The sequence below is a fragment of the Salvelinus namaycush genome, chromosome 34 (genome assembly GCF_016432855.1).
Source record: "Salvelinus namaycush isolate Seneca chromosome 34, SaNama_1.0, whole genome shotgun sequence".
NCBI lineage: Eukaryota > Metazoa > Chordata > Actinopteri > Salmoniformes > Salmonidae > Salvelinus > Salvelinus namaycush.
In genome coordinates this window covers 2,074,258-2,146,346 of record NC_052340.1, presented here as the reverse complement: position 1 = coordinate 2,146,346, position 72,089 = coordinate 2,074,258, and the positions used below count along the sequence as shown (strand labels likewise).

General features: G+C 41.5%; 3 protein-coding genes across 6 annotated transcripts in view; all 3 read right to left on the bottom strand.

Annotated features, from left to right (window-relative positions):
- Positions 1-6,782, bottom strand: part of LOC120028344 (RNA-binding protein FUS-like) — an 18,996-nt gene extending 12,214 nt beyond the window's left edge. The window contains exons 1-7 of the mRNA XM_038973562.1: positions 6,676-6,782; positions 5,890-5,920; positions 4,527-4,563; positions 4,358-4,424; positions 4,182-4,266; positions 3,919-4,028; positions 3,454-3,601 (exon numbers count right to left, since the gene is read on the bottom strand). Of these exons, the coding sequence (XP_038829490.1) occupies positions 3,454-3,601; positions 3,919-4,028; positions 4,182-4,266; positions 4,358-4,424; positions 4,527-4,563; positions 5,890-5,920; positions 6,676-6,685 (488 nt within the window). The 5' untranslated portion in view covers positions 6,686-6,782. The remainder of the gene's footprint in view (positions 1-3,453; positions 3,602-3,918; positions 4,029-4,181; positions 4,267-4,357; positions 4,425-4,526; positions 4,564-5,889; positions 5,921-6,675) is intronic.
- A 5,455-nt stretch (positions 6,783-12,237) lies between these two features.
- On the bottom strand, positions 12,238-46,310 carry LOC120028261 (NADPH--cytochrome P450 reductase). 2 transcript variants are annotated; one of them, XM_038973433.1, is made up of 17 exons: positions 46,187-46,285; positions 39,699-39,793; positions 36,904-37,093; positions 25,592-25,640; positions 23,558-23,686; positions 22,582-22,731; positions 20,247-20,371; positions 19,824-19,913; positions 19,610-19,708; positions 19,238-19,354; positions 18,958-19,076; positions 18,431-18,612; positions 17,847-17,996; positions 14,979-15,246; positions 14,639-14,784; positions 14,053-14,138; positions 12,238-13,895 (listed from the first exon to the last, which is right to left on the bottom strand). In XM_038973433.1, the coding sequence occupies exons 3-17, from the start codon at positions 37,077-37,079 to the stop codon at positions 13,751-13,753; spliced, it is 2,031 nt and encodes a 676-aa protein (XP_038829361.1). In that variant the 5' UTR covers positions 37,080-37,093; positions 39,699-39,793; positions 46,187-46,285; the 3' UTR covers positions 12,238-13,750. The 2 variants fall into 2 exon arrangements, with proteins under 2 accessions (XP_038829361.1, XP_038829362.1); XM_038973434.1 differs by lacking the exon at positions 39,699-39,793 and having other exon boundaries at positions 46,187-46,310.
- A 691-nt stretch (positions 46,311-47,001) lies between these two features.
- LOC120028262 (ion channel TACAN-like) lies at positions 47,002-61,707 on the bottom strand. 3 transcript variants are annotated; one of them, XM_038973436.1, is made up of 13 exons: positions 61,300-61,707; positions 56,749-56,876; positions 56,393-56,511; positions 56,147-56,266; positions 55,935-55,994; positions 55,640-55,735; positions 54,757-54,846; positions 54,098-54,163; positions 52,774-52,835; positions 52,519-52,611; positions 52,344-52,408; positions 47,807-47,875; positions 47,002-47,506 (listed from the first exon to the last, which is right to left on the bottom strand). In XM_038973436.1, exons 2-13 carry the CDS (start codon positions 56,815-56,817, stop codon positions 47,390-47,392), a joined length of 1,026 nt encoding a protein of 341 aa, XP_038829364.1. In that variant the 5' UTR covers positions 56,818-56,876; positions 61,300-61,707; the 3' UTR covers positions 47,002-47,389. The 3 variants fall into 3 exon arrangements, with proteins under 3 accessions (XP_038829364.1, XP_038829365.1, XP_038829363.1); XM_038973437.1 differs by lacking the exon at positions 61,300-61,707 and adding an exon at positions 60,209-61,282; XM_038973435.1 differs by lacking the exon at positions 61,300-61,707 and adding an exon at positions 58,367-60,175 and having other exon boundaries at positions 56,749-58,225.
- Between the last annotated feature and the right edge of the window lie 10,382 nt (positions 61,708-72,089).

The window sequence follows — 72,089 nt, the reverse complement described above, 5'->3', positions numbered from 1 at the left end:
GAGCTCAAAGCTCCCCTACATCCCCATCAGTATGCACTCCTGCCATGGTGTGCGACTATCGTGGAAATGTCTTCCCACTCACATGGGAAAGTGTTATTCTTGGACATTTTAAGATCAAATGGACAAAACTAAGCAGAACTCCCACTATGTACAAGTAGGTTCTGATGAGTGAAGAGCCTCTGATGGCTAATGTGTCAATTTAGATTGCTACAAGACCAGATTAGTTACAGCATTCAGTTGGCTAACATTTTTTGATAAAAGTTACTAATAGGTCGAAATGGTTTGAATAGTTGCGGCACTCGACAATTCGAGTGTTCTTCCATTGAGTGCTTATATGAGCTCCATTAGCTGAGGTCCAAGTTTTATTTCATTCACTGAAACCTGTAGTATAAAATGTAGATCCAAAGTTAACACAATACAAATGTCTCCATGTCAAATATACAACACTTAAATGAAACCTGTTGATGTACAGCAGCTTACAATGTTTCTTGGGTTTAACTTGTGAAAATCAGGTCACTTCAAGAAGAGATCACTCTGGGGCATTGTTTAAACCGTTCATGGGGAGGTTCTCAAAGCAACAAGGGGGGGGGGGGGGGGGGGCAAAAACAAACCTCACTCCTAGAGACCAGCTAGACTATAGTCTTAACTGTGCACAAAAACAGCCAATGAATGGTTTTCATTAGGAAATAGCAGTCATAATAACAGCCAGCAGGCATCGTAGCAGATAGATCTTAGATTGACGCCACATTTGATATACATGTGCTGAAGCAATCCAACCTGCCTCTGATGTCTATTACTTGTCAGGCACCATGTAAAATGAAATCTAGATTGTCAGCAATTTTTAGAATGTGACAGTAGAAATACTGTACGCGTTATTCAATGCCACTACTAAAGTGGTTGCTAAAAGCTACCAGTTACAAATAATGTCTCAATTTCAAATGATAGCCATAGATAAAAGTAATCTTGACAAAATACTGGGTTAGGCTAAAAGGTCCTCTACACTGAAAGCTACTTGGCCAAGATCTATACTTGCTTGTCAAATACAAAACGTTTTCAGAACTGACCCCTGTAGAGATTGCAAGGTGAACCGATTTCTGGCAAGCGAATGTCCTGACTATGTCTTGTTAATGAAGATGTAAAAAAGCTGGGGTCTACAGGATCCTTGGATGGTGAAGTGACTTAATCCTCAAAAACCCTATGTAATTCATAAAGGGGGTCAGGTGAACAGTGTCCACTTAACTCTTTGCACCACAGGTGTCAGTAGCAGACACCCCACCATGTCATCTGTCCCACAAGCCTTCTGAGCTTCTCATTTATTGCCATTTGCTAGCAAGGCCATAATCAGCTAGAATATTGCATGCATATTTATGATTGAGATGGAATACAAGTTATTGCCTCACAGGTCATTGAAACCATAGAAATAGAATTCAAATTGTATGAGTGAACCCTCAAGGTGAAACATAGCACATGTAGGGCTGGGCGATATCGACTTTAGTTTTAACGCGATGTTCCAAATGCCTGTATAGCAAGATTCAAGGTTTTCATTTTGTGTTCGTTTTTGAGCGTTCTGTGTCTTTTTTTGTCTCGTCTCCGGTCATATGGACACCGAAAAGCTTACATTAATTTTACTGTAATAGACAAGTTATCTTTTTATATGTCTCAACTCCCAAAATGTAGAACAGACCCTATTAAAACGAGAGTATGAATGAACATGTTGTGGAAAAGAAATGCTCAGTTGTCATGCACGGCACTGCGGTACCGCTAGCATAATTTTAGCCACAGACATGTGCTGCTGTCTGGTCTGTTTCATAAATGTGCAATGAGCATAAAAATAAATGTATAAAGGAATTGGCAACTTGTTCTAATTGAAAAATAAGCATCTTATTCAGGTAGGCCACTTGACTTCAATATCTAAACAAAGTTTACAGGCAGGCTGTTGTTCCAACAGTTGGAGATGGACAGACGGGTCGATTCATAACAGTGCAACTGTTGTGCCTTGTTAGCAAGAAAATAGATCAAAGTTGGCTAAACTGGAAATATAAAGATCACTTGGCTACTCACTAGCACTTGTGCTTGAGATTGAACCCTGTGCTTATTTTCTATAATGCCTGTTACAAGAAGTTAGTCATTATTAGTAGATGTGCATGGTTATTGTTAAATTTGTAACAGAAGTTACATTTTTCATAGACAGCCTTTAAAGCCAGATCTGTGTTTATTGCGCAAAAAGCAGGTTAAACTATTTTGATAAAATAATTAAATGATTAGTGGGTCTTATGGTTATAGTGGGTCCAGGTCATCTATAAGTCATTGCTAGGTAAAGCTCCTTCACTCATGCTGCCAAACATAACCTCGTAAAACTGACTATCCTACCGATCCTTGACCTGTATGCTCTCGTTGGCTGGTCCTCGCTACATATTCGTCGCCAAACCCACTGGCTCCAGGTCATCTGTAAGTCTTTGCTAGGTAAAGCCCCGCCTTATCTCAGCTCACTGGTCACAATAGCAACACCCACCCGTAGCACACGCTCCAGCAGGTATATTTCACTGGTCATCCCCTAAGCCAAGACCTCCTTTGGCCGCCTTTCCTTCAAGTTCTCTGCTGCCAATGACTAGAACGAATTGCCAAAAATCACTGATGCTAGATTCTTATATCTCCCTCACTAACTTTAAGCATCAGCTGTCAGAGCAGCTTACCGATCACTGTACCTGTACACAGCCCATCTGTAAATAGCACACCCAACTACCCCATCCCGATATTGTTATTTATTTTTTGCTCTTTTGCACCCCAGTATCTTTACTTGCACATCTATCACTCCAGCGTTAATCCTAAATTGTAATTATTTCGCCACTATGGCCTTACCTCCCTAACCTTAGTACATTTGCACACACTGTACATACATTTTTCTACTGTGTTATTGACTGTACGTTTGTTTATCCCATGTGTAACTGTTGTTTTTGTCGCACTGCTTTGCTTTATCTTGGCCAGGTCGCAGTTGTAAATGAGAACTTGTTCTCAACTGGCCTACCTGGTTAAATGAAGGTGAAAAATAAATAAAAATGGTTGTGGAAGGCTTATATTAAGCCTAGGTATAATTTTACAAGCCCTGGAATCATTAGATTATTCCTGACTGTTTGAAATGCAGTGTATTGCCCTTTAATTGCACAACAAAGCATATTTAGATAACTTCTCAAAAATCAAGAAGTAATATTGTGACTAGACCAGTTGGGAAAAAATGTAAATATGATTTTTAGGCCATATCGCCCAGCCCTAAGCACATCCCAGGTGAAAATAGCAGGGTGGGGTGGGGGGTGAGAAGGTATTAGTCCATGTGGATGAGGTATGGGGTGATGGATCAGAATGGTGAGGTGGTATCATGCATTGCGTTGGAAGGAACATCTACCTGGCATGGGTGTTGCAGAAGTACCTTGCGGGTGGTCACGCTCTGGAACTTACCCCATACCGGATGGAGGGCCGCCTCTTCCACCCCTGTCGTATCCCCCACGCTCGTACCCACCACGCCCTCGGCCTCTATACCCGTCAGAAGAGCCCCTGTCTGAGCCCCCATCATCTCCACCATACCTCCTGCCCTGACCGCCTTCACCTGGGGCAAAACACAGGCACACAAGCCCTTTGAGTTGTGGTGTTGTCTTTCTTTGAACACGTTTTAATTTCCGGTTTTATATGGCACTTTGTTTTATATGTACGAGATCCTTATGCAATGAAAAGTTATTTATTATTATTATTAGAGGCATTCAGCCATAGTTAAACAGTCCAGTCTTGGCCAAAGATGGCTATGAATCACTGATCCTCCATCTCAAATAAACAGGAAAAAAGGTATGCAGAGATTTGCAGGCCATCTGGACAATTGATCAATAAAAATCAGTGCCATGTAATATATAAATGGATACAATAACTAACCTTCACTTCGACCTCTGTAGCCGCCTTGAGCTTGTCCATAAGAGCCGCCGTCAGCGGCGCCACCGTAGGAACTCGGCTGACTGTATGATGACTTGTCAGCGCCACCATATCTTGAGAAGTTCTCAGAACAATTATTCTCTTGACACCAACAACGAGTTTAATAATTATCAAAAAGGTAACATTTGCAAGGATATTAGACCACTAGAAAGGCAAAGTATGTAACTGCAAGCAATACTAGTTTAATGTAGTGCCAGTGGCCTTACCCAGCAGCGGAATCCGAGCCTTGTTGCCCAAAGCCATCATAAGGCTGGCCATAACTTGCTGCCTGTGTTTGGCCATAACTCTCGGCTGGAAAAACAAAAAAGAAATGTTATGTATTAAAAACAGCAACTTCTAGAACTCAAATAATTTCCCACGACTCTATATAAGTTTTACATACCAGACTGTCCATAGCCAGCGTGACTCTGTCCACCATACGAGCCACTTCCATTTCCTTGACCGTAGGCCTGCAATAAGCATTGAACTGTCAAATGAACTAAATTGTGATGAAATAACATAGAAAATAGTTTCAAACAATACTCAGTGAGAAATTGAGGTGCCACACATACCTGCCCGCTCTGCTGAGCAGGAGGATACGTTCCATAGCTGTGGGAGGGTGAGGGAAAGTTAGATATCTTAAAGACATTCTCTGGTACTTTTGTATACTTTTTAGCCAGTAGTTCTGAAAGTAGCACTCACGAGTCAAAAGTGATGACCGAAAATGTACGTACTACATCACATATGTGCACCACGACATTGCTCCCCCCCTTCTGCTGTCTCCACTGAGCCGTTGGGCCCGCCCGGCAACCTCATTGGATAACGCTGGGCAGGCCTCTTGCTAGCTGCCACTCAAATGACAAGGGCTGATGCTGATTGGCTAGAACTAGAATTGCTAAGGGGCTGGCCCACTTGGGGGGGAAATGTAGGAAAATGGCGCAGCACAACTTCAAGAAAACAGTTTTTCAAACTAGGGAATTCGTGGCTAATTGAGGTAAGACAATTATTCTGCTCATAGATCATGCATGTATGAACTACACATTGACGCATCCATCCCAAAGTGGGAGGTAAAAAATTTTTTTTGCTTTTAGTCACCAAAGTACCGGAACATGTCTTTAATGTAACGTAAACACCCCCAACAACTGATTTGGAAGTTTATTTCTAAAGCACAACGTCAGAGATGTCAACTTATGGTTAAATTGATTAAACGTCATCGCAACAAACTCGGCCATAACTTAACTTTGGGACACATTGTGAGTCTATTTGTTGGACTCCCGGAGTTGTGCATCATTCTGGTGGCTGGCCATGGAAAATAACCCTACCACAATATAGCCGGCTTCACCCCCAAAAAATACCCAGTCAACCATGGCATATGTATAATCTCTAGGAACTCCATTTACCAGATGTAAAGTGAAATGTGTTCCTCGCTATCAAATAAAAGTCAAACCAACTACTGTCCGAACAGCACCATATTCCTGTAGATTTAGACAGCGGGCTGCCATTAGACCACACACTTCACCCAAGACTTCCTACCACTATCTAGACAGCAGGAATATGGTGGGGTTCATCTGGTAAGTAGAGTTCCTAGATATTATACATATGCCTTTGTTGACAGGAAACCGTTTTTTTGTGTAGCAAGCTATATCTTCTTCTGTCACAACCCACCAATACGATTCACAATTCCCGGAGTCCAACCAATAGACTTCCGATGTGCGCTGAAGCCAGGATAACTGTGGATATGCCTACAATCAATTAGTTAACCCGTCAAAACCATAACAATACATTAGACATTTGAAGTGAATCAAGCATTGTGTGGCTAATTGGATAGTTTAGAAGTTGTATAATCGCTAAAGAGTGGTAGCTAAATAGATACGTTTCATGGCAACTTGAAAGCAACATTGAGTAGCTAACGTATTCATTGTGATGTCACGTTACCTTGGAGCGCCAGGCTGACCGTAGCCCGAATCTGTGAACGAGAAGGATATGGGTGATTGGGTGACGAAATTGCTACAACTAACGGTAGCTAGCTAGCCAATGAGCTATCTGTTAGTTAGCCATTGAACAAGTCACATAATACGAATGTTAGCAAAGATTTTCGTATCAACCCGGACGTAAACCTGTAGTTAACTTATCTTGCTGGATTACTTTAGTTTATATCAAGTAAACTTAGCTAGCATGGTAAGCTGTGACAACGTTAGATGGGAACATTACGTTATCATAAAGAATGCAGTGCAAGTCAATATGAAATGTATATAAATACACGGTGAAAATAGCAGGCCTTGGATAGCTAGCTAACGTTGTCTAGCTAGCTAACTACCGTAGCCAATAATATACATGTTTCTCGTTGACTAGCTAACAACGTTAGCTTGCTAGTTAGCACGGTACTAACAGGACCACGCTGCGCGACAAAAATGGCGGTCAATTCTCAACTACAAGAGAAACGAAACAATAAGAAATATGAGTGAGTGAGTCAAAATAACAAAGTACGTTTACAGAAAGCGGCATACGTTATAATAATAATGATAAGAGAGATAATAAACTCGCCAACAAACTATGGCTAGTGTTTATTCTGATGGTCGCGCCTGAAAGCTTGCTAAACTAACGTTAGCTCGCTAACTGAGACCATTCGTCTCAGCGGTTTCATTTAACATTTTACAACAAACGTGACACAAAAACATGATATTGAACAAATCACGTACACTTAGTTCACACTAAACTTACCAGAGGCCATTCTATTTTCTAAAAAAAATTCGATGAATCACTTTTCAACAAATTAAAATCCCAGTAACATCAGCGCACAGCCGCACACACTGCGGCAATTATGAACTCTGACCTGCTGCTGGGTTGAACCAACTTCTGTGTAATAAAAAAAAATGTCTTACGCATTATATTTTGAAACCAAGTAACCTTCAAAACATGTGAGTTGAATATAGCTATGTTCGTATTGAATACATGTGTCAAACATCTAGTGACACGGCACATTAACAGTAATTTAATAAAAAATAAATACCCCTATTGTTAGATAATGGTATGTTTCATGTTGCTCCGTTTTCTTATTTCCTTTTGATTTCATCTTCATCAGCCGATCGCATGGGAACGATCGACTTGTAATGAGGTAGCCCAGAGGGGTATACAATCAAGCAGGATCAAGGAGTTGGCTAGCTAACTTGCCAAAATATTCTGAAATCACTTTTGTATTTTTTTGAAAGATGAACTTCAAATGGCCATTGTCTTTTTGACTCAACAACCCAAAAGATATGAGTTTAGCTTGCTTAAACAGGAAGTTCACCCATTTTTACATGTGGCCTTATTTTTTACTCTTTATGTGCTTGTAGTTGTAGTCCAAAACAACTCATATTACACCAGAATCTCATTCTTGAGGTCTCTGCACTCAATTATTTATTTATTTTCCCACTGTGCCATACAACCATGTTTGAATTATGCTTTTTACAACAAAAATATGGATTTATGGGATAGTGGAACATTCTTTAAAAAATGTAGTACAGAGGCATTATCCAGAAGGAGATTCTGATGTAATATGAGTTGGTTTGGAGTGTTTTATAACATGCTTAGACACATTTTCATAATGCATTGTAGTGTATGGCAAGGAATGCACAGACTACAAGCTCAGAAAGAGTGTAAATATGGCCACATATAAAAACGTCCCCTTTAAAGAAACAAAAAATCTATAGATATTTTTGGTTATCAAAGTAAGCTGATGGATCCTGCTTTGTAGTTGGTGGCCTTTTGTGTGTGATATACTTAAGTTGAGACTAGTTATTATGCCTGTTCATCTCTGGTAAAGGGTAGATAGCAGCAACATAGGGCCTCCATTCATCAAACATACTTTTATCCATCACCCAACCGGTCACTCTGGGCTCCCGAGTGGCGCAGCGGTGTAAGGCACTGCATCTCAGTGCTAGAGGCGTCACCACAGACCCTGGCTAGATTCCAGGCTGTATCACAACTGGCCGTGATTGGGAGTCCCATAGGGCGGCACACAATTGGTCCAGCATCGTCCGGCATTGTAAATAAGTAATTGTTCTTAACTGAATTGCCTAGTTAAATAAAGGTTAGGGTTGCAAAGGGTCGGAAAACTTTCCGGTACATTTCCAGAATTTTGACATAACTTCTCATGGAAAATGTAAGCCTGGGAATTTTGCTTAAATTCATCAAAAAGTTATGTTATAACAGTGAACCTTTTTTGTGGGATACACATGGCAATTCTAGGTCTTGTGGCATATTTTGGTTAAACTATCCCCAATTCAATGGAATTGCAACCCTCTGCATGCACAGTGCATTGTTCCATCACATGTACAGCTGATTCTCAAGTTCTTGCACACTATTGAGATGCTATTGAGTCCACACTACTACACTGTCTGAGCCAAGGACTACATGCTTTCTAGTAAGTTTTGATTACAATACTGGGTGGGGTGAATATATTTTATATGACATACATTATTTTTTGTTAACTTCTTATGGCTGAAAGGGCAGTATTGAGTAGCTTGGATGAAAGGTGCCCATATCAAACGGCCTGCTCCTCAGTCATAGTTCCTAATATTTGCATATTATTATTAGTATTGGATAGAAAACACTCTAAAGTTTCTAAAACTGTTTGAATTATGTCTGTGAGATTAACAGAACTCATATTGGCAGGCAAAATCCTGAGTTGAAATCAAAACAGGAAGTCAGAAATCTGAGCCTGTGTGTATTCACCAGAGTCCCTAAAGAAATCCACTTGAGCTATTAATGATGTTGCACTGCCTAGGGGTTCCACTAGATGTCAACCATCAATAGAAATTTCAATGAGACTTCTATGATGTTGTGGGAGAGAATGAGACCAGAATCAGTCAGGTGTCCATCAAGCAGCCATTTCCTGATCATGCTTTTTCTTCATGTAAGCCACTGACGTTCCATTGCTCACGCAGACAAGAACGAATATTCCGGTTGGAACTTTATTGAAGCTATATGTTAAAAATATCCTAATGATTGATTCAGTACTTAGTTTGAAATGTTTCTTCGACCGGTAATATCACATTTTGAAGTTTTTGTCCGATATAACGCTGACCAGAATTAGCGTTTGGATATGTAAACCAGACGCGCTAACAAAAGAAGGTATTTGGACATAAACAACGGATTTTTTCGAACAAAACAAACATTTAGCGGTTGCATTAAGGAGAGGTATATCTATAATTCAATGTGTATAACTTGTATTATCATATATATTTATGATGAGTATTTCTGTTGAAACGATGGGCTATGCAAAGTCACTTGATGTTTTTGCATTTAGTGAATCTTGTCGCCTCAATGTAAACTCAGATTATTTGATATAAATATGAATTTAATCAAACAAAACATGCATGTATTGTGTAACATGAAGTCCTATGAGTGTCATCTGATGAAAATAATCGAAGGTTAGTGATTCATTTTATCTCTATTCTGGTTTTTGTGAAGCTATATTTAGCTGGGGAAAATGGCTATGCTTATTGTGGTTTTGTGGTGACCTAACATAATCGTTTGTAGTGCTTTCGCTGAAAAGCCTATTTGAAATCAGACACTTTGGTGGGATTAACAACAAGATTACCTTTAAAATGATATAAGACACATAAATGTCTGAGGAATTTTAATTATGAGATTTCTGTTTTTTGAATTTGGTGCCCTGCACTTGGACTGGCTGTTGTCATATCGGTCCCGTTACCGGGACTGCAGCCATAAGAAGTTTTAACTAGTAAATAGTAGCCTACAGCAAAGTGTGTTTAAATCATTTCTAACTTAACAATTTCTGCTAGTTAGTTTTTGCTACCATGTGGGTTTTAGCCTGCTTGAACCTGCTAACTTAGGAGTGTTAATTAATTTTCATACATGTTTCATTTTAAAACACTTATCTTACAAAGGAGTTGTTTAATCTAACTGCTTATCTGTACATGGAATTGTATATATTTTTTAAACTCATTTTCTCCCTAATCTTTACAGGAAAATGCCACGGGCACTATCTGATGTGTGGAGACATTTCACTGTAGCTAATGTAGAAGGAAAAGCTGTGTACATTTGCAAATATGGTGCCAAACCATATGTGAAGAATGCAACAAGTGCATAAAGTTCCCTCCGCTCTCACAACAAGCAACCTCTGACAAAAGTCCCTCTAGTTCTATTCGAGGTGAAAATTATGAATCAGACACCTTATCGATAGCAACAGCTCATGGTCCTCCTGGAATCAATGGAGGAACGTAGTCAGAGAAATTACGACGAATGTCTTGCTCGAGCTGTATATGCAACTGGTTCACCTCTGATGCTCACAGGCAATGTGTATTAGAAGAGGTTTCTGAATGTTCTTCGCCGAGCATACACCCCTCCACCCAGCCATGCTTTATCTACTCATTTGCTGGATGCAGTGTTTAAACAAATCATAGAGGAAGCAGACTAATCGCAATCATCTCTGATGGGTGGTCGAAAGTTCGTGGGCAAGGAATAATTAACTACATCTCCCCCCTCAACCAATATTCTACAAGAGTATAGACACAAGGGACAACAGACATACTGGTCTCTACATTGCAGATGAGCTGAAGGCAGTCATCAATGACCTTAGACCACAGAAGGTATTTGCACAGGTGACAGACAATGCTGTGAACATGAAGTCTATTTGGTCTAAAGTGGAGGAGTCCTACCCTCACATCACACCCATTGGCTGTGCTGCTCATGCATTGAATCTGCTCAAGGACATCATGGCACTGAAAACAATGGATACAATCTACAAGAGAGCCAGTGAAATGGTTAGGTATGTGAAGGGTCATCAAGTTGTAGATTGCTGTGCTGCTATCTCACCAAGCAAAGTGAGAAGAATAAGAGCACCACATCCGAAGCTGCCCAGCAACACCCGTTAGAGTGGTGTTGTCATCATGTTTGACAGTCTCCTGGAGGGGAAGGAGACCAAGAAATGGCTATATCACAGTATGCTGTTATGGACAGCCCCATCAAGAGGATCCTCCTGGATGATGTATTTTGGGAGAGTGGTTAGCAGCCTGAAACCTATAGTAGTAGCCATTGCATGGATTGAGGGAGACAATGCCATCCTGTCTGATGTTCAGACTCTGCTTGCAGATGTAAGAGAAGAAATATGTACTGCCCTGCCCACTTCACTGTTGCTCCAAGCAGAGGAAACTGCAGTTCTGAAATACATCAAAAGTGTGAAGACTTCTGCCTGAAGCCCATACACACCGCAGCATACATGTTGGACCCCAAGTATGCTGGCAAGAGCATCCTGTCTGGTACAGAGATCAACAAGGCCTATGGTGTCATCACTACTGTGTCTCGCCACCTTGGCCTGGACGAGGGCAAGGTTCTTTGCAGTCTGGCGAAGTACACTTCCAAGCAAGGGTTTTGGGATGGAGATGCAATATGGCAGTCGTGCCATCATATCTCATCAGCCACCTGGTGGAAGGGACTTTGGATCTGAGGCTCTTTCCCCTGTTGCCTCCATCATCCTCCAAATTCCACCAACATCAGCCACCTCAGAGCGCAACGGGTCCTTGTTTGAGAACACACACACCAAAGCATGCAACAGGCTGACCAATACAAGGGTTAAAAAATTGGTAGCCATCCGGGCAAATTTTTGGCTTTTTGAGCCTGACAACGAGCCATCCTCAACAAGGTTGGAAAGTGACAGTGAAGATGAGGCCTAAGAGTCTGATGTTCAAGAGGTGGACATTGAGGTCCAGGGAGAAGACATGGAAGCCCGAGAGGAAGACAACCAAAGCTTTAGTTTCTAGACTATCATTTTAACAGATTTATGTTGAAAACGTTTTTGGGAGATGCGATGGATCATTGAGGATCATTCAATATTCCCTTTATTTTGTTGTTCAGTGAAATCATCCCATGTGAAGAGTCAACTCATTTAACTCATTTAAAGTTCAATTTGTAAATAAATAAACTAATGGAAGGATTTAATCATTTGCAATTATGTCTACTTATAAGGTAAAAGGTTTATGTTTCTGTCTCCATATATGGTAAATATATCCAATGCAAAAAACAATTACATTTAAATGGTGTTAATATTAATTTGCATATATTCCCATATATTCCTGTTAAATCCCAGTTTCCTGAATATTCCCCAAAATGTGCAACCCTAAAGGTTAAATAAAAAATAAACTACATCTTGCATCCATCAAACATTATTTAATCCCTCCATCCTTACATCTAACAATTGAAAATAACGATGATCAAATTTTCAAAAATTTGATCCGATTAAGAGGATGCATACCTCAGACATGAATAACAAACTCTCAATCTGTTAACAATATTTAATCAATATTTTTTATTAATTTTAAAAGGATATGCTTAGATTCATTCATTCAGTTGACACTTATTGTATTATAAAATGGAATGTGGACAAAAAAGTAACATGAATGTCTTCATAGTATATGGTTTTTCTCCAATATTTTTGAAAAATTGCCTTTAAAGTAATGCATCCAAAAACCCTTCTACATTTAAGTCAGGCACCACATTCAATAAGGCACACACTGAATCTACAAATTGATATGCTTTGCTTGGCTTACGGTGAAGTGAAGAAAGGATATGCCAAATTTCATAGATAAGTGTGATATCATCCAGTAACACTGGATGATATCATCCAGTAACACTAATTAGTGTGCAATAGTACATAGAAAATAAGATAAAAAGTTGACACTCAAAGCCAACAAGCTGTAGAAATCTACATTCTCAGGGTACAGTGCCAGGTTTGCATGATTAAAAAAAACATGTACATTTGAATGCTTGCTACTAAGTGGTGTACGTGTTCAGTTTTTGTTTCATTGTAAAACTGGATAATGCAGAGAATTTAAGTCGAAATATGCATATTATTTACCCATTCCCCTTTGATGCTTACTTGCATCATGTATACAAATACTACAGGGAACCTAAAAATCATTTTCTTTGATATATTTAAAAGGCAGTCTTGTGGAAAATAAAAGCTAATAATTTCTCCTCAAGAGGGCTTGACTACTGAATTGCAAAAGTATACTTTTATCATGCCTTGCTAAGGGTTACTGTGATTGATTAGAAATGTACAGTAACATCATTGCATAAAAGGCTATATCGCTTATCCAAATGCAAAAGGTACTGTAAAAAAACACTAAGCTTCTCTCTCAGTTACTGATTTCGTAGATAAAAAGGTCTCACTTTTTATTTCACAAATCTAAAATATTTATCATGTATTCGGAATACACTTGAGTACCCAGATTAGGTCAACTTCCTAAAGAGGAGACTTGCACTGTGTGAGTTTTGTATTTAAGCCCACCCCCTCACTTTGCACCGTACAATTATGTACAGCTACAGTATATCATTATCAAACGTTCGTTCTCCTGCAAAAGCTACAACGTCAACAAATGTGATACTACACTTGACACTACCAAACTGATGGCCGACTGACATAGAATATCAATAAATCATCAATGGAGGATGACCGACTGTTATTGTGGTGCATTGGTGAGTGCTTGTGTTGCTCCATGGAATAAAAACAACCAGAGATGACGGCAGCGATATCCTTCCCCAGTGGTCACAAATCCTGGTCCCAGTGTGTAGGCTTTTATTCTAGCCTGACACAAACACACCCATCTCAACTAATCAAGGTCATGATAAGGCAATCAATAGAATCCAATGTTTTAGTGCTTGGCGGGAACAAAAGCCGGCACACCCGGTAGCTCTCCAGTACCAGGGTTGGTGACCCATTATAACCGTTACTGACACAAATAACAATGCAAGTCTAAAAACAAACATAGGATGTGGTTGGATCCTAGGCGTTTTAGCTCCAGACGTCCTGCGAGTACCGTCCCTTGGTCATCAGTTTCTTGATGTAGTCGGTGGCCTGAGAGCGTGTCATGCCGCCCAGCTCCTCTGCTATCTCATAGAAAGCTGTCTGCACATCCCTGGCCATGTTCCGTGCATCCCTAAAAAACAGGAGCATTTCTCTATAAGACATTTGTCTTTTAACCCTTGTTTGAGGATTTTTGTGAATTCGGGAGTGCTTTCAAGAAATATGTCAATTCAATTTCAATCAATTTTATCGCCAAGGTGCAAATGTTACTGGCGAGGATCCTTCCTTACCCGCAGATGTATATGTGTGCGTTGTCTGTGTGGATCTGCCGCCACAAGTCCTCCTTGTTGGTCCTCAGAAGATGCTGCACGTACACCTGGCGGGACGGTGAGAGGAAACAGATCTATTACAACATTCTCTTGAGCTTCCAGTCTTCACACAAACAAAAAACGACCTTGCAAGGAAACGTGTTCCTCTTCCTTTATGAGATGAGGCAGCACAAACTCAATCCCTCAGGTATCTTCTGAGGGCTAGCCTAGGACTCTGTGTGGAGTATGTGTTGACCATCCCCACTAACAGTACACCCCCAGTGGTACAGAATCAGACAGATATAGATACCGGTCTATAGTACCAACAACCATGATTGGCAACACTCAAGAACGCTATGGAAATATGATAAGGATTACAATCTTGTCTTGGTGTCTCAACTGCAGTGTGTGTAGGCTCAGATAACAATATGGCTGTATGGTCGTATATGGCCATCTATTTAATAAATATGTCATATTCTAGCTAACAGAAAAGCATTGTTCACCATTTTTAATAATAGTTTTTTAAGGTCCTAGTGCTGAATAACTAGAACTAATAAAACAAGTATACCTTTTGCTCCTGGTCCCGAGAAAAAGCCACGTTGAGCTTTGTGATGACACCCGTCTTCTCAGCCTCCTCCAACTCCTCCTGGTACAGATAGTCCTCTTTCTTGTGCCTGCAGCCACAGTACAAGACCGTCTCCCCCACCTCCTTGCCTACAGGAAAAAGCAGACCAATTGGCTTACTTGTATCCATACAAGACAGTTACGGTGCTTTATTTTAGTCAGTGTGAAACAGAACATGACAACTCATAAAAAAATACTATGCAGCATAACAAAACAATCAGGAAACCAACAAAAACATTTCCATGCGTCTATGGCAAGCTTCTATCATGGTGTCTACCATGTACCTTGCTCTTTGAGCCACCCACGCTCCTGGATGAAGCCCATGAAGGGAGCGATGCCGGTCCCAGGACCGACCATGATGACTGGGTTGCTGGCCTTGAAGGGCAGGCGGAACTGGGACTTGCGGATGTACATGGGGACCGTGGACTTGTGGCCGTTGTCCGCAACCAGTTTGTTCTTCAGCCAGGTGGTGGCCACTCCCTTGGTGAGGCGCCCGGTTTTAGTCGTGTACTCCACTAGCACAGCACAGATGTGGATGCTATTGGGGTGGACCTACAAAGAGAAGGCATCGTTAACCACTTTTTTTTTTTAGATCACACTATTGCAGGTTGACCGACAATGGACGCTTAAAAGGTCCAGTGCAGCTGTAATCTCTTGGTATCAATTAAGTACCTGACTGTGATTGTTTTCAATTAAAATTACACAAAAAAAGAGCTTCTTAGCAAAGAGGAATTTCTCAAGCAATAATTTTGCTAGGACTGTCTGGGAGTGGTATGATTGGGAAGGGGAAACTGAAAATGTTCTGTTATTGGCAGAGAGGTTTGGAACCCTTTCTTATTGGCCTATTAACAAATTTACCGGATGGTGACGTCACCATGGAAAGCACAAACTTGGTCCACCCACACAAACAGCGTGGTGAAGAAGGCGCAGCAGCGCCTCTTCAACCTCAGGAGGCTGAAGAAATTCAGCTTGTCAACAAAAGCACTCACAAACTTTTACAGATGCACAATCGAGAGCATCCTGTCGGGCTGTATCACCGCCTGGTACGGCAACTGCTCCGCCCACAACCGTAAGGCTCTCAAGAGGGTAGTGAGGTCTGCACAACGCATCACCGGGGGCAAACTACCTGCCCTCCAGGACACCTACACCACCCGATGCCACAGGAAGGCCATAAAGATCATCAAGGACAACAACCACCCGAGCCACTGCCTGTTCACCCCGCTATCATCCAGAAGGCGAGGTCAGTACAGGTGCATCAAAGCAGGGACCGATAGACTGAAAAACAGCTTCTATCTCAAGGCCATCAGACTGTTAAACACCCACCACTAATATTGAGTGGCTGCTGCCAACATACTGACTCAACTCCAGCCACTTTTATAATGTAGAAATGTATGAAAAATGTATCACTAGCCACTTTAAACAATGATACTTCATATGTTTACATACCCTACATTACTTATCTCATATGTATATACTGTACTCAATACCATCTACTGCATCTTGCCTATGCCGTTCTGTACCATCACTCATTCATATATTTTTATGTACATATTCTTCATCCCTTTACACTTGTGTGTATAAGGTAGTTGTGAAATTGTTAGGTTAGATTACTCGTTGGTTATTACTGCATTGTCGGAACTAGAAGCACAAGCATTTCGCTACACTCACATTAACATCTGCTAACCATGTGTATGTGACAAATAACATTTGATTTGAAATAACTACTGGTCAAAAGTTTTTGAACACCTACTCATTCAAGGGTTCTTTTTTTGGACTATTTTCAACATTGTAAAATAATAGTGAAGACATCAAAACTATGAATTAACACATATGGAATCATGTAGTAACCAAAAAAGTATATTTTATATGTCAGATTTTTCAAATAGCCATCCTTTGAATTGATGACAGCTTTGCATACTCTTGGCATTCTCTCAATCAGCTTCATGAGGTAGTCACCTGGAATGCATCTCAATTAACAGGTGTTAAAAGTTAATTGGTGGAATTTCTTTCCTTCTTAATGCGTTGAAGCCAATCAGTTGTGTTGTGACAAGGTAGCGGTGGTATACAGAAGATAGCCCTATTTGGTAAAAGCGCTATGATGAAACTGGCTCTCATGAGGACCGCCACAGGAATGGAAAACCCAGAGTTACCTCTGCTGCAGAGGATACGTTTATTAGAGTTACCCAGAAACTCAGAAATTGCAGCCCAAATACATTCAAGTAACAGACACATCTGAACATCAACTGTTCAGAGGAGACTGTGTGAATCAGGCCTTCATGGTTGAATTGCAGCAAAGAAACACTACTAAAGGACACCAATAAGAAGAAGACTTGCATGGGCCAAGAAACACGAGCAATGGCCATTAGACCGGTGGAAATTTGTCCTTTGGTCTGGAGTCCAAATTGGAGGTTTTTTGGTTCCATCCGCCGTGTCTTTCTGAGGCGCAGGTTGGGTGAACGAATGATCTCTGCATGTGTATTTCCCACCATGAAGCATGGAGGTGGTGTTGTGGGGTGGCAGGGTAGCCTAGTGGTTAGAGCGTTGGACTAGTAACCGAAAGGTTGCAAAATCGAATCCCCGAGCTGACAAGGTAAAAATCTGTCTTTCTCTGCCCCTGAACAAGGCACTAGGCCGTCATTGAAAATAAGAATTTGTTCTTAACAGACTTGCCTAGTTAAATAAAGGTAAAATAAAAATGTTAAAATTATGGTGTGGGGGTGTTTTGCTGGTGACACTGTCTGTGATTTATTTAAAATTGGTTACTACATGATTCCATATGTATTGTTTCATAGTTTTGGTGTCTTCACTATTATTCTGCAATGTAGAAAATAGTAAAAATAAAGAAAAACCCTTGAATGAGTAGGCGTTCCAAAAATGTTGACCGGTAGTGTAGTGTATATATAAAACACAGGGAAATCATGTTTTTGACTGCACTGGGCCTATAATAATACGTGGTTGTTTCACATTATCTCAATATAATTTATAGTGGATGACAGCGTCTGCTAAATAACTACTGTAAATGTAACAAGAAAAATACATGTATTGAGGAAGAGTTAGGGTGTGGGGTCATTAGGGGTGATGTACTGGGGTATATTCACTAGAAACCATAGTTTTGCTACAATGCATGGATACACCCCTGTATATATCCTCACCTTGGAGGAGGAGGCAATGGAGTAGTAGCGAGCCTGCAAACGGGGCATGAGCTCACACAGGTGGTCGATGGGAGGCCGCAAGGACGGCAGATCCTCCAGGATGGCGAGGATGTTCCTGTTGTCTTCAAGCACAAAACTCTGGTACAGAGCCTAGTAGAGACCACAACAACACTTAGCTGGGATAACAATGGAGTAGGTAGAAATTGCCCCTAACCACTGATCTGGAGTCAGGCATCTGGGTCTGATACATGAGGGTCAGATATATTTACCATCCTCCTAAATTGGTTAAGGCTAGAGTTAGATCTGTGCTTCAGGGCAACTTTTCACACGTGTTATAGGCTTATCAGGGTTGGGGTCAATTCCATTTCAGTTCAGTCAGAAAGTACATTTGAATTCCAATTCAAATTTTTCTCTATGCTTTTCAAGATTGCTTCCTGAATTGACATCGAATTGACCCCAACCCTGAGGTTTAAGCATACTTTCCCACTACCAATAACCCATCTTGTGTATGTTGAGGTAATCTTGACTACTTTTAGAATAGGAGTAGAGAGCAGATAAGTTAACACAGTGTCACAGCCACACACCTTGCCCTCGGGAGCAGACGAGGCCATCTTGCGCATGTTCTCCTGGTCCTTGGGGTCAGTGGCGTACTGGGCCAGCTCATACAGGACATTGGTGCGAGGCGGGTGGATGATGTCCAGGTAGTGGGTCAGAGCCGTACGGTAGGTGGTGGGGCAAGGGAATGGGTGCTTCTTATTGGACTCCTCTGATAAACGGCATCAGATAGCATCACATTAACATTGGTTATACACTAAGGGACAGTTTCCACAGATTAAGCCCAATCTTGGACTAAAAAGTATTCTCAATGAAGCTTATTTTTAGTCCAGGACTAGACTTAACCTGGGTGAAGGACACCGACCCTAAGATTTAGAGTAATAAAAAGCAGTTGGTGATTTCACAAAACCTTCTCCTTCAAAAAATGTCAATACAGGGAGAGTAACATTTCAAGAGATGTCCAAACAGAATGTGTGTGTTTAAGGATCTTCAAAAGACATTAGAGAGATATTCGGAGGACTCCGAGTCAAGGTGTTGCATCAGGTCAGTGCCGCACCATCAAGGTTGTTGAGAGAGATAACTGAATCAAGGTCCACGCCAAGGATCTGTCCCAGCCTGTTCACGATCGCTGTGTCATTGGTAGGATAGACGGCAACGTGGTCTCCCGACTCATATCTACAAAGACAGAATGACAAAGGGTTTAAGTCATCTTTCCACTATATAAAAAGGCACCATTTCATACAAGAAGTGTAGCCTATTCCTTTTAAGGAAATTCTGTCTGGGAGGTAGATATAGGTTGATAACTATACAAAGAAAGTTACGGCTCTCTTGCTTACCTAATCTTGGAGCCTGTAATGTCCACTTCAAGGTGCATGAGATGCCTGTCGCCTGCTTTGTTGAGCTTGCGGTTAACAGTGACTGGAGCCAGGAATGGATTTTTTGCATCAAAAGGACTGGGGGGGGGAAAGGATCAATATAATTTCATACCAGTGAACTGTACACATCAGTATGCAGAGACAACATGAGGTAAATCATAGAGGTAAACATCGACGGATAACGCAGTGTCGCACTTCAGCGTTCCAACTAGGAAATCCCCTTTAGCTCCACTAGCGGGCAGTAATACTTGTTTAGAGAGACATCTATGGAACACAAAACTCTGTAGCAGATATTGTAATGATAAGTGAAGAGGATGGGGTAGAATAACTCACGGTTTCTGGGTCTCAAAGCTCTTCAGACGGCCCAACTCTCCTGTGTACACCTTGTTCATGTTGATGTCATTGTGCTCCTTGAGCTCGTACTGACGAACGCTAACGTAGAGCGAGAGGGCCTACAGTTAATCTGCAAATCACTCCTTCCATACTCTGTGTGTGTGAATTGAGGGAAAATGAGAATGTGATAATTACAATAAATTGGGATAAGTACCTGGAGTCCTCTCCTGAAGCCTCCACTCCAAAGTGCTCACACATGGCTGGCCAGAACTGCTCCCTCCATGTCACAAAGTCCTCCTCCAGGCTGACAAATGAAAAGGAGCAGAAACACCCTCTTATCAACCTCCATTTCTATCATTTGGCCATCATTTTGATCTCAACATCGGTCACACTTTGATTCGGGAGAGATCCAAGGTTATGTCCCAATTATCTCTCCTTCCTCCCAAAGTGTGCAATCATTCACTTCCATTCACTGATTTGAAAGGACAAGACTGGTATAAGAAATATGCTGTAAACTCCCATTAGTGCATGCCTCCACCAGTCCAATGCCTTTAGATTTGTGGGAAGTAGTAAACAAGTGCACTCTTCAGGCGAAAATAGATATTGGGACGCACCCCTCCAACGCAGCCTCACTCACTTGCCGTCGTCGTCTCCCATGCCCAGGTCGAAGACCCTCTTGGCTCCCAGTTCCTCCAGCCTCTTGTCCACGTACGCCCCCATGGCATTGTAGTGTTCATATGTCTTGTTGCCCAACGCAAACACCTGCAGGGAGAGATGTCAACATCAGTCACTTCTAGTTAAAAAAAATAATGTTTTTTTAAACTAACGTTCAACAAATTCGTATATCGTATACTATAGACACACACAGAGACATGCACACACATTGAACGCAAGCTCCTACACTGTACACTGTGAACGTCTATCATCTTTCATTAAGTGTAATTAATGCTGTCTTTCAAGACTAGAACAGAAAGACACTGGCAGGGAGTAGAAGGAGCCCAAGTGACCATTCAGAGTGCCCGGCCAGATTGCCTCCAGTCAGAAGTGAAATTCTTCATCCCATTGAGGGCAGGAACGTTGGATCAACTCCGACAATGACCAACCAGCCAGGATGGCACGCATGTCAGCTATGGCCGAAGCCAGAACTCAACCATACACATAAAGCCTATTTTTTGGATGTTAGCATAACTCATCTCGGTCTCACACTAAAGTTCATCCATGTGAAATACACATTTGAAAGTGAACGCTTGACTAATGTACAGTTGAAGTCGGAAGTATACGTACACTTAGGTTGGAGTCGTTAAAACTAGTTTTTCAACCACTCCACACATTTCTTGTTAACAAACTATAGTTTTGGCAAGTCGGTTAGGACATCTACTTTGTGCATGACACAAGTAATTTTTCCAACAATTGTTTACAGACAGATTATTTCACTTATAATTCACTGTATCACAATTCGTGGGTCAGAAGTTTACATACACTAAGTTGACTGTGCCTTTAAACAGCTTGGAAAATTCCAGAAAATTATGTCATGGCTTTAGAAACTTCTGATAGGCTATTTGACATAATTTGAGTCAATTGGAGGTGTACCTGTGGATGTATTTCAAAGCCGACCTTCAAAACGCAGTGCCTCTTTGCTTGACATCATGAAAAAATCAAAAGAAGTCAGCCAAGACCTCAGAAAACAAATTGTAGACCTCCACAAGTCTGGTTCATCCTTGGGAGCAATTTCCAAATGCCTGAAGGTACCATGTTCATCTGTACAAACAATAGTACGCAAGTATAAACACCATGGGACCACGCAGCCGTCATACCGCTCAGGAAGGAGACGCATTTTGTCTCCTAGAGATGAACGTACTTTGGTGAGAAAAGTGCAAATCAATCCCAGAACAACAGCAAAGGACCTTGTGAAGATGCTGGAGGAAACAGGTACAAAAGTATCTATATCCACAGTAAAACGAGTCCTATATCGACATAACCTGAAAGGCCACTCAACAAGGAAGAAGCCACTGCTCCAAAACCACCATAAAAAAGCCAGACTACGGTTTGCAACTGCACATGGGGACAAAGATCGTACTTTTTGGAGAAATGTCCTCTGGTCTGATGAAACAGAAATAAAACTGTTTGGCCATAATGACCATTGTTATGTTTGGAGGAAAAAGGGGGAGGCTTGCAAGCCGAAGAACACCATCCCAACCGTGAAGCACGGGGGTGGCAGCATCATGTAGTGGGGGTGCTTTGCTGCAGGAGGGACTGGTGCACTTCACAAAATAGATGGCATCATGAGGACGGAAAATTATGTGTATATATTGAAGCAAGACATCAGTCGGGAAGATAAAGCTTGGTCGCAAATGGGTCTTCCAAATGAACAATGACCCCAAGCATACGTCCAAAGTTGTGGCAAAATGGCTTAAGGACAACAAAGTCAAGGTATTGGAGTGGCCATCACAAGGCCCTGACCTCAATCCTATAGAAAATGTGTGGGCAGAACTGAAAAAGCATGTGTGAGCAAGGAGGCCTACAAACCTGACTCAGTTACACCAGCTCTGTCAGGAGGAATGGGCCAAAATTCACCCAACTTATTGTGGGAAGCTTGTGGAAGGCTACCCGAAATGTTTGATCCAAGTTAAACAATTTAAAGACAATGCTACCAAATACTAATTGAGTGTATGTAAACTTCTGACCCACTGGGAATGTGATGAAAGAAATAAAAGCTGAAATAAATCATTCTCTACTATTATTCTGACATTTCACATTCTTAAAATAAAGTTCTGATCCTAACGGACCTAAAACAGGGAATTTTTACTGGGATTAAATGTCAAGAACTGAGTTTAAATGTATTTGGCTAAGCTGTATGTAAACTTCCGACTTCAACTGTATGGGGCCAACAGGAGTTTTTCTTGGGCAAACTCCTGGCCCTGATTATGAATAACAGGGGGAGAAGAGAGCGAGAGCGAGAAAGAGATAGTCACAGTATAGTTGACTCCATCCAATTTCCCGTCGGTCTCCTGCAGCCAGTCATAGAAGTCCTGGGCGTTGTCTGTGGGGTCTCCCTCACCGTAAGTGGCCATGCAGAAGATGGCCAGGGAGTTGCCAATCTCAGCCAGACGGGACAGCTCAGACTGTGGATTAGAAGATGCCTGGACATTAGATATTTGCCATTACATGTGCTGTATGCCATTCAGGGCACTAACAGCTTTTCAACTTTATGGAACAGGACCTTGGCTCAAGAGACTAATATTTTTAGGAGAGGTACAGTTGAGCCACCTTTGAGCTATGCAGGCATGAATCCTTGTTGGAGCTGCTGGGGTGGCAGTATAGAAGCCTTATTAGACAGGGTTGTCATAAATGGGTTATTAGAATCGTTATTATACTAAGGGTGTTTTCACATTTTTATTTAACTAGGCAAGTCAGTTTAGAACAAGTTCTTATTTACAATAACGGCCTACCGGGGAACAGTGGGTTAACTGCCTTGTTCAGGGGCAGAACAACAGATTGTTACTTTGTCAGCTCGGGGTTTCGATCCAGGAACCTTTCGGTTACTGGCCCAACGCTCTAACCACTAGGCTACATATTCACTGTATGATTCGGATCTTGGAGCTTTTGGTACTCTGATCCATGCTATAAAGCCTGTGTGAAACACGAACAAACCCTGACTGAAGCGAATCCTGGACCTGTGTGAGTAGCGGATCCAAGACCCAGGACCAGAGTACCAGGTATTGTGACGCGGCAGCACGAATCGCATGGTACTTTTTGCCCATTGTAAACAAGCTAGCTTGCTAATGTCACGTAGAATTCAAATCGCACCCAAAATGATTATTTTCAGGTCTTGTGAAAGCAAAATCTATTTAGTAAAATTCTCAAATGATCCAGAAAAATGGAACAAGGATACCGAATTTCATACGTAACCATATAAACACTGATATAGGAATATCGTTATTTAGTTACCATGTCGTATTCCTCGGGGTCGGCAGCCATACCCTTCATGCCGTAGCGCTGGGCGTCTTTGGACAGCCGGTTGGCAAACTCCTCGCCCGTGCCTGTCTGAGAGCCGTAGAATACCACGATGTTCCTACCCTGGAGAGGGAAATAGCAGCAACACTTGGAATGACCACATTTCCTGACCACATGACCTGGCGGCCAGGAAAAAACTCCAGGCCCTAGTTATAACCAAATACCAACCCACCCTGTTGCCATTTAACTTTTTGCTGTCCAATAACGAGGTAAAATATTACATTATACAGGTTAGAGCATTATGGTCTGTGATAGAATAATTAAACACTGAGTATACCAAACAATAGGAACACCTTCCTAATATTGAATTGCATCTCCTTTTGCCCTCAGAACAAGATGTCGAAAGCTCTACTCTACAAGGTGTCGAAAGCGTTTCACAGGGATGCTGGCCCATATTGACTAATGCTTCTCACAGTTGCGTCAAGTTGGCTGGATGTCCTTTGGGTGGTGGACCATTCTTAATACATACAGGAAACTGTTGAGAGTGAAAACCCCAGCGGCATTGCAGTTCTTAACACAAACCGGTGCACCTGGCACCTACAACACTCCATTCAAAGGCACTTAAATCTTTTGTCTTGCCCATTCACCCTCTGAATGGCACACGTACACAATCCATGTCCCAATATAGTACCACAGTATGAGTCATAATACCCATAAAACCTAGCGGTCAAACAGGGAAATGGTTCCAATAGTTTTCCCAGCATAAATCTTCCCCAAAAGGGATTTTAGAAACACTTAAAATAAGGGCTGTGTTTTGTGTAGGATTACTCTGGCGTGACATTTTGATAACCATGTAAATCTCTCTAGGACAATGTGACTATATTTACCCCCCCCCAAAAATGAATCGCTAATTAGCTGCTAATGTGGCTATCATAAAGAACTACAAATGCCATGACATGGACGAGACTGCCAAATCGAGGCAAAGGTAAGAATCTCTAATTAATTGTTAGCTAAATGTAGTAATGAATCAATTGGCTAAATTTCTTTAAATGGACAATTCTGTGAACTGTCTTGTGCAAGTTATACATTGACACAATACCCGTTAGCAAAGGTGTCAGCTAGAGATTACATGCAGGAGCTTGCAGTGACTTGTAGTTTTGTATGATGTCTACTTTGACGCCATTTAGCATTTTATAAATGAGTAAATAGAGCTGAATATATTGCTAAAAGTCACCTTGTCCGAGAGAGACTTACATGGTTATCAAAACGTCACGCCAGGGTAAGCCCACACGAAGCATAGCCTTTATTTTAAGTGTTTCTAAAATCCCCAATGGGAAAAATGAATGGTGGAAAAGCTATTGCTTTTGTAGTTATTATGAAACCTCCACTGTTGGGCTCTATGGTCTCAAAATACTTCTTTAACCTGACTCCTCCCCTTCATCTACTTATTGAAGTGGATTTAACAAGTGACATCAATAAAGGATCACCCGGTCAGTCTGTCATGGAAAGAACAGGTGTTCTTAATGTTTTGTATACTCCGTGTATTTCACCATTTATGGTTCCCATGATAAATCAATAGACAGTGAGCAACAGAGACTAAACTACATGATGTCGTAAAATAGCATAATTGTATTTATTTCACCTTCTGATATCTGGGGACTTTGCAGCCAAATCAACTATATACATTTCTCAAGGTCAGCTAGTACTGCGCAGACAAAATGTTAAAATACTATTTGAAATCTTTCAAATACTTTTAGCATTTGCTCTTTTCTTCCTGCATTGCCAGATGGGCAGGGTTTTCACTTTTTTGACTATTCTATTGGTTCTACTGTACCAGACAAGCTCAATCAAGCCCAGAAAATATTTCAAATGATTTTAAAATAGTATTTGAATCCAAGTCTGGACTGAGGATTCCGGAGGATCCACTCCAATCCGTCCTCTACCTAATAACCATTATGTAAAGCCAGTCTAGTAGCTAGACCATTATCCTTCCCACACCCAAAATACTGAAAAATAGAAAAAACTCACCGTTTTCTTCATCTTTTCAATAAAACTAGTCTCTTGAGTAGAAGGTGCTCTGAAAGAAAAAGGAGACTAATGTTATGCACTTCCAAAGTCTATAAAGAAAACCATGCACTGAACAAGTATTCTTTCACCACTATCTGCTGGGACATAAAACACAGCAAATCAATGATGCTTTTCACAGGCAAGAAAAGCACACATGCCTAGTGCAGGGACCAAATGGTCCCTTTTCACACTAATGGTTTATCATCACACTATGCACAATAATGGGAATGTTACAAGCATGTCATTGGAGGACCTTCAAACTTTCCTATAGCCTCATTGCCAGATCTGTTTGTGTTTTAGCCAACATTGCTTGCTATGACAGTGAACAACACAACAGAGGAGTTGACTAAAAGAACGGCAGGGTATCTTGTTTAAAACCTCTTAAGGATCTCTACAGATCGGTGTCCCACCCGCTGGACGGTTGAGCTAATGTGCGCTAATGCGATTAGCATGAGGTTGTAAGTAACAATAACATTTCCCAGGACATAGACATATCTGATATTGGCAGAAAGCTTAAATTCTTGTTAATCTAACTGCACCTATTACAGTGAAAGAATACCATGCTATTGTTTGAGGAGAGTGCAGTTATGAACTTGAAGTTATTGGCACATTTGGGCAGTCTTGACACAATTTTGAACAGAAATGCAATGGTTCATTGGATCAGTATAAAACTTTGCACATACACTGCTGCCATCTAGTGGCCAAAATCTAAATTGCGCCTGGGCTGGAATAATACATTATGGCCTTTCTCTTGCATTTCAAAGATAATACAAAGAAGAAAAACTTTTTTTTGTACTAACTTTTACCAGATCTAATGTGTTATATTCTCCTACATTAACTTCACATTTCCATAAACTTCAAAGTGTTTCCTTTCAAATGGTATCAAGAATATGCATATCCTTGCTTCAGGTCCTGAGCTACAGGCAGTTAGATTTGGGTATGTCATTTTAGGCTAAATTTCTCACTATGAGAGATTGCCTAGAGATTGAGAAAATACCCTCGGCTAGACCTTTTACTGTAATGTAAACTTGTTAACTTGTCACCTCTCGACCGCTACTTCTGGAGGAAGCACGTCACTGGCCCCACAGTTGTCCCCCTCCAAGCAAGGCAGTGTTAAAAAATTGTCTCGCCGAGTCCAACACTCCTACAATAAACATCGTAATAGCAGAGCACTGTTTTTAAAAACAGCTGAAATGTATAGACATTTTCCTAATATTTGACTGAGTTTTAACCTGAAATTGCAGTAACAGCCTGTTACATTCTGAAATTGTAGGCGTAGCTTTAAAAAATAAATTAAACTGTCAATGGTTCTTGGCTGGCTGCACTGAGCCAAGTAAAACAGCTATTCTCAACTCCCCAGTGAATTATCCACTTTTTTTTGTCGCAATTAGCTTCTACCACATGTAATGATTTGCATTATATTGATACAAATAAAGCCTGGTTTGTTCTAATTTTGTAAGGTAGGCCTACTCTACTTTTATATTTGTATGAGAGGGTAATCATACATTTTTTATAGGCTAAAGTTACTTAATGATGCATGTTAGCTTTAGTAACTGTGCTTTTGTATTGAAGCTCAAATGTAATGAGTGTATAGACGTGAAAACAAACCCTGTCTGCACATGCGTGTGAATTGTTGCATTATTCAAGAGTGCAATATGGTTAACATGAAAAGTTGCTTGCATAGTTGAATAGTTTGTTAAGCATGCTTTACTGGCTAGTGGCTATACTGGGATATTGCAGCTGCAGAGCAAGACCGTTCATTGCCCCCGAACCCTCTCTCGGCACGTAACGTTACATTGCTAATGTACATTTAAAAAGGTTATGTACATATTATGAAAATGTAAATCTCGTCACGGTCCCTCTGCTACCACGTGAATATGCCCCAAGCCTACAGTTGACTGATGTCCTCTATCTCTTAAGTAAACACAGAGTATTGTAAAGGTTAAGCGGGGTAAGGTGATTGGCAAGGCCAATGATGTAACACAGGGTCTAATACAGCGTCCTCCCTGTCCTGGCATTCTTTTAAAAGGATATTTTACTCAAAAAACATGAGTGTTTTGTTAATTAGTCCCCTGTTGATACAGTCCCCCCCAAGAAAGTGAGCATGTCAACAGTTAAGTTTCCAAACAGAGCACTTTCAATAAAAATGGAAAAGTGTGATGGTGTGTTTTTTTTCATCATATGATGCATTTTGCATCACCATCACACTTTCTGCTACGTAAATATCCCTGGCTGTAACATGAGATTCACAGAATTGTGTTTCTCTATTTCTTCATTTCCTTTCCAATTTCCTCAAGTGTTACTGTCAGGCTAGGGTGAGTAACTTTCAGTGAAGTATGACAGGCACGCAAGCTTGCAAAACAACCTTTTAGCTCAAAAGGGTCGCTTTCGGTCTTGAATCTTTCCCATATGTCAATTTTTTTGAAGACTCAAAAAATGTCAATTGACATTTGATGTCAAGGATTAACCTTCAAAGTGTCCATACTGCAACATTTTGACTATATGAGAATGTCCACCATGCATACTTCCTTTTGCATTCACATTTGAGTAAAGATGGTGTGAGGCTGACAACTTGCAAATACATAAAGATGTGCGAGGTATCCCATTTTGTACCATATGACACAGTCTAAAAGGGCAACTGCACTTTAGACTGGCCTCATTTTAGATTTGGTTAATTAAGAAATGCTAGTGGCCATGACTGAACTCAAATGTGAGTTGGTTTCGGGTTTGATGTGGGCGTCCCGTGTGTGTGTGTGTGTGTGTGTGTGTTCGCAGTTGGGAAGATTAAGCTATATTATTTGCTTCAGCCGGCTGAAGCTAACATATGGAATTGTTTTATGATGGTCAAACCAATGATCATTTAGCCATTTGATTTGATTTGATTTTGAGTTTTAGGACCCCTTAAGGTATCAAACAATCATTTTGATACTGCTATTAGCCCATAGAAACGCATTGAATTACAGCTTCAAACATGGATAAACAGATAGTCCTTAAAATCTTTTTGTTGCATTTAACCCCTCATTTTAGGCACAACACTAACTCCATATATACACTGCTCAAACAAATAAAGGGAACACTTAAACAACACAATGTAACTCCAAGTCAATCACACTTCTGTGAAATCAAACTGTCCACTTAGGAAGCAACACTGATTGACAATAAATTTCACATGCGGTTGTGCAAATGGAATAGACAAAAGGTGGAAATTATAGGCAATTAGCAAGACACCCCCAATAAAGGAGTGGTTCTGCAGGTGGTGACCACAGACCACTTCTCAGTTCCTATGCTTCCTGGCTGATGTTTTGGTCACTTTTGAATGCTGGCGGTGCTTTCACTCTAGTGGTAGCATGAGACGGAGTCTACAACCCACACAAGTGGCTCAGGTAGTGCAGCTCATCCAGGATGGCACATCAATGCGAGCTGTGGCAAGAAGGTTTGCTGTGTCTGTCAGCGTAGTGTCCAGAGCATGGAGGCGCTACCAGGAGACAGGCCAGTACATCAGGAGACGTGGAGGAGGCCGTAGGAGGGCAACAACCCAGCAGCAGGATCGCTACCTCCGCTTTTGTGCAAGGAGGAGCAGGTGGAGCACTGCCAGAGCCCTGCAAAATGACCTCCAGCAGGCCACAAATGTGCATATGTCTGCTCAAACGGTCAGAAACAGACTCCATGAGGGTGGTATGAGGGCCCAACGTCCACAGGTGGGGGTTGTGCTTACAGCCCAACACCGTGCAGGACGTTTGGCATTTGCCAGAGAACACCAAGATTGGCAAATTCGCCACTGGCGCCCTGTGCTCTTCACAGATGAAAGCAGGTTCACACTGAGCACGTGACAGACGTGACAGAGTCTGGAGACACCGTGGAGAACGTTCTGCTGCCTGCAACATCCTCCAGCATGACCGGTTTGGCGGTGGGTCAGTCATGGTGTGGGGTGTCATTTCTTTGGTGAGGCCGCACAGCCCTCCATGTGCTCGCCAGAGGTAGCCTGACTGCCATTAGGTACCGAGATGAGATCCTCAGACCCCTTGTGAGACCATATGCTGACACATGCACATTTGTGGCCTGCTGGAGGTCATTTTGCAGGGCTCTGGTAGTGCTCCTCCTTGCACAAAGGCGGAGGTAGCGGTCCTGCTGCTGGGTTGTTGCCCTCCTACGGCCTCCTCCACGTCTCCTGATGTACTGGCCTGTCTCCTGGTAGCGCCTCCATGCTCTGGACACTACGCTGACAGACACAGCAAACCTTTTTGCCACAGCTCGCATTGATGTGCCATCCTGGATGAACTGCACTACCTGAGCCACTTGTGTGGGTTGTAGACTCCGTCTCATGCTACCACTAGAGTGAAAGCACCGCCAGCATTCAAAAGTGACCAAAACATCAGCCAGGAAGCATAGGAACTGAGAAGTGGTCTGTGGTCACCACCTGCAGAACCACTCCTTTATTGCTGGTGTCTTGCTAATTGCCTATAATTTCCACCTTTTGTCTATTCCATTTGCACAACCGCATGTGAAATTTATTGTCAATCAGTGTTGCTTCCTAAGTGGACAGTTTGATTTCACAGAAGTGTGATTGACTTGGAGTTACATTGTGTTGTTTAAGTGTTCCCTTTATTTGTTTGAGCAGTGTATTTAAGACAAAATATTTAATCTACATTTTTAAGGCCTTAAGAGTTAAGGACCCTTCGGAAACCGTTTGTATGATGTTGTTGTTTGTATGTTTTGTATTGTTTCTAAAAGAAAAATAACCTTACAAAATATTGTAATATGTTTCAGGAATGCTAATCGTATCTGTTACTAATTACAGAAAATATTTCAGAAAAAAATCTGACAATGGTGGGTGTCACATCCTATTGTGCTTTTTGAGGTGAAACGACCCTACATGGTGCCGCATCACATGTAGAATGACTTTGTAAAATCACGACTCCCGTCTCAAGTCCATTTGACCAAATTAACAACATTAGGGACCATTCAAGAGCCAGAATGAGGGTGTCAGCCTACTAGCAGTCAGACACGTGGGATCCATGAAATGGGGCCCCACACAGTACATATGAATTGCATTAACTACTAAGAGCAGTGTGAGTTACCTATAGAAATGGGATACACACTTTTGTCCTCAAGCCAGGGCATCCCATAGAAACTTAACACGCCACAGAGTTAAGCTGCTATCAACTGATCTAACCGCAAAATTATTGAATGGAGAAGAATATGTTCACGTCATTGTGTGCCAGGGTGCGATCAGAGGTTCTCAGAAGACATGAAAAAAATTAAAGCTGAACTATGAAAGCACAAGCTGTAGACTTGCCTCACATGCGATGCCTGTGCGTTTCTTTGAAAGAAACTCACCGAAGTCCAGATTTCGGAGTACGAAGTTTCATACTGACCTTTCTGCGGCAGCGCTCCTATCCTCTGGCATGGAAAACACACAGCCCATAGCACTCGGCTCTGTGTCCACCAGCGAAGCCACACCCCTGTCAAACTCCCAGCTAAGAGGTGCTGCCACACATTTCACAACAAGATGGAGCCGAGTAGTGTGTACACCAGCCTGAACCACAGCAGCACTCCGTCCACAACCCAAGCTACAGCCGCCCAACGACACCTAGAACAACCCGCTGTGTCTGAACTCTGGCTGGTCCTCTGCCTCTGGTAGGAGCAGAGGTCTGTTCTCCACCGAGTACTCTACACCACACACTTAATCCTTCTCTCACACACACCAACCACGTCTGGCAAGCACAGAAGAACAGACTTCCCATAAAACCCTGAAGCGTCACACACACACAGAACATTCAAACTTAAAAACCTCAACACATACCTTCCTCATCCCCACCTCTTTCCCTCTCCAATCTGAAGGGTGTTCGCTAGCTACGGCACACAAGTTGTGGTCCATTCAAGGGTGAGAAGCGCCGTCTGACTAAGTGCCCCCCCCCCCCCCAACCACTGGAGTAGGGGGAATGTGATTGCTATAGCAACCTCTATCATAAAAGGATTCCATTTGTGGCACAGACCCTACTTCATTAAGCGGAGAGAACCAGGCAAATAAGAGATGGCTTCCCCCAAAAAGAAAGAAAGTGAAGGGAAAACAAAAACAACTAGAGCAGGGGGGGGAAAAGTCTGCTTGTCTTCGCCTCAACTTTCCACCTTTGGGAGGACTCACAGAGAGGGCTTAACTTGCCTTTCTCACGAGCTCTCCAGGGAACTTTGGCTCGGGCCCAAAAACACAGAGGCTGCTCAACTTGTACAGGAGAGATTGCGACGCCCCATTCATAACACAGTTAGGTACCCAGAATACCCATTCAAAAGAGATTATCCAGTACTTTTGTGTACTTTTTAGCCAGTAGTTCTGAAAGTAGCACTCAAGAGCCTAAAGTGTCCCAAAAAAGGCATACTATGTCACGTGAAAATATGTGCAGGTCGTCATTGTTCTCCCTCTCTCTGCTTTCCAATGAGCAGTTGCGACCACTCTGCAACCTCATTGGATAACGCTGGGCAGGCCTCTTGCTAACCGTCACTCAAACGCGAGGGGCTGGAGCGCATTGACTAGAACTCAAATTGTTTAGGGGCAGGCCCACGTGGGGGTGGGAAATGTAGAAGAAACAGTATGGCACAGCTTAAATAAAAGTTGAGGCTAATTAAGGTAAAACAGTAATTATGTATGAACTACACATTGACTCATCCAGCCCAAAGCAGGAACTTTCTTAGACGCCAGAGTACCGGAACATGTCTTTAAAGGAGAATAAAGGTGGCTGGGTTATATTGTAGTTATCCTCTCCTGTACCCCCACCCAGGGCTCTAAAATATATTTATTTTTTTAAGTTAAGAGCACCACATGAAATTTAGGAGTGCCAGAAAAAAAAAGGTTTAAATTGATTTTGATGTATATTGGGCCTATATGAATTCTAGCTACTTTTGAAGCACATGTGCCCTTGACAATAATATGTTACACTGTAAAGACAGTTTATTATAAAAGCTAAAATGTTGATACAAATACCTGTCATTGAAATTCCAAAATCATTTGTGGAATTAGGTTTCTACATTGTGTAAAAGCACTATTTTCCGATTGTTCAATGTAATCAATGTACACTTTAAAAAAATGCAGGCTGGTGGTGACGACATGCAAGAGATCTGTCATTCATATGATCATTGATCTCCTGGAGAAGCAATCCCTTTCCCTTCTGTACCCAAAATGTTTAGATATACTGGTAAAGTTACCAGGTTGTTAGCTAGCCAATGAAGTAACACGAAAGTGTAAACAAATGGTTAATGACGCAGTTTTAGTACTGCCTACGACATGGTTTATGAATGTAAAAAAATGCGGTCCCGGCGATCCTCTATAGGAAGATAAAAATGTTGCGCCGGTAATAATAGGTCAGATCTTTGACCTGGTTGGGCTAGAAGCAAGATGTTTTAGCTGTCGTTATGGTGCAACCATAACACTATCGAATCTACATTCAAATTTTTCTCTGGGGCACTCGGAAACAACAGTACAGCACAGTGCTCCCAAAATAAAACTCCTGGTCACACAAAATATTTTGTTGCATATGTGACCAAGTTAGTCAGACTTTATAGCCCTGCTAAACATTCTCCCCCGGGCCCTCGCCTCCTGCCAACCAGCCCTTGTTTTCACACATGTTCATGATGTCCCATACACCGAGCAGCAGTGTCAGGAGCAGCCTCGCTGTATTGTCTGCCTCCGCTCCTCGCAACACTGTCTCCATTCACTGAGCACAGCCCTGGGCCAGTGAGAGAGCAGGCCAGGACTATTCATAGACAGCTTTTCCCCACTGATTAGAACAAATGGAAGGCAGCAACAAATGGAAGGCAGCAACAAATGGAAGAAGCAAAGCACAGCCAAACCTCAGTCACTGACTCCACACTGATTATATAAGTGATGAGGAGGGTGGGGCAAGCAGGACAGCACAGGGGAAGCTAACTCACACAGGGGGGAGAGGGGTCCTCCAGAATTTGTATATATATATTTTTTTTTTTATATATATATATATATATATATATATATAAATAGGTCACTACTGGGCCCAGCTGGAACATTTATAAAATTCCCCAGGCGCTTGAGGCAATAAATGTGATTGCACTAACCTATTACCTGTAGGTAATAGGTGCACTGCCAATAACTTCCATTCATTTTATATTATGGACTACGCTCAACTTGAGAGGTATATGAACACATTCAGAAATTATTAATGTTCTCTTTCGTAAACATCAGTAACAATACACTGAACTGCCAAACAGCAGATTAATCAATGAAAAAAAGAAGACTCATTACAGCACCGTGTACTTAAATCCACATTATGGTATGGTAAGCTACATTATAGCCCCTCCCTCAGAAAATACACACCAGCACTGTAAACTGTAGGTGTTTGACGACCGCAGTATTGTGATTTTTTGGGGGGGGCAGGGCAAAAATTTAAACACCAAGCAGAACAAACCCATTAGTCAGTCCTTTAAAACCGGTTACGGCTAGACGTTCCGCTAGCGGTGAAATTGCAGAGCGTGAAATTCAAATTAAATTAGAAATATTTAACTTTCATAAAATCACAAGTGCAATACACCAAAATAAAGCTTAATCTTGTTAATCCAGCCACCATTAATCCATCAGATTTCAAAAAGGCTTTACGGCGAAAGCAAACCATGCGATTATCTGAGGACAGCTCCCAATCATACAAACACATAAAAATTATATTTCAACCAAGCAGGTGTGACACGAAAGTCAGAAATAACGATATAATTCATGCCTTACCTTTGAAAATCGTCTTCTGTTGGCACTCCAATATGTCCCAGAAACATCACAAATTGTCATTTTTTTTCGATAAATTCCTTCTTTATATCACCAAAATGTCCATTTATTTAGCGTGTTTGATTCAGAAATACACTGGTTCCAACTCGCCCAACATGACTACAAATTATCTAATAAGTTACCTGTAAACTTGGTCCAAACATTTCAAACAACTTTCCTAATCCAATTTTAGGTATCCTAAAACGTAAATAATCGATACAATTTAAGACGGAATATACTGTGTTCAATAGCGGATAAAATCAAAGTGGTCGCGCGCACCAAACAAAAGAGTCCACTTGGCTTGACACTCAGAAAGTACTTCTTCATTTCTGAAAGGAAAACATCAGCCAATTTCTAAAGACTGTTGACATCTAGTGGAAGCCATAAGAACTGCAACCAGGTGCCTCAAATCTAGTTTCCAATAGAAAACAGTGACCTCAAATTTATTTTTTCCTGGATGGTTTGTCCTCGGGGTTTCGCCTGCCAAATAAGTTCTGTTATACTCACAGACATTATTTTAACAGTTATAGAAACTTTCGACTGTTTTCTATCTAGATCTACCAATTATATGCATATCCTAGCTTCTGGGCCTGAGTAGCAGGCAGTTTACCTTGGGCACGCTTTTCATCCGGACGTGAAAATACTGCTCCCTATACCAAAAAAGTTATTAAAATACCTGCTGTCAGTAAAATAGTGTGCTACAGCTTGGAAAATAAATCAAATGTGACTATGACAACATAATGTTTGTTTCCAACATTCGGGCTATTTTTCCTAAAGAATTTAAATCCGCTTCGTGTTGTTTCCTTGCCACGATACTAATGAGTATCGCGATAACATCCCGGCCCTAGTAAACCAATCTCTAAACCATGATGCATTGTGTGCTTTCAACCCTAAACTCCAAAGTAACAGTAGGCACAGTGTTCCCTGGAACAACAAGCAGATGAAACCTAGGATTTAGTCGGGCCCATAGAGATAATAGTAACATAGTCCTAACCACATAGAGATCCTATTATATTCACAAAAAAAATCCATAAATGGGACAAAAATGGCAGCCATCTTGGTCAGGGAGAAATCCAAAACCAGTCTAATTAGAATTAATTGTGGTACTGGCATAGGTGACGCATTACCTGCTTTTACTAATGCAGGAAAATAAAAGGCATATGATGTATCAGAAATTGTGTAATGGAATCATCGTCAACCTAATTGTCATATAATTAGAAAAACAATTTATTCAGGTTTTATACCAACTTTGTATAAATAGCCAAGCTTTTATTTGAAATCAGCTGTGTAGTGTTAGGGCAGAAAACTAAGCGTGCACCCCTTGGGATCCCGAGGACCGTGTTTGGGAAACGGCGCTCTATAATATACAGCATGTAAATGGAACATAAATGTCTGATTTTGTTTTCTTGGAAAGTTGTGGATGTTATTCTATGATACAATATTAGTACTTGTTACATTTACAACAGTGTATAGGGGATGTTGTTCCCACTGTGATGATTAAAACCTATTCAAACCAAAAACCATGGAAAGATGGCAGCAATCGTGCAAAAGTGAAAGCACGAACCAGCGCATTTAACCATGGCAAGGTGACTTGAATATGGTACAAACAGTACAGTTATGCCCTCCGTAAGACAATCAAACAGGCATAACGTCAGTACAGAGACAAAGTGGAGTGGCAATTCAAAGGCTCAGACATGAGAATTATGTGGCAGGGACTCCAGAAAATCAAAGATTATAAAGGGAAAACCAGCTCCCGGACAAGGTGAAACACCTCTCGCTTCGAGGGAAACAGTGCCGCCAACGCGGGCCACCACCACTCCCGTGGAATGCGAGGTCTCGTTTTCGTGGCTGACGCGAGTAACACATTTAACCATCGCAAGGTTGCCAGCCCAGATGGCATCCCTAGCCGCATAAAAAAAAAAAAGAAAAAAAAAAATCGCTTGGTGGCACGTAAAACGTCTGCCTTCTGCTCAGGTGCCATTTTACATGTGTGCGTGTGTGTTACTGCACTGTTGGAGATGGGTACACAAGCATTTCGCTACACCCGCAATATCTGCTAAATATGTGTATGCGACCAATAAAATGTGATTTCATTGTCTAAGTCTTATCATCAACTGATTTGAGTCAGTGTATGGCTGGGGTTTGACTGCATTGCTTGAACGGAATATTGGCATATACAATTTTAGAAGAATGGTTCTGGCTAGCTAGCTAGCTAACACAAAAACAATGCAGATAAATACTGCACATTAATTATTTTACACAATATCTTATCACAGCACTGGCAAACCATGGTCGACTAACTCCCTGACCAACATGGCTGATCTTTGGACCATCATATGGTTCGTGTCAATTCTAGTACTCTAATTCCTAAATCTATGAGTAATACTGTAATCGTGCCCTTTTTAACTCTGTTAGGCCCTTGTGACTTATTTGTTGAGAGATGTACAGCAAGCGCCTGGTGTGCATTAAGCACACAACGAGCAGTACTCACGGTTGGTCGAGCTTCTTGAACTCGGGGATGGGCTCGGCCTTCTTGCGGGACATGAACCAATAGATGATGAGGCCGGCGATGAGGGTGAAGAGGAAGAGGTCCAGGTTACTGAAGAGAGGATTCTCCTCCTCCATGGCCTCCGGCTGGGTGCTGCGCTCTGCTTCCACGTCCGCCATTGTCACACACAGGGCTGCCAGGGCAACCAGACAGGGCAGAGGTTAAAGATCACGAGTAGGGCTGTCCCCAACAAAAATAGATCTGTTGACCGAAAGTAGTCTGTTCTTTCGACCAATCGATTGGTCTAAAGAATGTGTATTTATCCAAATATTAGGACACACCCTACATGTTTTAATTAGGTCAACTACAACTGTAAGCGCACTGTTTGATGAAATAAGACACAAATGACTGAAGAGCAGAGATCAAGATACCCAGAAGAAAACATTTGAATTTGACCCGACTACTCTCCTCCCGCTCCTACTGGCTTTCGCAGATTCTGCCATTACTCTCCTGAAGTTGCCGGCTACACAAGGAAATCGGCAGACTTGTGGAATGCCAATTTATCTTACCATTTCTACTGATCTGCATGCCAGTTATGGCTTTCATATCCACATTTTCATGGAACAGTTTAATTTAACTTAGAATAAACATCTTCATATCGCAAAATCATTATATGGTTAATTAAAATTCTATCCAAATAAATGATAAACCTGAAATTAACTTATATTGCCAACAATGTAAAAATAGCCTTTAAAACCAACAAAGAAAATCATTGCAGCCTGCAGGTAGAAAATATCCTGATGAAAATAAACTCTATAAATGACATTTGCAGACAGGCCATGGGTAGCCACGAACTTAAAACATTGTATCAACTATTAATTTGGGTCCTGCTGGAAGCTCAACTTGCAACATTGTATAATATTCTGGGCCCTCCGACACAGCTGTAGGCTATTTGTACAAAGCATAAGGCATAATTTTTTTACATTTCCACTGGATCAGAGCATGACATTTTTCCCTTTCACGCTGAGTAATTATCGAAAGGGAGAGAGCTGCAAAGATTAAAATACATTGAGGAACTATTGTCATTCTCAATGGATGTAAAAACAGACTTTGCTTGCTGTTTGAGGTGAAGAAATTTGGGAAGCACCACAGCTCATTAGTGGTGGTGCGTTAATCCAATCAGAAAAACTATCAGATCACTTATTCCACATTTTGTTACGTTACAGCCTTATTCTAAAATGTATTACATTTTATTTTTTCCTCATCAATCTACACACAATACCCCATAATGACAAAGCAAAAACGTGTTTGGAGCATTTTCTTTGCAAACGTATTAAAAAAACTGAAACACAACATTTACATAAGTATTCAGACCCATACCTCAGTACTTTGAAGCATTTTAGACAGCGATTACATCCTCGAGTCTTCTTGGGTATGACGCTACAAGCTTGGCACACCTGTATTTGGGGAGTTTCTCCCATTCTTCTCTGCAGATCATCTCAAGCTGTCAGGTTTGATGGGGAGCATAAATGCACAGCTTTTTTCAGGTCTCTCCAGAGATGTTCGATCGGACATTCAAAGACTTGTCCCGAAGCCACTCATGCATTGTCTTGGCTGTGTAGAAGGTGAACCTTCGCCCCAGTCTGAGGTACTGAGCACTCAGGAGTAGGCTTTCATCAATGAGCTCGCTGTACTTTGCTCCGTTCATCTTTCCCTTGATCCCAGGCCCTGACGCTATAAAAACACCCTCAGAGCATGATGCTGCCACTGCAATGCTTCACCGTAGGGATGGTGGCAGGTTTCCTCCAGACGTGACACTTGGCATTCAGGCCAAAGAGTTCAATCTTGGTTTCCTCAGACCAGATAATCTTGTTTCTCATGATCTGAGAGTATTTAGGTGCCTTTTGACAAACTCCAAGCGGGCTGTCATGTGCCTTTTACTGAGGAGTGGCTTCTGTCTGCCCACTCTACTATAAAGGCCTGATTGGTGGAGTGCTGCAGAGGTGGTCTTTCTGGAAGGTTCTCCCACCTGGACAGTGGTACTCTGGAGTTCTGTCAGAGTGACCATCAGGTTCTTGGTCCCCTCCCTGACCAAGGCCATTCATCCCCGATTGCTCAGTTTGGCCAGGCAGCCAGCCAGCTCTAGGAAGAGTCTTAGTGGTTCCAAACTTCTTCCATTTAAGAATGATGGAGGCCACTGTTCTGGGGAAGGGTACCAAAAATGTCTGCAGCATTGAAGGTCCCCAAGATATGTGCCTCGACACAATCCTGTCTCGGAGCTCTACGGACAATTCCTTCGACCTCATGGCTTGATTTCTACTCTGACATGCACTGTACACTGTGGGACCTTATATAGACAGGTGTGTGCCTTTCCAAATCATGTCCAATCAATTCACTTTACCACAGGTGGACTCCAATCAAGTTGTAGAAACATTTGTGAAAACATCTAAAAACCTGTTTTCGCGTCGTCATTATGGGGTATTGTGAGTAGATTGAGGATTTTTTATTTATTATTATTTTAGAATAAGGTTGTAACGTCACAAAATGTGGAAAAAGTGAAGGGATCTGAATACTTTCCGAATGCACTGTATATGTAATCCCAGTCATGTGAAATACATAGATTAGGGCCTAATGAATGCATTTTAATTTTTAATTTCAATTTCATATGACTTCCTCATATGAACTGTAACTCAGTAAAATTGTTGCATTTATATATTTTTGCCCAGTATAGTTCTGAATACACTCTTCAAGAGGTGATACTCCAAACAAATAGTTGTAAAACATGTATTTAACAATACCTTGAAAACGGCACCGACTTGTCAATAGTTTTAGTGGCGCTGGGGGTCGCCTTGTCACCGAGCAGGCAAATCAAACGTTCTGCACCTTAGGGATTCTATCAATAAAATGAACACTATTTCAATAGGTAGTTAAGTAATTCTATGATTAGGCCCTTCAAAAAAAAAAAAATGCACGTTGTAGGCGGTCCAGTACTAGGAAGAAATTAAATCTACATTCACCCAGATAATGTCTCAAAGTGCTTCGCTCATTCCAAGTCAAACAAATTAGCAGTGCAAGCTGACACACAGCAACCATCATCTCAACAAGTGCAATTACATAAGGAGGAAGTCGATAATGACTTGTAAAGACAAAAGGGAAAATAAACTGCTGAACAAGCATTTAGAAAGTGTGCTTTGTCAGCCATGGTGCACTGGCCAAGTGGCACGTTCTGGCTGTTAGGAGACATACAGTGGCAAGAAAAATGTGAACCCTTTGGAAAACTTGATCTGATCTTCATCTAGGTCACAGCAATAGACAAACACAGTCTGCTTAAACTAATAAACAATTACATGTTTTCATGTCTTTATTGAACACACCATGTAAACATTCACAGTCTAGGATGGAAAAAGTATGTGAACCCTTGGATTTAATAAATGGTTGACCATCCTTCGGAAGCAATAAACTCAACCAAACGTTTTCTGTGGTTGCAGATCAGACCTGCACAACAGTCAGGAGGAATTTTGGACCATTCCTCTTTACAAAACTGTTTCAGTTCAGCAATATTCTTGGGATGTCTGGTGTGAACTGCTCGAGGTCATGCCACAGCATCTCAAATCGGGTTGAGGTCAGGACTGACTGGGCCACTCCAGAAGGTGTATTTTCTTCTGTTGAAGCCATTCTGTTGTTGATTTACTTCTGTGTTTTGGGTCGTTGTCCTGTTGCGTCACCCAACTTCTGTTGAGCTTCAATTGGCGGACAGATATCTTGACATTTTGCAGGAGAATGTAAGGCTAAAACTTGGGAATTAATTTTTCCCGTCGATGATAACAAGCTGTCCAGGCCCTGAGGCAGAAAAGCAGTCCCAAACCATGATGCTCCCTCCACCATACTTTACAGTTGGGATGAGGATTTGATGTTGGCGTGCTGTGCCTTTTTTTCTCCACACAGTGTTCTTCCAAACAACTCAACTGTAGTTTCATCGGTCCACAGAATATTTTTCCAGATGCACTGTGGAACATCCAGGTGCTCTTTTACGAACGTCCGACCTGCAGAAATGTTTTTTTTGGACAGCAGTGGCTTCTTCTGTGGTGTCCTCCCATGAACACCATTCTTGTTTAGTGTTTTACATATCGTAGACTCGTCAACAGAGATGTTAGCACGTTCCAGAGATTTCTGTAAGTCTTTAGCTGACGCTCTAGGATTCTTAACCTCATTGGGCATTCTGCGCTGTGCTCTTGCAGTCATCTTTGCAAGACAGCCACTCCTAGGGAGAGTAGCAACAGTGCTGAACTTTCTCCATTTATAGACAATTTGTCTTAACATGGACTGATGAACATCAAGACTTTTAGAGATACTTTTGTAACCCTTTCCAGCTTTATGCAAGTCAACTATTCTTAATCTTAGGTCTTCTGAGATCTCTTTTGTTTGAGGCATGGTTCACATCAGGCAATGCATCTAGGGAATAGCAAACTCAAATCTTTAGTGTTTTTTTATAGGGCAAGGCAGCTCTAACCAACATCTCCAATCTCAGCTCCTTGATTGGACTCCAGGTTAGTCATTAGCCTAGGGGTTCACATACTTTTTCCAACCTACACTGAATGTTTAAATTATATATTTGTCTTGTCTATATTGAATACAATAATTTGTGCATTATTAGTTTAAGCACACTATGTTTGTCTATTGTTGTGACCTATATGAAGATCAGATCAAATTTGATGACCAACGCAGAAATCCAGATAATTCCAAAGGGTTCACTTACTTTTTATTGCCACTGTACGACACAATTCTGCTGATATAACCAGTTGAAGTCGGAAGTTTACATACACCTTAGCCAAATACATTAACTCAGGTTTTTCACAATTCCTGACATTTAATCCTAGTAAATATTCCCTGTTTTAGGTCAGTTAGGATCACCACTTTATTTTAAGAATGTGAAATGTCAGAATAATATAAGAGAATGATTTCTTTCAGCTTTTATTTCTTTCATCACATTCCCAGTGGGTCAGAAGTTTACATACACTCAATTAGTATTTGGTAGCATAGCCTTTAAATTGTTTAACTTGGGTCACATGTTTCGGGTAGCCTTCCACAAGCTTCCCACAATAAGTTGGGTGAACTTTGGCCAATTCCTCCTGACAGAGCTGGTGTAACTGAGTCAGGTTTGTAGGCCACCTTGCTCACACATGCTTTTTCAGTTCTGCCCACACATTTTCTATAGGGCCTTGTGATGGCCACTCCAATACCTTGACTTTGTTGTCCTTAAGCCATTTTGGACGTATGCTTGGGGTCATTGTCCATTTGGAAGACCCATTTGCGACCAAGCTTTATCTTCCTGACTGATGTCTTGCTTCAATATATACACGTCATTTTCCGTCCTCATGATGCCATCTATTTTGTGAAGTGCACCAGTCCCTCCTGCAGCAAAGCACCCCCACAACATGATGCTGCCATCCCCATGCCTCCCCCTTTTTCCTCCAAACATAACGATGGTGATTATGGCTAAACAGTTCTATTTTTGTTTTATCAGACCAGAAGACATTTCTCCAAAAAGTACGATCTTTGTCCCCATGTGCAGTTGCAAACCGTAGTCTGGCTTTTTTAATGGCGGTTTTGGAGCAGAGGCTTCTTCGTTGCAGAGCGGCCTTTCAGGTTATGTCGATATAGGACTCGTTTTACTGTGGATATAGATACTTTTGTACCCGTTTCCTCCAGCATCTTCACAAGGTCTTTTGCTGTTGTTCTGGGATTGATTTGCACTTTGCGCACCAAAGTACGTTCATCTTTAGGAGACAGAACACGTCTCCTCCCTGAGTGGTATGACGGCTGCATGGTCCCATGGTGTTTATATTTGCGTACTATTGTTTGTACGGATGAACGTGGTACCTTCAGGCAGTTGGAAATTGCTCCCAAGGATGAACCAGACTTGTGGAGGTCTACAATTTGTTTTCTGAGGTCTTGGCTGATTTCCAAATATATGTCAAGCAAAGAGGCACTGAGTTTGAAGGTAGGCCTTGAAATACATCTACAGGTACACCTCCAATTGACTCAAATGATGTCAAATAGCATATCAGGAGCTTCTAAAGCCAATTTTCCAAGCTGTTTAATGGCACAGTCAACTTAGTGTATGTAAGCTTCTGACCAACTGGAATTGTGATACAGTGAATTGTAAGTGAAATAATCTGTCTGTAAACAATTGTTGGAAAAATTACTTGTGTCATGCACAAAGTAGATGTCCTAACCGACTTGCCAAAACTACAGTATTTAACAAGAAATTTGTGGAGTGTTTGAAAAACGAGTTTTATTGACTCCAACCTAAGCATATGTAAACTTCTGACTTCAACTGTAGCTAGTTTCTATAAAGTCTATGAAGTTTAAACATGGCTCTGGCTAATGACCTGTAGATATTTCTTATGAAACATAAAGACTAAATCCTAAATTGTAAGAGCAAGGTTATTGTTGACAGCTTATGCTGATTCATGTTTAGCAATTCACATGTAATATCCACGTCTGCCAGTGCAACAGGTCACAAGAGTTCATCTCTTGCCTCTTTCCTTATCTCTCGTGGTTCATGACATCATATCGCTAATTTATTAACTTCGGACAAAATAGACTAATTAAAAACAGCCATCAAACAATATACCTAACATATAAACAATGTATTATTACACTAATAACAAGAAACAGATATGCAATTCTGTGACATTAACTAAATTCAGACTCTAGCCCAAGTTGTACACAAGGAGCCTATAGTTACTCCCTAAGGTCCAAGGACCTTATATGCTATATTCAGAGGTAAACTGGTTCTGGCTGCCAAAACAGCCAAATACTCAACCTAAACGCAAATCGATTCTCAAATTATAATCTCTGTTTTCATCTCCACCCGGCACAGCGAGAAGAGGAGTGGACACCCCTCATAGCCTGGTTCCTATCTAGGTTTCTTCCTAGGTTTTGGCCTTTCTAGGGAGTTTTTCCTAGCCACCTTGCTTCTACACCTGCATTGCTTGCTGTTTGGGGTTTTAGGCTGGGTTTCTGTACAGCACTTTGTGACATCAGCTGATGTAAGAAGGGCTTTATAAATAAATGCGATTCATTGATTGAAATACAGTTCTAGAAACATGAAGCCATTCTCTTTCATATGATGTTAAAATTATTTCACAAATCAAAATATACACTGCTTTAACCGGCTTTAATCACAGTTACAGCCTTCAGTATTTTTCAATGACAACACGTTTCTGGCGGCCTTCTTCTGTTACACACAAGTGTTCGTTCGGAGCATGCTAGACAGCTAATTAGCACTGTGTCTTCCGTAAACACGAAGAGTAACATGGAGATATGTACATGTGGGAACACTAACCATATAAAAAGGTGTATCAATTTAACCTTTTTTCCCATTACTATTATTTCTAGATGGTATGAAAGATAAGGTCCTTATGCTTCCAAAACCATACCACGAGTAGTGTGTGTTAATGTTCAGAGAGCGTCGGGCCCTTAACAAAACTCCCACATACAAAAGACGCCTTCATCCAATGAGTCATGATCAAGGGCTACATTCAGTCAAGCAATGCCCAGAGATCAAACAAAGCTTGAAAGTGTTTAGCTAGCTATAGGTCGTCATCAATAATACGTCACAATATGGTGCAGAGCGTTCGATTTGGCTACTGGGGGGACAAGGAGCCTCCCAGTTCATCTAAAACAATTGACAACTAACTTAAACGCTGTTCTCAGGGGATTATTAAATACATGTTTATAACTATTTAGTTTTAATACCATGACCTCTTGAAGAGCATCGTCAGAACTACACATATCCGATTATTCCAACTGTAGCCATATCAGAGTTATACAGCAAGTAACGTTTACTGCCTGCTGTTCATGATGAGTAAATGTATCATGTAACTTCAGATAAATTAGGGTAGCCTATCCATTTGCCATGTAGCTAACTAAGCAAACAACATGTGTCATTTAGCTTGCTTCATCATAAGGCTTTTGGAAAGAGCTTGACATAAGCAAGTTATTGTCCTGGTAAAGTGGTCAGTTAGCCTTCTGTTATCACCAATATAGATGTCAAGCAAATTAAACAATATTTGGATATAGCCATCTAGCTTAACCCCTGAAAGTTAGCCAACTAGGCATATTGACGTGATCTGTTATTAGCTAGCTATCCGATTTGACGTGGTCCATCAAAGTAGCCTAGCTATCTCTGTCAGCCGCAATCGTGATTAAACACTTAAACAATGTTGAAAAGGGGATAATGTTCGGTAACTTTGCTAGGTTGGAGAAAAAAAGCACAAAAAGGTCTACTTACCACTATGTTTAGGCGACTGTACAAAGTTTCTACCGGTAGCTTTCAAAGTAAACATGATCAGCTAATAGTACATCAGCAAATGGTCCCTTCTGCTGCTTGACATGCAGAGTGCACAAATAATTAGAAATGAACCTAAACCACTCATCCTTGTCAGGTATAGTTCACTTGTATTTTATATCACTCAAATATCCAATTAATGGTGGCCAATAGAGAGCTATCGTCAGGCTACTCACGGATCTGAAATTACATTATCAATTGATGTTTACTTATCATGAAAAGAATCCAGTTACTTGCTGTATAACTGATGATAGAGTTATGCGCAATTGTTTTGCATGGAATAATCGGACATTTGTAGTTCTGACTATGCTCTTCAAGAATTGATGATTACAACCAAATCGTTAACATTTATTTAACAATACTTTGAACCGCACGCAGTTGTCAATTGTTTTAGCGGTCTCTTTGCCCAGTTGCCCCTGAGGAGGCAAATGTAACGCTCTGCACCTTATTGTGATGTTTTATTGATAACGACCTATATAAATTGGAATGTTGCTTGACCACGACATTAGCAATCAAACACCAAACTACTAACGTTAACTGCTACTAGCTGACTCTACAGTGACAAGCGGCAAAGCTGTTAACTTAAACACTAAAAACAGTGTTTGCTATATCAGTAAATTAACTAGGTTATAAACTAAATAGCAAAATAAATATAACTATTTAGCCATTAACTAGATAGCTAAGGTTAGCTGTACTTGCTGAAAAGTGTGTTAGTCCTAACGTTAACGTTATACAGTAGTAACGTTAACGTTACTTGCTTGACAGTTGGTTAGTTAACTAAACTGGCCTTGTCGAGCTAATTGGCTATCTAAATTTGGAATAAACTTAACATGAATTACAATCGATTCTCACGACAACGATATTCAATGCTGTCAACGAAACAGCACTTTAGTATATGAAACATAACTAGACTTTCAGCTAGCTACTTACCTTCTCGTCTTCACCGTCATGCAAAACAACAGTGCACACAACACAATGGGGAAACTTTACCGTGCCGTCACTCAGTAGGACTAAACCAAAACAGTTTTCTCAATGGGTGTAGTACTTACTACTCAAGAGTGAAAAAATGTATATACAAGTCACGACATGCTATCGGTTGACAAGGTCAGATCACGTGTACAGAAAGACACCATAGAATTACCCATTCTTTTTGTCTAACAATTTAATTAACTATACTTATTTGCTTATTCACGATATTTCTGAGTATCTCACTTTGAAGAATACACATTTTAAGAAATGGACTAGTCCATAAAGACATTACCTAATGACGTGCACATATAACTGGAATAATACGACACAGATCACAGTGCAGTGGGCCAGGAGTCAAGGTTATGTAATCCACCCAATAGTACAAACTGTCTGCACATCCCTGAAACAAGTTACCTTCAGTCATATTGAAGGTATCCTCGCATACTGAAAGATTACGGCGGTTAGCCTAGTGGTAAATAGCTACCTGAAAGTCGGGTAGCCTAGTGGTTAGAGCATTGGACTAGTAACCGAAAGGTTGCAAGATCGAACCCCCGAGCTGACTGACAAGGTAAAAATCTGAAATTCTGCCCTTGAATAAGGCAGTTAACCCACTGTTCCCCGGTAGGCCGTCATTCTAAATAAAAATTTGTTCTTAACGGACTTGCCTAGTTAAATAAATGTGTGTATTTTGATTGGTTATAGTACCAAGAACAGATAGCAGTGTAGCACAGACCTGTACCTTATGGGATGATATCCATGGAATCAATAACAATCTGTCATGCCATGTGGTATCTCTCACACACACACATCTGAAGATGGGGTATGAGATAGGTCCACAGTATATAATTTATTATTTTAGAAATAAGAGGCCATGTTATTGCACAATCACACTGACTATTCTGCTATCCTTTTCATTTTTCTAAAATGTCTAAGTCACACCATAAACATGCTGAAATGCTGTGCCATTAGTATATTGAGCAGAAACTATCTTCATATTTAACCAATTCACAAACAGTAGCAACCCCAAAGCAACCAAAGTAGAGGATCATTGAATACTGCCCATGATCGTCTATCACTAGTAAATGAGCCATGATTATAGAAATGTTCCGGAGATGCTCCTATGGGATGAACCAGTGGATGCAGTTTCTGTGTATCCTCTTCATCTCACTGACCCTTGGGTTTTGCCTGGTCCTTGCTCTTGAGCTTGGTGCGGACTACTGCAACAGTAGTGAGGAAGTTGCCCATGAACAGAATGAGGAAAGAGATTCCACACATTGAGACCTAGAATGACAGCAGAAATTGTGAAAACTGGCATAAGATGGGGAAGACAGCTTTTTTATAATTATATAATAGAAAACTGGATGGCTTGTTGTCTGCTTTTATGGATGGGAGACTATAATCAAAAGGGCATAATACGTTTAATAAATCAATCAACATTTTATGTACAAGCCCCATGTCCTGTTCACACATTAACATTGCTAAGACATGAGGCCCTCTTTACCATTATCAACTGAATCACTTTAGGGTGTGAATGGAGCAAAGAATATGTCTATCAGGAAAGCTGTCTGGGGGCACACTGACCTGCCACTCTTTACAGTCTGGGAGCCGAGCCATCCTGAACAGAGAGAGACCGTTGTAGAGTTGCCAAAACTGCAACACAAAACATCACTTATGTACTTCACACACACACACACAATACCAAGTGCTAGGTCAACAAAATGTTCAGGGCAGACCTGGGTTCAAATATTTGAAAAATACTTGACATTTTTTGGGGAGCACATGCTTGAGTCTGCCTGGAGTTCCCGGTGTGCAGGGTTAGCAGTTTTAGGACTTTTCTATTTGTTTATTAAGCCAGGCAAGTTAAAACATGCACAGATAAAGTATTTGAAATAATTCTTTCAAGTTTGAAACCCAGGTCTGGTTCAGGAGCCACTAAAACATGATAAAGCATAATTCTACAATATGACTTACAAGATTTACAGTGCCTTCAGAAAGTATTCACACCCCTTGACATTTTCCAAATTTTGTTGTGTTGCAGCCTGAATTTAAAATGGATTAAATTGAGACTTTGTGTCACTAGCCTACACACAATACCCCATAATGTCAAGGTGGAATTTTGTTTGAAGAAAATGTTCGACATGAATAAATTCAACTGAAATGTCTTGAGTCAATAAGTATTCAACCCCTTTCTTATGGCAAGCCTAAATAAGTTCAGGAGAAACCGTGCTTAACAAATCACAGAATAAGTTGCATGTACTTATTCTGTGTTTTAAAAAAATCATGAAAACCACTATTATTGAATAACTACCCCATCTCTGTACCACACACATACAAATATCTCATTCGAGCAGTGAATTTCAAGCACAGATTCAACCACAAAGACCAGGGAGGTTTTTCAATGCCTCGCAAAGAAGGTCACCAATTGGTAGATGTGTTAAAAAAATGCCCTTTGAGCATTGTGAAGTTATTAATTAGGCTTTGGATGGTGAATCAATACACCCAGTCACTATAAAGATACCTTCCTAACTCAGTTGCCGGAGAGGAAGGAAACTGCTCAAGGATTTCACCATGAGGCTAATGGTTGTGATATGAGAAAACTGAGGATGGAACAACATTGTAGTTACTCCACAATACTAACCTAAATGACAGAGTGAAAAGTCTGTACATAATAAACATTTTCAAAAACATGCATCCTGTTTGCAACAAGAAACTTAATGCTGCAAAAAATTTGACAAAGAAATGAACTTTTTGTCCTGAATACAAAGTGTTATGTTTGGGTAAATCCAACACAACACATCACTGAGTACCATTCTTCATATTTTCAAGCATGGGGTGGCTGCTAAGCACAGGCAAAATCTTAAAAGAAAACCTGCTTCAGTCTTCTTTACAACAGACACTGGGAGACGAATAATCACCTTTCAGCAGGACAATAACCTAAAACACAAGGCCAAATCTACACTGGATGACGTTAAATGTTAAAAATCGTAAAGAATCTTACCAAGATGACGTTAAATGTTCCTGAGTGGCCTAGTTACAGTTGTAACTTAAATCAGCTTGAAAATCTATGGCAAACCTTAAACATGTCTTTATTTAGCAATGATTAACAACCAATTTAACATAGCTTGAAGAATTTTTTAAAGAATAATGGGCAAATATTGTACAATCCTGGTGTGCAAAGCTCTTAGAGACTTACCTGTCACACCCTGATCTGTTTCACCTGTCTTTGTGCTTGTCTCCACCCCCTCCAGGTGTCACCCATCCTCCCCATTATCCCCAGTGTATTTATACCTGTGTTCTCTGTTCTGTTGCCAGTTCGTCTTGTCTTGGTAAGCTTACCAGCGTGTTTTTCCCGAGCTCCTGGTTTTGCCTAGTCTCTGTTTTTCCTAGTCCTCCTGGTTCTGACATCTTGCCTGCCCTGAGACTAAGCCCGCCTGCCCTGAACTTGAGCCTGCCTGCCGGCCTGTACCATTTGGAGCTCTGACCTGGTTTATTAACTTTTGCCTGTCTTCAACCTGCCTCTTGCCTGCCCTTTGTTGTTCAATAAATATCAGAGACTCAAACCATCTGCCTCCTGTGTCTGCATCTGGTTCTGTGTCATTATACTTACCCAAAAAGAGCCACACAGTTGTAATTACTGCCAAATATGTTTCTAATGTATTGTCTTAGGGGGGTGAATACTTGCTGCCCTATGTACATAGTCATTGAACACTGGTAACTTTAATAATGTTTGCACACTGTTTTACCCTCTTCATATGTATATACTGAATTCTAGTCAAGGCTCATCCTATATAACTACTACTGTACACATCTTTTCTATTCATATACTGCCCGTAATGTCTATACACACACATAATATACATACAGTTGAAGTTGGAAGATTACATACACTTAGGTTAAAGTCATTAAAACTCGTTTTTCAAACACTCCACAAATTTCTTGTCAACAAACTATAGTTTTGGCAAGTTGGTCAGGACATCTACTTTGTGCATGACACAAGTCATTTTTCCAACAATTGTTTACAGACAGATTATTTTACTTATTTACTTTTTTTTTTACTTACCACAATTCCAGTGGGTCAGAAGTTTACATACACTAAGTTGACTGTGCCTTTAAACAGCATGCAAAATTCCAGAAAATTATGTCATGGCTTTAGAAACTTCTGATAGGCTATTTGACATAATTTGAGTCAATTGGAGGTGTACCTGTGGATGTATTTCAAGGCCGACCTTCAAACTCAGCGCCTCTTTGCTTGACTTTATTAGAAAATCAAAAGAAGTCAGCCAAGACCTCAGAAAACAAATTGTAGACCTCCACAAGTCTGGTTCATCCTTGGGAGCAATTTCCAAATGCCTGAAGGTACCATGTTCATCTGTTATAAACACCATGGGACCACGCAGCCGTCATACCGCTCAGGAAGGAGACGTGTTCTGTCTCTTAGAGATGAACGTACTTTGGTGCGAAAAGTACAAATCAATCCCAGTACAAATAGAACTGTTTGGCCATAATGACCATCGTTATGTTTGGAGGAAAAACAGGGAGGCTTGCAAGCTGAAGAACACCATCCCAACCGTGAAGCACGGGGGTGACAGCATCATGTTGTGGGGGTGCTTTGCTGCAGGCGGGACTGGTGCACTTCACAAAATAGATGGCATCATGAGGACAGAAAATTATTTGGATATATTGAAGCAACATCTCAAGACATCAGTTAGGAAGGTAAAGCTTGGTCACAAATGGGTCTTCCAAATGGACAATGACCCCAAGCATACTTCCAAAGTTGTGGCAAAATAGCTGAAAGACAACAAAGTCAAGCTATTGGAGTGGCCATCACAAAACCCTGACCTCAATCCTATTGAAAAATTGTGGGCAGAACTGAAAAAGCGTGTGCGAGCAAGGAGGCCTACAAACCTGACTCAGTTACACCAGCTCTGTCAGGAGGAATGGGCCAAAATTCCCCCAACCTATTGTGGGAAGCTTGTGGAAGGCTACCCGACACGTTTCACCCAAGTTAAACAATTTAAAGGCAATGCTACCAAATACTAATTGAGTGTATGTAAACTTCTGACCCACTGGGAATATGATGAAAGAAATACAAGCTGGAATAAATCATTCGCTTTACTATTATTCTGACATTTCACATTCTTAAAATAAAGTGGTGATCCTAACTGACCTAAGACGGAATTTTTACTAGGATTAAATGTCAGGAATTGTGAAAAACTGAGTTTAAACGTATTTGGCTATGCTGTATGTAAACTTCCAACTTCAACTGTATATATTCATATTCTGGACTCTAACATTGCTCATCCTCATAATTATTCCTTTTTTATTTTGGGGATTTGTGCATATTGTATTGTTCGGTATTACTGCACTGTTGGTGTCACGACCGTTCGTAGAAACGGACCAAGGCGCAGCGTATGTTGAGTTCCACATAATTTAATAAAGAAGTGAAACTTAGCAAAGACAAAACAATAAACTAACAAACAACAAACCGTGACTACAACACTAACTCAAAACATAAACAATATCCCATAACCCACAGGTTGAAAAAATGCTACTTAAGTATGATCCCCAATTAGAGACAACGATAGCCAGCTGCCTCTAATTGGGAATCATACCAAAACCCCAACATAGAAAAAACAACCTAGAACCCCACATAGAAAATATAAACTAGACTAACCCCCCAGTCACGCCCTGACCTACTCCACCATAGAAAATAAAGGCTTTCTATGGTCAGGACGTGACAGTTGGAGCTAGAAACACAATAATTTTGCTGCACCTGCGATAACATCTGCGAAATTTGTGTACGTGACCAATAACATTTGATTTATCTAATCAAGCTGTGTTTTATTTTACATTAATGTTTTATAAATATTCACATTTTTGTGTAGATTTACCAAAAGTGACAATGAAATCCATTTTAATCCCACTTTGTAAAACAACAAAATGTCAAGGGGTGTGATTACATTTTGTAGGCACTGTATGTGTGATTTATTATGCAATCCCTATGCAACAACAAAGTAGCCTCAATGTGACTCAGCATTATATATGTGACAAAGCAAACTAACTCCAGCTCAACTAATGCTGAGTTGAGACGAATCCCACAGCCAGATCCCATACTCACATGACCAAAAAACAGGAAGGGCAGAAGAAATGTCAGCCCTTGCCACATCCAGGACTGAAATCCTTCTAAAAGATAGATGGACACAGTGTAGACGTAAACACATGTATCTCAAATGTATCTGTAACTATGTAGCTATAACATGGAGGGTCATTGTAGTTATTACATTGTGTCTCACCCACAGTCAGGTCCATGTTGTGTCTTTCTCCCAGGGTTCTTAGTCTGTACAGACAGCCGCTCTGATAGTAGTACTGCATACAGTGAACCATGCCTGTGATGTGACACACACACACACACACACACACACACACACACACACACACACACACACACACACACACAAAGAAGTGGTTGCCATTTTTTTTAACTAGACAATTACTTGTAATTGTTGTAACACTAATGTATTCCTTGTTTTTTAAGTACGAAAGCTTACTTTGATACAAAGAGAAGGCGAGGAATTGGTTCCTGAAATTCTGATACAGGTATCCATCAGGCCTAAGAGACATCAGACAATGACTTTTAAATACAGTGTACTGTATTATATACTGTATACTGTTGAACTTCACCCCCTAACAGTTTAATACAGGATCATCTTTATATTGCTAATGCTCACCTACAAAGCACTCAATGGACTGGCGCCCACATACCTTACTGACCTCCTGCATCCCTACACTCCCACATGTTCACTGCGCTCCTCGGACACTGGCCTCCTCACCATCCTTCACACCACGCTCCGCTCCATGGGAGACCAGGCTTTTAGAGCTGTAGTTCCCCAACTCTGGAACTCCCTCGCCATGTCAGGACCCCACAATCCATACACCTATCCACACCTTCACACAGGCTTACCCAGATTCTCTGTTGTCTTAGCTTTTATCTTCTGTCCAGTTCACTTCCCTGGTTAGTCTGTCATCATGTTTAGTGTTCTCCATGGTCAGCCTGTCCTCATGTTTAGCTCACTTTTATATACAGTGCCAGTCAAAAGTTTGGACACAACTATTCATTCAAGGGTTTTTCTTCATTTTTACTATTTTCTACATTGTAGAATAATAGTGAAGACGTCAAAACTATGAAATAACACATATGCAATCATAAAAAATAAAGAAAAACCCTTGAATGAGTAGGTGTGTCCAAACTTTTGACTGGTACTGTACTTACTTATGTAATATGTGATCTTATTGCTTTATTTCCTGCTGATTTTCTTGTGTATGTTAAGTGACTTTCGAGTGTTGTGAAAAGTGCGTACCCCTTTCCTGCAGTCAAATGACTAGATCGTCCTCTAGTGGCCTCATGGGTGGAATGTTAGTAATATTTTTCATAATTTCGTAATTAATAAACATTATTTAAATAAATTCAGTGTTTCTATATCAAACGGTTTTGTTACATTTCAATCTTCTGTGATGTATATAAAGTGTAATATTGGGATGCAAACTCAAACTGGAATACACTTCAACTCCATATCTGACATGGTACAGGTGTCTTCTTTTTTTAAGCCCATAGCCATGTGTGTGAGGTGTATACTTTTGTTTCAAAGTCGATTTGTTTAAGACTACCAAGAAACACTAAGTGTGACCCTGATTTAGCCCACTGCAGTAAATCAACTTAAAATATTGACAAGGAATAGAAACTGGATGCAAACCGGATTCTATTGTTTGCCATCTATCATACCCTTGCTTGAAATGGAAACTGCCTATGAAAAAACCTAGTGTGGTTGGTGTGTGATCAACTATTGGCAACAAGCGCTTCCTGAGTTTGCTCACCATGTCAGCATGACTCCAGACAGAAAGGCTGAGACGTAATGGTGGAAAACCCACCAGCCTTTGATCCTGAAACATCAACCAAATACAACAAGAAAATAATCAGAATAGGCAAATATGAAGAGTGAGTACTTATATAAATGCATCATACTGTAGTAGTTACTATTTTATATATATATATTTTTAAGTTCTCCCCAATTGGTAGTTACAAAAAAAAGTCTTATCCCATCGCTGCAACTCCCGTACGGACTCGGGAGAGGTGAAGGTCGAGAGCCATAAGTCCTCCGAAACACGACCCTGCCAAGCCACACTGCTTCTTGACACACTGCCCTCTTATCCTGGAAGCCAGCCACACCAATGTGTCAGAGGAAACACCGTACAACTGGCGTCCGTGTCAGCGTGCATGCTCCCGGCCCGCCACAGGAGTCGCTAGAGCGTGATGGGACAAGGACATCCCGGCCGGCCAAACCCTCCCCTAACCCGGACGACGCTGGGCCAATTGCGGACGACGCTGGGCCTCATGGGTCTCGAACCCGGGTCTGTAGTGACCGCTGGGCCACTCGGGAGGCAGTAGTTACTATTTTGCCAAAGTAATTTACGGTTGAGCAGTGTAAGAATGTATCTCTAGCCAGGGATTAGGTCTGAAGACTGACGGGCCTTACCTGGACCCGTTGCTGATGAGGATGCTCTCCCGTACGGTGAGGGTGCAGTAGTACCACACCAGCAAGAAATTGAGGATTGCGTCAACAAATCTAGACAGGGTACAGACAGACAAACAAACATGCGCGCACACAAACACACAGAGAGAGATTCAGACACTAAACAGGATTGAATGACTAATCATTGCTTATGGGTACCTTCATGTGTGTGCAAAGTATTACTGTTCTCAGATTTTTTTATGAATAGATTTTAGATGGGTTTTAAAATGGGTTTTGTTGCAAATCGCTATATAGCTATTGTTAAGGTGAAATGGAATGTTTGTATCTTGTATATTTGACTGTGATATGTGGTTGTCTCACCCTAGCTATCTTAAGATAAATGCACTAACTGTAAGTCGCTCATTTTGGATAAGAGCATCTGCTAAATGACTAAAATGTAAAATGTAAGTATTGATCTTTTTTTTACATTTAAAAAATATATATTGATGTCACAAATGTATCATTTGTATTTGTTCTTTATAAAAAATGTTCTTTGTCACATTTGACTGTGTAAAGCCTAGCATCACTACTTATTTCTCAGAGCGTGAGGCAGATACAGTATATAGCGTTTTGCAACAAAACATGATTATTTGTCTTTTTAAATTGAAACCATCAAAATCCATCGATAGATTTCAAACAAATACATGTTTGTCATTGAACAACCCCATGTCATGACGTTGAAAAACACACCAATCTCTTTTATAGGTTCTTTAAACAATAAAAGCTAATTTACCAACAATTCTGAAAATGGATATACACTGTATAGTGTTGGAATAAAACTTTTCATTTGCTGTCAAGTCACAATTATGAACATTTTGTGGGCTTATTCATAGCTATTCAAGCTTACCTGTAGCTCACAAAGAAATAACACATGAAGGCGAATAGGATCAGTATAACTGTGAGGTACAGCTTGAATTTCTCATATTCATCTTTGTAGGCAAATCTGAGGAGGAAGAAACATTTTTCTAATCATGCAAAGTCACTCTGTTGCCATCTGCTGAAGATGATTCATGATTTGTTAATTATCAGCTCCATCTGATGGGGACATTTGGAATAGAATGACAAATCGGTCACTAGATAAGAAGTACAGTATGTTCACATTTCTAAGAGTTAGCAAATCCATTGACGTGGAAGCTACTTACTTTGACTGTTTGCTCAGAAGAGTCACGCTTACATTGCCCAGAACAAGATTGAGATACAGCCTGCAGTTTGTGAGATATGAATGAGAATTGTTTTATTTAACTAGCCATTGAAATGTATAAATCCTCAGAATAGGAAAACAGCCAACAACTCTTTCACATGTCCCTCCCCTGAGACCTGTGAAATAATGTTTTTAATGTAGTGACACTCATACCCATTTTTCTTTGGAAGGAAAGCCTCCATTTCAAAGAAAGTGTTGGGTCTTGCCTTGATGTGCTCCTTGATTTCATCCAAGGTTTTTACATCCTCCTCTGTCAGTCTCTCCTTATTGCATCTGTTTACAAAGGATGGATAGCGGGCCTTAAAAAACAGTGTGTTAGGGTGCATGAAACCGTTTAGAGAAAGCGAGAAGGAGAGCGAAGGTGTGTGTGTGTGTGTGTGAGGGCGTGCATTAACTTACTTCTTCATTAACTGAGACATGTCCTTCAGTCTACTCCGCTGGCGGGCGATAGACGAAGAGCAATTACTCTGCAGCTTGGAAACTTCATCTAGTTTCTGCAAGTATAGCCGGTGGCTCTCCTAGTAAAGAAATGTTAAATATCATCATATCAATATAGAAGATACTGACAATAATGTATAGCCTATTACATCTATTCTAATGAATCTTCCTTCTTGATGAACCACTGTGATTACTGTATGTAACACTACGTAACTGTGTAAGTAAGCGTTTCAAGGTAGTCTACACCCGTTGTATTCGGCGCATGTGACAAATAACATTTGATTTGATTTGTATTAGAATAGGATCTGAAATCTCACCTGAGTCTGATGATACTCTTTCTCTAGACTTTCCCACTCTTGCAGCGCAGCTGTCAAACTTGGAGGCATATTTTCGTACTTTTGTGTCCTCCTGGAATTTTGTGTCCTCTGGCTGGTAGAGAGGCCTACTGCTCAAAATCACAGGCAATGTCAATAGGGTCTTGCTGTTAAATCTACCAGAGAGCAGCTCGAGTCTACATGAACAAACTATGTTCCTGACCCTGTAATGTGAAACGTTTTCAGGGAGTGTGTATACGTGTCCACCGGCTGTTTATGGCAGGCAGTGAACTTTGACTTTGTTACAAATATGCTTGATTGACATGGACATTGTTCTCTCTTGCAATTATCTGTTTATCACATCTTTCATCTATCTTTCATCACGTCTCCCAATCCAACTTGTATTCTTTATTTATTACTTCTGCAACTAACACCCGTTTTGGACAACAGTCCTAGTGCAGTGTTGACTGTAGTATTATCTAAAATAAGGACACACGACAACGAGGTTCTAGCTCCAGCATGTTTACTAACCTAACCTTTGCATGTCATACATAGGTACGGATACCCCCAAGGGACATCCTACTACATCTTCCCCTCTCCCATGAACAAGAACTCAACATGCATAACCACTGAAGCATAACTGAAATGCAATTTGGAAACCAGTATTATTCTCTAACATGCTACTTCACATCCTGAAACAGTATGAAAGCATTAAATCACACAGTATGAACATTAACTTAGGTACAGTCTCTTTTTGCTGGGTATGGTCCCCAACAGTATGTTTTCTCTTCACGTAACATAGTCTTTCGGCCACTCTGGTGGCTTCACATCCCTTTTTGGGCGCGCTTGTGGCTCTGTGAGCATTCTCTCTCCTTCACCCTCTTTTTGTGCATTTTCTGTGGCCTCAGCCTGTGTGGCTGGTAGATCTGGAAGAGCTCTGAGGTGTGTTCTGTTCCTCCGTACCTCTTCTGAGCCTGTGTCCACCACATAGGAGCGTGGGGCATCTGCTTTCCTCCGCACTATTGCTGGTGTCTTTGAGTTTGTAATCCACACACGTTGACCTTAGGTCAGCTCTGGCCTCTCCGTAGCATGGTGTCTCCGATTAAAGTCTCCAGTTTGTGTTTGTTTCAGCCGTTTGTCCCTCTCAGCGAAGGCCTTCCTGTTAGGCCATCGGGGTTTAAGCTGAGCCGGCGAGACAGGCAATGGGGAACGCAGCCTCCTGCCCATCAGGAGCTCGGCAGGAGACGGCCCATGATGCAGTGGTGTAACTCTGTAAGCTAACAGAGCCCTGTATGGATCCTTGTTCTTTTTCAGCAGTCCCTTGACTGTTTTCACAGCTATCTCTGCCTCACCATAACTCTGTGCATGGTAGGAGCTACTGGTCACATGTGTGAAGTCATATTCTGCAGCACAAACAGAAAAGGAGCTTGCAGAGAACTGGGGAGCGTTATCTGTAACCAGGACCTCAGCGACCCCTTGCCTGGAAAAAAATGGACTTTAATCCATTGATAACACGAGCTGATGTAGTTATGGGTGTCTTTGCTATTTCAATGTATCTTGAGTAGTAATCTACCACTAGCAGATGAGTGTCATTTTTCCAATAGAACATATCTGCGCCTACCTTTTGCCATGGCCGTTTTGGCAGCTCCGTTGCCATTATTGGCTCCGGATGACAAGGTTGACATTTTGTACAGACCTCACACTGGGCCACCAACTTGGCAATCTGAGTACTCAGACCAAGCCACCACACCTGTTGAGCCCTCAGTCTGCATTTGGTTATCCCCATGTGTCCCTCATGCACTCTGTCTAGCATTTCTGCTCGTAGAGTCTCTGGGATAACTATCCGTTGTCCTTTCATGAGAAGGTCTCCATTACAGTGGAAGTCACTTTGGTGCACCCAATAGGGCTTCAGCAGCTGAGGCAGTTCCTCCTGCCCGGGCCATACCTTTTTGCACTGCTGCACTATCTGTCGGCAGATGGGATCTCGTTGTTGCTCCTCTGCAATCTGCTGCAGTTTGGTCTGAAATGCAGGTAGACTGTCCCTTATTGCATTAATGGACACCTGTACCTCACCCTCTAGACATTGCTCCTCCTCTGATAATGGACATTTAATTGGGGCCCTGGAGAGTGCATCTGCTGTGATCAGTGCCTTCCCTGGCACATACACCATCTTGTAGGTGAACCTCAGTAATCTGGGGCAGAAGCGCAGAACTCTGGGAGGCAAGTCATCCAGTGCTTTTGTCCCTAACAGAGCCAACAGTGGTTTGTGGTCAGTCTCTGCTGTAAACTGCAGGCCAATAAGATATTGGTTGAGTCTTTCACATGCCCATGTGATGCCAACGCCTCCTTCTCCACTTGAGCATACCTTTGCTCTGTGTCAGATAAGCTTCGGGAGATTATGCTATTGGACGCCACTCCATGTTGTCCTGCATCTGTGTGAGGACTGCCCCTAGCCCAAAGGATGATGCATCTGCTGATACCTTTGTCTTAGCGTGGGGACGGTACTGGGCCAGCACTCTCTGTGAGGCCAGGTCTCCTTTGATTTTGTCAAACGCCACCTGTTGCATGTGACCCCATGACCAGTCATTCTCTTTGGCTAGTAAGTCTCTCAGGGATTTGGTTGTATCTGAAAACTGTGGGAGGAACTTACCCACATATGTGGCCATGCCTAAGAAGGTCCTGACTTCAGCCACATTCTGGGGTCTGGGCATATCTGTGACGGCGCTGATCTTCTCCGGGTCCGGCTCTATTCCAGCTGCACTGATTTTGTGTCCCAAGAACAAGACCTCTGACTGTGCAAAAGTGCATTTTTTATTTAGTGTCAGGCCAGTCTCCTGGAGTTTGGTCAGAACTGCTGTGCGCCAGTGCTTTGTTCTCATGTTCTGCTCTGTCCCTTCCGCACACGAGCACATCGTCCGCGTGGACTATGACGCCACTCAGCCCATCCAACAGCTGGGACAAGCGTCTTCGGAAATGCTCAGGACCGGAAGCGATTCCAAATGGCAAAACATTCAAACAGTAACGGCCAAACAGTGTTATAAACGTTGTGAGCGCCCTACTCACTGATGACAGCGGTATCTGCCAGAAACCTGAGCGGGCATCCAGCTTTGTGAAGACTTGTGAGCCATCCAACTGAGCCAGTGACTGCTCAGAGTGCCTCTCTCTCTGCAGAGTGCCTCATTCAAGTTAGTCATGTCCACACAGATCCTTATGTCTCCATTGGCTTTTGGGACCACCACCATCCCTGCACACCAATCTGTGAGACTCTCTATTTTAGACACCGCCCCAATTTCTTCCATCCTCCCCAACTCTTCCTTTACTCTGCCCAATAAAGGGATAGGCACCGAGCAGGGGGGGGTAAGGGCATAGGGGACAGCATCCTCTTTCAGGCGGATTTTGTAGTCACCTTCTATCCTTCCTAGACCAGAAAACACTTGTGGGAATTTATTTTTGAAAACCTCACCTGGGTCCTCCAGTTCGCTCACTCTCTCAATGAGTTGCAATGCTTCAATTGCTGGCAGCCCCAGCAACGGTCTGGCTAGAAAGTCAATGACGAAGACAGGCTGGATGGCACTTTTGTCTTTACTCTACAGTTTAAATCACCAAGTGCCCTACCACTGGTAAAATCTTATTACTGGGCCCGTACAGTTTTTTGTTTGTAGAGAGCAAAGGGCCGTCTCCGCTATAGCTACACAGCCTAGTTGGGATAGCTGTCACTGCTGCCCCAGTGTCTAATTTAAATGACACAACCTCCCCATTGAGTTTAATGTCTGAATGCCAGCCAGCCTTGTTTTCCCTTACTTCTCCCAGAAAGATGCTGTCCTGCTGTACCTCCTCTGAGACCTCATGCATTTGCTTTAATCGACAGACAGCTGAAAAGTGTCCTCTCCTGTGACATTTCCTGCATTCCGCATCCTTTGCTGGGCAATCTTTCATCTGTGGAAAGGGGATTTCCCACATTTGCGACTAACACTTGAACTAGCTACTGGTGCTGTCGGTGATTGTTTTCTCCACGTCTGTCTCTGTTCTGTGTTCCCCTCCGTCTTTTTTTAGCTCGGTATGAAAATGCATGTATTTCCTCACTCTCTTCGCTCTGCAAGGAGCTGCTGTCGCGCAGCATCTTCTGCTGTCTTTTTACTGTCTCACTCTGACTAACCTGGTTTACAGCTTTGGACACGGTAAGCTGGGAATCCAAATGTAACTTTTCAGAAAGTGATATATTTCTTATTCCCACTACAATCCGATCTCGGATCAGCTCTTCCCTGAGCGCGCCAAACGGACAATGTTCTACTAGTTTGTGACCAGCTCTGATAAAACTGTCGGTGGTTTCACCCTGCTCCTGTTTGCGCATGTTAAACCTAGCTCTCTCAAATGTTGTGTCTCCCTACAAATTGCGTTTCAAAACAGTCTTTAACGGCACTGTAGTTAAGTTTCTCTTCCTCAGTCAACGTTGAAGCATTTAATATATCCTCGGCTTCATCACCCATAGAGTAGATCAGTGTATTAACTTGAAATGCCTAATTTTTCACGTTTAAGCCTGATGCTACCCTGTACCTTTCAAAGCGCCTGATCCATTTTGGCCAGTTTTGAATGTCCATACAATCAAAATTCTCCGGGGGACTAATGCGAAATCCGTCAGCACTAGACACTGGCCTGTCCGTGTTTGCGCCAGAGCCCGTTGAACTTGAGAGTCGCAAACCCTGAAATCCCGCCAGCTTCTTCCTCTTGCAACATGTTGCTTAGCAGTAACTTAGTCTTTGCTCGTTAGCTAGCAAAATAATGAAATGCGCTGTTTTATCTCCAACAATGTGCCCTCCCTGCTTTGAAACAGACTGAATGTATGATTTACTTGGTACGTCCTTCACGTTTATGTGAATTTTAAAACCACTTCTGACACCATGTAGTATTATCTAAAATAAGGACGCACGACGAGGTTCTAGCTCCAGCATGTTTGCTAACCTAACCCTCGCATGTCATACATAGGTACGGATACCCCCAAGGGACATCCTACTACAGACTGCACATTATCAGGAGGATATATAATCATTCTTGTTTGCGTACCTTGTAACGTGCCAAAAACCTATCAATATATAACTGTAAGGACATGCATATTTCAGTAGGCTATTATGTAATGAATAGTTAAGGAAGGTGCATATAGGTTATTTGGTGGATTTTATTTGAATTACTATATGTGATTAATAATTCTCTACATTAGTACAGGAAGGATTAAGGACATAAGAAAGGGCACTTTGGAATATTGAGATGGTCAGTAGGGGTTTGTATGAGTCACAGTGAGCAAGATGGCGGCGGAACAAGAAATGTTGCTTGAATCTGAAAGTGCGGAAAGTGAAGTTTGTGACAGTGAATGGAAAATGGTGAAATCAAAGAATGGCACAAAACAAACAAAAGTTATAGTGGAAGACACGGATTGGTCCAATAATGCATTTCTTGTTGGAGTGCGTTTTTTGGACAAGGAGGTTCATTTGGGAGATCAATTTGTACTATCGAGGACTGTGAAGAGAGCAGTGGGAAAGGTTGATTCAATCAAGGTGACTAGAAGAGATCTTGTTTTGGTTAATTGTGCAAATGAAGAACAGAAGAAGGGAGCACTGGTCTGGCAAAACTGCCCACGTTGGAAGTTACCTGCATCTTCGGGGTAGGGTACCTGCCAAAGAAGTTATAGTATATCTGGAGTCTTGTATGATTTACAGTACCAGTCAAAATTTATTTAACATTTGAGATTCTTCAAAGTAGCTTGGCATTCTCTCAACCAGCTTCACCTGGAATGCTTTTCCAACAGATTTGAAGGAGTTCCAGTACATGCTGAGCACTTGTTGGCTGCTTTTCCTTCACTCTGCGGTCCAACTAATCCCAAACCATCTCAATTGGGTTGAGGTCGGGTGATTGTGGAGGTCTAGTCAGCTGATGCAGCACTCCATCACTCTCCTTCTTGGTCAAATAGCCCTTACACAGCCTGGAGGTGTGTTGGGTCATTGTCCTGTTGAAAAACAAATGATCGCCCCACTAAGCGTAAACCAGATGGGATGACATATCGCTGCAGAATTCTGTGGTAACCATGCTAGTTAAGTGTGCCTTGAATTCTAAATATATCACAGACATTGTCACCAGCAAAGCACCCCTACACCATCACACCTCTTCCATGCTTCACGGTGGGAACCACACATGCTGAGATCATCCATTCACCTACTCTGCGTCTCACAAAGACACGGCGGTTGGAAACAAAAATCTCACATTTGGACTCATCAGACCAAAGGACAGATTTCCACCAGTCTAATGTCCATTGCTCGTGTTTCTTGGCCCAAGCAAGTCTCTTCTTGTTATTGGAGTCCATTAGTAGTGGTTTCTTTGCAGCAATTCGACCATAAAGTCCTGGTTCATGCAGTCTCCTCTGAACAGTTGATGTTGAGATGTGTCTGTTACTTGAACTCTTGAACGCATTTATTTGGGCTGCAATTTCTGAAGCTGGTAACCAATGAACTTATCCTCTGCAGAGGTAACTCTGGGTCTTCCTTTCCTGTGGCGGTCCTCATGAGAGCCAGTTTCATCATAGGGCTTGATGGTTTTAACGACTGCAATTGAAGAAACGTTCGAAGTTCTTGAAATGTTCCGTATTGACTAACCTTCATGTCTTAAAGTAATGATGGACTGTCGTTTCTCTTTGCTTATTTGAGCTGCTCTTTCCATAATATGGACTTTGTTTTTTACCAAATAGGGCTATCTTCTGAATACAACCCCTACCTTGTCACAGCACAACTGATTGGCTGAAATGCATTAAGGAAAGAAATTCCACAAATTAACTTTTAACAAGGCAAACCTGTTAATTGAGAGAATGTCAAGAGTGTGCATAGGCAAAGGGTGGCTACTTTGAAGAATCGCAAATATAAATATGTTTTGATTTGTTTAACACTTTTGTGGTTACTAGCCAACTGACATTTACTCCTGAGGTGCTGACTTGCTGCACCCTCGACAACTACTGTGATTATTATTATTTGACCATGCTGGTCATTTATGAACATTTGAACATCTTGGCCATGTTCTAATATAATCTCCACCCGGCACAGCCAGAAGAGGACTGGCCACCCCTCATAACCTGGTTCCTCTCTAGGTTTCTTCCTAGGTTTTGGCCTTTCTAGGGAGTTTTTCCTAGCCACCGTGCTTCTACACCTGCATTGCTTGCTGTTTGGGGTTTAGGCTGGGTTTCTGTACAGCACTTTGAGATATCAGCTGATGTACGAAGGGCTATATAAATACATTTGATTTGATTTTACTACATGATTCCATATGTGTTATTTCATAGTTTTGATGTTTTCACTATTATCTACAATGTAGAAAATAGTAAAAATAAAGAAAAACCCTTGAATGAGTACGTGTGTCCAAATGTTTGACTGGTACTGTAGATGACGAGTCCCTTATTCAGAAAATCCCACAAGTGGTCAGAGCACGTTGCCTGTCCTGCATGGTAAATGTAAAGAAGGAGAAAAGTCTATTGATACTGTTGTTGTTTGAGGAGACTCTACCTGCACATGTGAAGCTTGGATATGTGAGGTATGCCGTGAGAGCATTTTTGTCCAAACCACTACAGTGTGGGAATTGCGAAAGATATGGCCACAAGTCATATGTTTGCAGACGGGAGAAGTTTGTTATTGAGGAATCTGTGAATGGAAAATATTGCAACTGTGGTGGGGATCATACTCTGGACTTAAGTGCACTGTTAGGGTGACAGGTGTCAAGGATCAGGGCTGTATTGCAGATGTCCTATGTGGAGACGGTGAAGAGAGTTGAAGGAGCAATAGCTGAAGAAGATATGGCGGTTGACGCACTGCAACCAGTTGCAAATGTTTTATATCAATCAAGTGATCCGGATGCACTCATTGTGAAGAAGGTTGATTTTGTAGCATTTATAGCCACAGTTATTAATTGTATTGCACAAGTGTCCAAGAAGTCCAAGAAGCTGGACATCATTGTATCTGCAGCCAAAAAGTTTTTGGGGCTCCAAGACTTCACGGCAGAAGCACTGCAAGGACTACTGTCACCAGAAAATGTCCTACCCTCACATGATCCTTCTAAGCCTGTGTAAAGACCTGCTTAGAATTTGGATTTTACCAGAAAACCACGTTTATTTAGCTTAGTTTTACTTTCTTTTTGATAGTTTGTAAGAATATTTTTTAACATGCTTTATTTCTTTTGGGATCTTTATTATCCACCCGCACAGTAGGTGGCGGAATGCACATCCAATTGTTGCAAAAGCCATTATACCAGATAAAAAAAATATTTAGATGTGGCCAATCAGCGATTCTGCAATCATGATAATGAGTGGCAGTAGAGATGACGTTCCTCAAGGAAGCAAGAAAGAGATATTGATGCGGAAAAGTGTAATATTTTCACAAGGAGTCGTTTAACTGGATTTCGGAGGAGGAATGGGGGGGGGGGGAAAGGAAAAAAAGGTTGAAGGGGATTAGGGAGGCACAAGTTGAGTCTGAATCTGTTGAAGATGGCGAAAAGACGGAAGAGGTGTGTTGAAGAAGTTTGGTGTCAAGAGCAAACAGAGTGAGCCCTATGCCAGACCTAGTGCTGGAGTTGAAATGGAAGTGAATGAGGGCGATGTGGAAGGTGTCGTGAAGAGCTCGGAGCCCAAGCCTGACATCAATGGTATTTTTTGGGGTATTTTATTAGGATCCCCATTAGCTTTTGCAAAAGCAGCAGCTACTCTTACTGAGGTCCACACAAAACATGCCAAAATACAGAACATTAATAGACAAGAACAGCTCAAGGACATTTTCTTTTTTAAAGGCACACGTAGCCAACATATCAATACATACACACAAACTATCTATCTGTTTTTTGAAACCATGTTTGCTGTTTATTTGGGCAATATAAGATGGAACGGAGTTCCATGCAATAATGGCTGTATATAATACTGTACGCTTTCTTGAATTTGTTCTGGATTTGGGGACTGTGAAAAGACCCCTGGTGGCATGTCTGGTGGGGTAAGTGTGTGTGTCAGAGCTGTGTGTAAGTTGACTATGGAAACAATTTGGGATTTTCAACATATTAATGTTTCTTATAAAAAGAAGAAGTGATGCAGTCAGTCTCTCCTCAACTCTTAGCCATGCCCTCTGATCACAATGAAGAGCAAGACATGCCACTCTGTTCTGGGTCAGCTGCAGCTTAACCTGGTTAACACTCGGCCGCACGAATGAACAATAGTCACTAGCCAGATAACCACTGCGCCCAATTGCCTTCTAATTTGTATTTATTGTCTTTTAGCTGAGAGAGGGATAGGCCCTATAGCCTAACCTAGGCCTACTAACGTTTTAGACTACTTTTATTTCCCCTTTTTTATTATTTGTAGTTATTATTTTCACATAGGCCTCCACCATTTATAGCCTGTCGACACATCTACAGACCAAACGAGAGGCTCAGTGTGTCAATTTTATGCCTATGGCTTTATCCTGTTTATATTTGGGGCGGCAGGTAGGCTAGTGGTTATGGTGTTGGGCCAGTAACTGAAAGGTTGCTAGATCAAATCCCAGAGCTGACAAGAATCTGTCTTTCTGCCCCTGAACAAGGCAGTTAACCCACTGTTCCTAGGCTGTCATTGTAAATAATAATTTGTTCTTGACTGACTTGCCTAGTTAAATAAAGGGGGAAAAAAATTCCAACGGGAAATTTCGAGTTTGGGAACTCGGCTCAGAGATTGTTATTTTATGTACACCATTTATTTTTTATTTTATGTGATCAACTGTAACTATGATACATCTATACCCAGAGATGACTTGCAATAGAGTTTGATTACTGTTTGATGACCTTGACTAGTATCTTAAATCTACTGACATGGAACTGCCATGGTCTAGGTCATGCAATAAAACACAAAAAGATACATTGCTCTTAAAAAGGAAAAAGCAGACCTTGCGCTATTACAAGAGACACACCTCTGGGATGCCGAACATGCTAAACTCTGCAGAGCCTGGGTGGGACAGGTGTATTTCTCGTCTTTCAAATCAAACTGTAGAGGCACAGCCATACTTATCCATGAGCATGTTCCATTCATAATTGACAAAAACATATCTGATCCGGAGGGGAGATTTATTCTGATAACTGGGTCACTGTATGGGCAACCAATTACCATATTATATACGCCCCTAACACAGATACTCCTGCTTTCATGTCAAAAATGATAACCCTGTTCAATGAGCATTGTGTTTCCTTTGGAGTGCTGGCTGGAGATTTCAATTGTACCCTCAACCCAACCCTGGATAAATCATCTCAAGTCCCCACCACAAACCCTAGATCTGCAAAGATGTTGAACTCTCTTACTAAAGAGATGGGTCTGATAGATATCTGGAGAGAGACTAAAAGCTCATCTATGGACTAAACATACTACTCTAATGTCAATAACACCTACTCTCGTATAGATTACATTTTTATCCCAAAGATTTTCATAAATTCTGAGAGGGAGCTGGAACGCTGTGAAAAAGTACATAAACAATCCCCAGACAGCAAGACAGATTGGGGAGTGGCAATCTTTACCAAGGATCACCTTCAGTGCTCAGTTGTCTCTACCAAGTCTGTCCCCAAACAATTTGATTTGCTGGTTTTAAGCATTAAACGTTCAAATAGCTCTTCGTTGACTGTTGCTGGGTGTTATCGTCCTCCATCAGCACCGGCCTGAACCCTACCTGCCCTAAGCTCTCTCCTGGCCCCTTACACTAAGTCTGAATTCGTCCTGCTAGGTGACCTAAACTGGGACATGCTTAAACCACCTGACCAAGTCCTAAAGCAATGGGACTCCCTAAATCTTTCTCAGATTATTACCAATCCCACAAGGTATGACTCCAAGCACCTAGAAAAGGCTACTCTCCTCAATGTTATCCTCACAAATAATCCTGATAGGTATCAGTCTGGTGTTTTCTGTAATGACCCTAGTGATCACTGTTTTACAGCCTGCGTTCGTAATGGCTGCTCAGTGAAACGACCTGTCCTGATTTGGCATAGACGCTCGTTAAAAAACTTTAATGACTGTCACGTTCCTGACCTGTTTTCCGTTGTTTTTGTATTTGTTTAGTATGGTCAGGGCGTGAGCTGGGTGGGTAGTCTATGTTATGTGTTTCTATGTTGGGTTCAATGTGTTGCCTGATATGGTTCTCAATTAGGGGCAGGTGTTTGACATTTCCTCTGATTGAGAACCATATTAAGGTAGGCTGTTCACACCGTTTGTTTGTGGGTGATTGTGTTCCTGTGTCTGTGTCTGTCGCACCACATGGGACTGTTTCGTTTTCGTTCGTTTGGTTAGTCTGTTCCTGTTCGTGCGTTCTTCGTGTTATATTGTAAGTTCTCATGTTCAGGTCTGTCTACGTCGTTTTGTTGTTTTGTAATCTATTCAAGTGTATTTCGTGTCAGTGTTCGTCTTGTTTAATAAATTCATTATGTCTTCATACAACGCTGCGTTTTGGTCCGATCCCTACTCCTCCTCTTCAGATGAAGAGGAGGAGAACAGCCGTTACAATGACCAAGCTTTCCTTCATGACCTGGCCTCTGTAAATTGGTATTGAATCAGTTTGATCCCCTCTGTTGAAGATGCTTGGACCTTCTTTTTTGATATTTTCAGTGATATTGTTAACCAACACGCCCCCATAAAGAAAATGAGAATTAAAAACAGGTTCAGCCCCTGGTTTAACCGTGATCTTACAGAGTTACTCCACCTCAAGAATCGCATTTGGTGAAAGGCTCGGTACACGCATACTCAGGCTGACTGGCTCTCGTTCAGGCAAATGAGAAATAAGTGCACTCAGGCTATCCGGAAGGCCAAAGTTAGTTACTTTAAGGAGATCCACAGATGATGCGGTCTCTATGGCACTCCACACTGCCCTTTCCCACGTGGACAAAAGGAACACCTATGTGAGAATGCTATTCATTGACTACAGCTCAGCTTTCAACACCATAGAGCCGTCAAAGCTCATCAATTTTATCCTGGACTTCCTGACGGGCCTCCCCCAGGTAATAAGGGTAGGCAACAACACGTCCGCCGAGCTGATCCTCAACGCAGGGGCCCCTCAGGGGTGTGTCCTCAGTCCCCTCTTGTACTCCAAGCGGTACCGGAGCGCAAAGTCTAGGTCCAAGAGGCTTCTAAACAGCTTGTACCCACAAGCCATAAGACTCCTGAACACCTTATCAAATGACTACCCAGACTATTTGCATTGTTCCCCCCCTTTCTCCCTATTTTACACCGCTGGTACTCCTTGTTGTTATCATCTATGCATAGTCACTTTAATAACTCTACCTACATGTACATATTACCTCAACTAACCGGTGCCCCTGCACATTGACTCTGTACCGGTAGCCCCCTGTATAGTCTCGCTATTGTTATTTTACTGCTGCTCTTTAATTACTTGTTACTTTTATTTCTCATTCGTATCCGTATTTTTTTTAACTGCATTGTTGGTTAGGGGCTCGTAAGTAAGCATTTCACTGTAAGGTCTACAGCTGTTGTATTCAGCACATGTGACTAATAACATGTGATTTGCTCGTTGTCTCAGTTTAGGCTGATAGTACTGCTGCAAGTTTGTTTGTTTTGTTTTACATTTTATTTTGTTCTGTCATGACTTCCGCCGAAGTCGGTTCCTCTCCTTGTTCGGGCGGCGCTCGGTGGTCAACGTCGCCGGTCTTCTAGTCATCGCCGATCCACTTTTCATTTTCCATTGGTTTTGTCTTTGTTTCCCACACACCTGGTTTTCATTTCCCAATTACTGGTCATGTATTTAACCCTCTGTTTACCCCATGTCTTTGTGTGTGATTGTTTGTTGTTCAGGTTGGTATGTTTCCTGCTATTTTTTTCCAGGTGCTGTTTTCACCCGGGCTTTGTGGCTACCGTTATTGTTCGCACATTGGTATTGTTACTTTGTGCTCTTTCTTAAGTAAAGTGCATTTGTTCACTCATCTCTGCTCTCCTGCGCCTGACTTCATGCACCAGCTACACCCACCGCCTGACACAGGCACTGGTTACAGTGAGAAGCTTCCTCTTGAGCGGACAGCTTGATGAAAACCAGTCAATATTCAGGTCCCCAAGAAAGTAGACCTCTCTGTTTACATCACATACACTATCAAGCATTTCACACATATTATTTAGATACTGACTATTCACACTTGGTGGCCTATAGTAACACCCCAAAAGAAAAGGCTTTAGATGTGCCAAGTGAACCTGCAACCACAACACTTCAATAACACTTGACATAAGATCTTCTCTAAGCATTACAGGGATATGGCTCTAAATATGTACAGCAACACCTCCCCCATAAACATTTCTGTCTCTTCTATACATGTTATATCCTTGTATTGCTACTGTTGGATCATCAAATGAATTATCTAAGTGAGTCTCAGAAATGGCTAAAATATTAATGTTATCTGATGTTAGCAAGTTATTGATTTCATTAACATTATTTCTAAGGCCACATATAGAGTTGAAGTCAGAAGTTGGAAAAACAGTCCACATTTACTTTTCATCAGCCAACAAGATGAGTAGGCCTAACGAACAGCAAAAGCAATAGCCTATGTCAATCTACTATCCCCCATCGTACAAAAGTCAACCTATTCTATTTGAGAAATACATTTTCCAAAACATAGTCCGGGGCAGTTGTGGGATACAATAGATCCCAAATTAATACATAAAAAAACGTTTTTACTCAAAGCAACAGATCAGAACATTTAGCTTAAAATGTGATAAACTATTAGGCTATTTCTTCCCATTATAAGCACTGAATGTTCCATTAGCGGGAAAACACCATTATCAATAGTGACCACAAATGCAATTATGCATGTAAAGTTTTTATTATAAAGGTGCATTTTTATGGTGAAAATTATCTTCCGCAAACTTGAAAATCGTGCTGCTTATGTATGCCAGTTAGGCTCTACACCCCTGGATTAATGTGCTTAATTTTAAGAAGTTATTGGGCCACTTTGGTTATGATACAACCCTTATCAAAACATATAGGCCTATGGGCTAGGCTTCATGAGGTGTGCGACTATGATTCGAAAAAGTAAAAAAGCTAGTGTTTCTTGCCTTACACTGGGTATCATTCACAAGTAATAATATATCATTCACAAGTGATGGGCTAATATTGTCACCCATCAGACTATTCTTGATTTAATCTATTCTTTACATATACAAAATAAATAAACTCAGCAAAAAAAGAAATGTTCTCTCACTGTCAACTGCGTTTATTTTGAGCAAACTTAACATATATTATACATATTATATATATTATAACATATATTTACTATTTGTATGAACATAACAAGATTCAAGAACTGAGACATAAACTAAACAAGTTCCACAGACATGTGACTAACAGAAATGGAATAATGTGTCCCTGAACAAAAGGGGGGTCAAAATCAAAAGTAACAGTCAATATCTGGTGTGGCCACCAGCTGCATTAAGTACTGCAGTGCATCTCCTCCTCATGGACTGCACCAGATTTGCCCGTTCTTGCTGTGAGATGTTACCCCACTCTTCCACCAAGGCACCTGCAAGTTCCCAGATATTTCTGGGGGGAATGGCCCTAGCCCTCACCCTCCGATCCAACAGGTCCCAGACGTGCTCAGTGGGATTGAGATCCGGGCTCTTCGCTGGCCATGGCAGAACACTAACATTCCTGTCTTGCAGAAAATCACACACAGAACGAGCAGTATGGCTGGTGGCATTGTCATGCTGGAGGGTCATGTCAGGATGAGCCTGCAGGAAGGGTACCACATGAAGGAGGAGGATGTCTTCCCTGTAACGTACAGTGTTGAGATTGCCTGCAATGACAACAAGCTCAGTCAGATGATGCTGTGACACACTGCCCAAGAACATGACAGACCCTCCACCTCCAAATCGATCCTGCTCCAGAGTACAGGCCTCGGTGTAACGCTCATTCCTTCGATGATAAACGCGAATCCGACCATCACCCCTGGTGAGACAAAACCGTGACTCGTCAGTGAAGAGCACTTTTTACCAGTCCTGTCTGGTCCAGCGACGGTGGGTTTGTGCCCATAGGCGACGTTGTTGCCGGTGATGTCTGGTGAGGACCTGCCTTACAACAGGCCTACAAGCCCTCAGTCCAGCCTCTCTCAGCCTTGAGGACAGTCTGAGCACTGAGGGATTGTGCTTGCCATGCAGTTGTTGTTGCCATCCTGTACATGTCCCGCAAGTGTGATGTTCGGATGTACCGATCCTGTGCAGGTGTTGTTACACATGGTCTGCCACTGCAAGGACAATCAGTAGTTTGTCCTGTCTCCCTGTAGCGCTGTCTTAGGCGCCACATCTGCAGTCCTCATTCCTCCTTGCA

What these genes read in the sequence shown, in the direction of transcription:
- LOC120028261 (XM_038973434.1), bottom strand. Translation starts at nt 37,079, where the DNA reads ATGGCGGACGTGGAAGCAGAGCGCAGCACCCAGCCGGAGGCCATGGAG. An exon ending in TGGATGGAGTCAACTATACT is followed by an intron (nt 20,372 to 22,581) that starts GTGACTATCTCT and finishes CTCTCCCTGCAG; the next exon opens with GTGTTTGCGTTGGGCAACAA. An exon ending in GCACACATATACATCTGCGG is followed by an intron (nt 13,896 to 14,052) that starts GTAAGGAAGGAT and finishes CCTGTTTTTTAG; the next exon opens with GGATGCACGGAACATGGCCA.
- LOC120028262 (XM_038973436.1), bottom strand. Translation starts at nt 56,817, where the DNA reads ATGCCTCCAAGTTTGACAGCTGCGCTGCAAGAGTGGGAAAGTCTAGAG. An exon ending in TTCCTTCCAAAGAAAAATGG is followed by an intron (nt 55,995 to 56,146) that starts GTATGAGTGTCA and finishes CACAAACTGCAG; the next exon opens with GCTGTATCTCAATCTTGTTC. An exon ending in CTTCTGAGCAAACAGTCAAA is followed by an intron (nt 55,736 to 55,934) that starts GTAAGTAGCTTC and finishes CTTCCTCCTCAG; the next exon opens with ATTTGCCTACAAAGATGAAT.